Consider the following 72,089-nt stretch of genomic DNA (forward strand, 5'->3'; position numbering starts at 1 on the left):
CTCACCCTCATGTCACCTCAAACCCAACTTTTTATCTTTAGAACATTTCCATATTTGAAGCAATCTATCTTTGTGTCGATCATTGCTCAGGTGTAAATAAAATCTTGAATTAAATCTATCACAAGTCTTGGACTCATTTTATGATGTCTTTGACATATTTAGATCTTCTAAGTTTTGGTTACCTAAACTTTCAGTCCGATTTCTTAAATAATATCTTTGTGTTTTGAAGACTAACCAAAGTCTTATGGGTTTGGAATGACATGAGGGTAAATTACATAATTTGCATTTTTAGGTGAACTATCCCGTTTAATAATAGTTCCGTGATAAATCTTACAAATGTTTTACTTAATTTTTATTACTTAAGCATGTTTTCGTTTTATTTAATAAAACATTTAGTTTTATTATTAAAAAAAACTATTTAAAATTCTGTATGAAATGTTTGTATACAATTTAGTAAGTTCAATGTTCCGAACTATCTGTACACATCAAGCAATGTTTTTATACAACCTGTTGTTTTAAGAACCTGTATGACTTGCTTTCTTCTGCAGAATGCAAAAAATTACATTAGGGACGGACAGCCTTAGTCACCATTCATGTTCAATGTATAAGGAAAATAAAATGCAACAATCGTGAATGGTAAGGCTGCCAGTCCCTAACATCATTGTTTGCATTCTGCAAAAAAAGTCATGCAGGTTTAGACATCTAAAAGGAGTAAAACTTACATCTGAGTGAGTAAAACTTATGAACTTTTCATCACTTTGAAATTTTATAGCATTGAAAACTTCAAGATGCATTGAAAATGTTTTTAATTTTGTATTATTTAATAAATACAAATGTAGCAACAGTGTCTTCAAAAATTCCAGTTATAACTGACATTGTTAATTAAAATATGTACACTAAGATGATGTGGCTTGTTGTCTTCCCATAACTTGTACAAGCGCTAAAAACAAGTCAATTCCATGATTTCCATCCTCATGTAATGGACTGAGTGTTTGTTGAATAGTTACCAATGTGGTGTCATTTGGTTGGTATCTGTTGTTAGGAACTACAACATTGTTTCTGGTCTCTAGTTCTGGTACTAGCTCAGGTACATTCTCATCCATGTAAAAATGGTCATCAGTTTCAAACACATTTGATACAGCTGTGTTGTTGTGTCCAATATGACTAACAATACCCCTGTGCCATAACTGCAGAGGTGTTTGTCCCCCTTTAGTTGATAATCCATGGTTGTTCCACATGTTCCTGAACTCTCTAACTGCCCTCTGGATCTGGGGTAGGTAAATATAATGGAGACAAAATAAATGTAGCTCACAAAGAGAATTAAGTATGCCTTGATCCTCCATGAAAGAGAACAAGTTAGAATAATAGTATGATACAACTCTATTTAACTCTGCCCATAATCTTTCTATCCGTTGATTGTGGACACTGCGTCCAGCAATAATAGATCTTCTATTGAGACCTCGTCTATTTATCATGTAACGTGCAACCTCAACATTTTCCAGGCCATGGTCACACCTGACCCTTGATGGCAATCCAAAATTTTGTACCCCTTCTTGGAACAAAGATAGAACACTTAATGCTCTGTTATTATCTAAACAATCAAGATAAATAATGGTACGGCTGTATCCATCAACACACCCGTGGAACACCAGTCTCCACCTCACCAGCTTATGGTTCTCATCTATATGCCTGTAAAAAAGAGGATTAGTTATTAGGTTCTGACACTGATGCAATTTAAACTGATTCAATATAAATTCAGATTGTTTATGACTAATACTTAAAAAGTATGTGTATTTTTAAATTTTTAAATTTCAAAGCGAAGTAACAACTGCGAAACTTACCATAGTTGGTTGGGGGTTTGTACTGAATAAACCCTTCTCCGAATAGCACGTCTGCGTCTGAATGATCGGCAAACTGGATCTATTTCTTGCAAACGAATGTTTCGTTTCTGAAGCTGCTGAAAGAGCATATCGACGTGTGGCATGATTTTGTGAAATAGTTGGAGAAAAAAGCTAAATGTACCATCCTCCAGCATCCTCACAAACCCTCCTGCTTCTCTCACAGTCACAGCATCAAAGTTCCCAGAGTCCTGAATGGTCTTAAAACACTTAAGAAGATCATCCCTGTGCTCATATACAGTGTTCACTGAGCGACTGTGAAAGTTCCACCTTGTTGCACACGCTCTCGGAAGTCTGCTGCCAACAACATCATCAAGCACGCTGGTCCGTTTGGGCGACCTTGAAAAAAATGCACAAAATCCACCTAGCTCCGAAAAAAATGTGGAGACCTTGAGTATCTTTGAGGTGGCTTGCTGCATTACCAGATTGAGCTGATGTGCGTAACAATGTATGTAGTGTGCGTTTTCAAACACATCCATCACTTTACGCTGAACTCCTCCAGTGGCACCCCGCATAACGCTCGCTCCGTCATAAGCTTGAGCTATTAATTTTGTCTTGTATTTGGGTGGGATCAATGCACTCATCCTTTCCAAAAGTGCTTGAGCAATGTTTTCAGCATTCGCGTTTTCAATCGGTATGAACAGGGGCGTTTCTAGGGTTTAAAAACATCAGGGGCTGAGTCCGAAACATCAGGGGCTGGGGGAGGGTAATTAGATAACATGATTTGATACAATTCAATTCAATTCAAATTTATTTGTATAGCGCTTTTCACAATACATATTGTTTCAAAGCAGCTTTACAGAAAGTGCATTTCAGAAATGTACATAGAAAAATAAAGTTAGTTAATCATGTATTAATTTAGGGCATAACATCGCTGGCGTTGAGTCATCTCTTCACAGGCGTCGAGTCGTCTCTTCACGGGCGTCGAGTCGTCTCTTCACGGGTGTTGGGGCATCTGAAGTCTCCATGAGAGGCTGGATACAAACTGGAGCTGACGAACTCTATTTACCTCGGGACTAGCGTCCCGAGATGACAACAGAAAAGCAGATGGGAAATAATTAGCATAGCTGCTGTTCATAATATTAATCCATTTGATCCGATTTAACTGTAGTATAAAAGGTAAGTACTATGTGAATGCTTGGCTAAAGAGATGCGTCTTTAATCTAGTTTTAAACTGGGACAGCGAGTCTGAGCCTCGAACAATATCAGGAAGACTATTCCAGAGTTTAGGAGCTAAATGTGAAAACGCCCTCCCTCCTATAGTGAACTTAGATATCCTAGGAATGACCAGAAGCCTCGAATTTAGTGATCTTAAAGAGTGCGATGGATTGTAGAGCGATAGAAGATCCGTTAAATACACTGGAGATAAACCATTTAGGGCAATGAGAATACAGAGAATAATGTATATTGTAGGCCTATATGCAGGGGGCAGACTGGTTTAAAAATTCAGCCCTGGCACTGTAGCCACACCAGCCCACATTACCTCACAGACACGCGCATTCAAATGTGACATAGTTAGGGGGTTTCGGGGGTATGCACCCCCGTAAAAAAATGTGGATTTCACGGACCTACATATGTGCATTTTAAGGTGTTTGAAGGCCAAAAAAATGGGATAACAATAGCTTTAAAAGCATGTCAGTGGGCAGTAGCATAAATTATTTGTCAAGCAGTTGACAGGTGAAATATTCAAACACATTCGAGGACCATACAAATATTATAAATTCATTAACTCATCAACTTATAAATATATATTTATACTTATGAATTTTGCTTATAGTTTCTGTAATTAGCAAAGAACATTTGTGTTAAATAGGAATACATTGTAATAATGTTAATCAAGCTGACTAAATCACATGACTGCGCAGCAGTTCACATGCACTCACAATAAAAATACAATATAATTTAAAACAAAGACAAGCTTATACAAAGGAAATAAATTATAATATTACAGATCTAGACAAATTGAGTTGCTTATAGTTGAAAGAATGTCATGAAAGATCATTTAGGCTAGATGTATTGATTGCATTAGTGCGTGATATTGAACAGTGTGCGCCTCGAGCGCACAGCTGACACGACAGGAAAGTTAGTTTTTCTGAGTTTTATATTCTGACATATACTGTGACAACATTTCATCTGACAGAGGACAGTGCGCCGCTGCTGACTGCGTTATTTATAAAAAAAATAAATTGCTGTGAGATTGTTCGCTGTTGCGCGCAAATCCTGGAGATATTCTAGGCTGAAATCATTCACGTGGTGCGTCTCTGTGTGAGACAGATTTCGACAATCACCAGTCAGAGACAGCAGCAAAGCCAAAGCACAATGAAAATAAGGCAACTTATGATTTACATGGTTTACATAGGCTATTGTCCGGTTTCATATTTGTCAGTCAACTTTTCAAAATACATTCGGGGCTACACTCAAAACATTCGGGGCTGAAGCCCCGGCAAAATCGGCTGGCGCAGCCTCTGGGTATGAACTCAAAAAAGCGCTCTTGAATGACGTTGTAGCGGTCGATGTAGCGAAGTACAAGAGCAAGTTGGCACTGGACAGACACATCAGATGTTTTATCGGCTTGAATGGCAATATAATCAGCCGCAGTCACCTCCTCGTGAATGTACTCCTTAACAACAGTCAGCATACAGTCCAGCAGCTCATTCTGAATCGTTTTGGACGTACCTCTGAACACAGTAGCTCCCTCCAAGTGCTCCTTCAGAGCAGCGTCCAACGACGAGGTAAAGTTAACAAGGCCCCTAAAAATGCCTGGGTTCTCAGAGGCTTCAGTCTCGTCGTGGCCACGCAAAGCCAATTCAAAGGCACCACAAAATTTTACACAGTCAATCAGTTTAGAAAGAATATATCGATTCTTGTCCACTTCCTCATTGTGCCTTCTTATACAAAGTCGATGGCCATCATCCAACTGAGTAGCAATGTTAGCCTTCCCCAGCAACGCAAATTTCAGGCAGTTGTACATATGCATCTTTGTGTGTTCATGTTTTTTTATTTTTTCCGAAAAAATTTTCATATCCTGAACACCGTTTTCACACCAGGCTCGATCGGTCGCTGCAGTTTTAAAAAGCAAACAAGGGAAGCAAAACAGTGAGTTGGCTACTCCGCAGCCAGTTAGCCACGGCTTCCTGGTGTACCATGTCCGCGAAAAGCCTCTAGTATAAGACGCTTCCTTGTCTTTCACCGGCTGTCTGATGTTAATTTGTGGCTGGTCCGGTCCCATTTCTTTTATTTTTCAGCCAGTGGTCTTCTTTCAAACGGAGTTTGAAGAAGAGATTGCATGGTCTCTTTCTCGTGTGCCGCCGGCGCCGCCATTGTCAACTTGTCAAGAAAGACTGGCTCCGTCCGCCAAATCTCACTGCCACGTGACCACACCAAGTAGAGTAGAGTAGAGGCGCTCTTTTTTTTTTTTTTTACTTGGTAGGAGGGGCGGCGCCCCAGCGCCCATAATAGACCAGCCGCCACTGCGGCACGAACACAAATCTGAGATGTTGGTGGAGCCATTTGTGGCCCTGTTGCTCTCCTGCCACTCTCCTGGTGGATGATTTGGCGCATACATCTGTATAAGGTTTCGAGAACAACGCGTTCCCTAGTCTGGGGATCTTGATCAACTACAGACAAAATACCATAAACTGTTCTGGCGTGGTCATCTAATTCCATATAAAAGGAATCTCCGTGATCTTGCTGTATAGATGTAACACATCTTAACACACTGTTAAAGAACTCGATTATATTGTCCCCATTTGGAACCCAAATACAAAAAATACATAATTCATGAAGCCTTTGTGTAGAGTTATTTAAAAGAAGCAGCTTGTTCTCATATCATCATAATTATGAAATTAAATCAATGATAAAATTATGAATTTTTTTTGAACATCTTTAATATCATACTATGTGATTTCATTTAGAGACTAAAATGCTAACCATTTTTAGCTTAACACATCGTCAAAATACAATTTATGAGAATAACAGCATATTTTATTCAAATCGTGTTACAGCATCAGAAGAGTGATTGGAATAACTTTTTGTGAACTGATGTGGCTTCTTATCTCAGAAAGAGGCATTATATACTTTTATTGTATTCTGTACTGTGATAAAGTTCAGGGCTCGACAATAAGGACTGCCCAATAGCAGTTAACTCTCTTCATGTTTAATCAGTCACAACAGTATTCAGTATTTTATTCAGCTGCAGCAATAGCTGGATGTCTTTGGGTGAATCTAAATATTCAAATTGATGCTTGCTCGTTTACCTCGCTTCTCCGTCCTCCAGCCTATGACCTGGAAACCACTGTTAGCCATCTTGAAGGACATCTCAGTTCTCTAATTCCATCACGAGGAGGCTTCCAGAGGAGCTATGAGCAAGGATACACTGGTGCATCCTATGCAGAAGTCTTTCTTGTCGAGGAGCAAGTGTTTCTGCTGTGATTCAATATGGCTTCAGTAGTATTTGGAGGAAAGGGTTTCCCCATAAGCATTTTCACAAAACATACTACAACGTGATAATGGCATTATCACATTTTTTCATTATCTTCAAAACATTTAGTTATCTCAGGACAAAAACACGTCTCAGTGTGGAATAACGTAGAAAGAAAGATGTTTTCAATGTATCCAGATTAGTGTGAGCTTAGCCTCCTTCATTCAGCAGATGCCTTTTCAAGATAAACCTTAAAGGTGGGGTAAGTAGTTTTGGAAATATGCTGTTTGGAAGTTAGTCAGTCCAACGCAACAACAAATGTTTAGCCAATCAGCATTAGGGGGTGTATGTCAGTGGAGGAGAGAGAACAAGCAAAAGGGAGATTTGAACTGAAGAAAGACTGCAGAAATAGAGATGAAACACAATACAAAAGAGAAAAGCTCAGAAGAAATCACTGGAAAACAAAGGGTTATGTATGGGTAAGAGTTTTAGGACCCGTGTTAATATTAGAAACGCTGTCCAGCGCAGGAGAGAGCTAAGTGGGAAGGCCTGAAAACAGACACGGAAAACAAACACTGGGTTTGAGTGTCATTGTGTGTCTGCAGCTGCTGTACTGGCAACTAACAACAAACACTTGTTTGTAATTACTATTGTGTATTGTACGTTCATTTTTTCTGCTTCCTTGTCATTCGTTCATCATCTGCGCTTTGTTTTTTGTTAAACGTACAATATGTAAGTTTTTTCGCCGCTAGGGGTCGCTAACCTCTTACAATAACAAAGGAGTAGTTTGATGACACAACATTTGCTAAGAATTATGGACCTTGTCGTCAACGTCAAGCCGACCGATCTAATAATGTTTATGGATGAGTAAATACATAGATGTTTTTATCATGACTGTGATATGAAGCAGGTCGGGATTGCTAAGAGACAGCTATCAGCTCCACACGTGACGCGAGTCCCGCGGATATAAAAGGAATATGGACATTTCATTCTACCGAACTACACGCAAGTGCAGAATTACTACTCACAGGTCAGTTTATTAGACAAATTAAACTTGTGAGGTAACGCAGCGCTGTTTCACTTGGTCTAACATTACACTATCACACTAAACTGCATTTGAATGTGTTTAAATTTATGTTCTGTGTTAGTTTGTCTGTATGATACTAGCAGTAAGCTAGATCAACATTAGAATAACATACAGATCATATTCTAACATTTTATCATTGTTGAACTATATAGCATTGATTAGTTTTATGTAAATGTGCTCACCTGTTTAATAAAGTACATGTAGGAGCGGTCGAAGTCTCGGACGTGGAGCTCTAGGCATCTCGAAAACACTGCGCTGATATTGATTCTCGTTTTAGTTCTCCTTTTTTATCCAAAGTCTGCTTGCCATGGTCCATAATGTTTGAACGAAACAACAATAGCGTGCATGTAGACATTACGAACTACACAGTTGTCCACGTCTGTCACCTTGGTTACTATCAGAGGGCTCTGGTTACTATGGCAGTACGAGCGGAAACCAGGGAGAACGCGGATATGACGCCATTGATGGCGGCAAAACGGAAATTAAGAAACGGTACGTGTCTTTGAATTAAATTACAAATTTCTCCTGGTTTGAAAGTTGTTGGAAACAGTCAGGATAATGTAAGTACACAACTAAAAAAAATACATAACATAGATAAAGTGATTTTTGCTATTTTTAAAGGGGACCTATTATGCAAAATTCACTTTTGCGTGCTGTTTGGACATAAATGTGTGTTGGCAGTGTGTGTACACAACCACCCAATAGTGATAAAAATCCACTCACTTTTTTTTTATTAATCCCCATAAATCATCAGCGTCTCCCAACGACCTGTTTTCAGAATGTAGCTTTAATGACGTCACTAAAGCCACAGGCCCCGCCCACGAGTGTTGACAGACACTGCCGTTTTAACCAGTGTTGTTTTCGTCAACGATGACGATAACTAAATGATTTCGTTGACGCACCTTTTTTTATGACGATAATGCGACAACGACTAGCTAAAAATGGCTCTAAGATGACTAAAACATGACGAGACGTTTGAGTTTTCGTTGACGAGACGAGACGGAATGAAAATGAAGTCTGACGTTCGTTGCCAACCGTTCCGTATAATAGCCTACGGAATTGTCCCGTATTTGACACATACAAGTCTTGTTCCGTATTGAACTGATACGGAACGCACTTTGTTTCGTATTTTTGAGAATCAATTCAGTGCAAATCCATGACAGACACATAGCTACTAATACAGTATATGTCAGACTATGAACGAAGACATTTGTAGGCTTACTAGGCTATGAGAAAAAAACCAGACGGTGCGGTAGATACTAATTTCTCCCTCTGTTTGTCTATGATCAGCGTAGCGTTTTTAACATCTTGGAACATCATCAGAGAATGCCCTTTTAATTGGTCGTTTCAGTCATTGTGAGTCACGTATCGTAGCAATGATGACGACAAGTGACAACAGCGGGAAATGTAAAAATGACTACCTCCGAGCAGCCGGCGAAAAAGAAAAAAGCACAGAAATGTAAAATTTAATGGGAAAATGACTACCCGTGGCTGGAATGCGTGAGGGACAATGAATACAAGGCCAATTGTACCATATGCCGTCGCGTTTTTTCTGTTTGTCACGGCGGAGTGTGTGATATTAAGCAGCACGCATCAGGAGATAATCTAATAATTCTATTGAATAAGTTCACACAAGGCTACAGAAAACTGTTGTGTTTATTTTTCTTCAAATGCAGTCTAAGCCGGTGAGTTTTGAATGTTATATGTTGTATTTGTTTAAGTTAAAAATAAAACGTAGGCTATAATAAACTAAACAAAACCATGGTTCATTGTTGGCAAAATGATCATGATAGCCTTTATATTTCACTATGTGGTTCAGTCTTGTATATTGATTAGGCCTACTTTGCTATTCTATAAATATATAGGCCTAATAAGTTGTATTATAATATGCTATAAGGTATGAAATATATTTATCTAAATGTATCAATTAGTTTCCACAATATTCACCAGAAGTCGTCATTTCAGGGGTTATTTTTCAAAAAAAAAAAAAATTGTTATGAATTGCAACACTTGTTACAACCTGTCAAACCAAGCCCATTTCCAATACTTTTTAACCTAAATTAATTTGTTAAAGACTACTTTCTTTTTTTTTTACTAAAATTGACTAAAACTTGACTAAAACCTTTTTGTGTTTTCGTCGACTAAAACTTGACTAAAACTATCAAGTTTATAAGTGACTAAAATGTGACTAAAACTAAAAAGCATTTTCGTCCAAAAGACTAAGACTAAGACTAAAACTAAAAGGGCTGCCAAAAACAACACTGGTTTTAACATAGACCCGCCCTGATCGAGTTCATAGCGAGTTGTACACATCCGCCATTGCTGCACTGAGGTGAATGTCTACCAAGCGTTGAAGGTGTTGTGTGGCTGGATGTATTAATCCACATAGCTCTCTCTCTATTTACTCCCGAAATCTGAGGCAGCCGCTGAAGACGAGGTGGAATTATTTTGTTTTCAAAGAAAATGCTCCCTCAACTCTACCGAAATTCCTTTATGTAAGTTACTTACGCACTTCTTATACTGTGTTTACTCAGCTCTTACGGTGATTTTCTGGAGTAAAACTAACGCTTCATCTTTTGTGTGATGTACAATAAACTTACTTAAACCCATCAGTATATTTTTGATCATCATTCGGACCTGGTCCGAAACAGCAGACTTGTAATCTATTAATAACTTAGTGGATACATACAAGCAGATGACAAATACGTTATAACCATAATTAAACTAAACTATACCTGTTCCATCTCCATATAGTACTCTGACTCCGTAGGCATTATTGTCCGACTCCGGGTCGAAATGAACACCATTACTGAGAGTTTCTGATATTATCATCATTCCGTGAGATGAAATTACTCTGAGAGACTGAGCGCGAGCTCATGAAGCTCCGCCCCCTGGGCCAGCAGCAGCAGCTTATTTGCATTTAAAGGGCACACACTAATACAGCGCGTTTTTCTGAGCACCAAAAAGTGACAATTTTAACATGCTGTAAAAAATTATCTGTTGGGTATTTTGAGCTAAAAATTCACATACACACTCTGGGGACATCAGAGACTTATTTTACATCTTGTGAAAAGGGGCATAATAGGTCCCCTTTAAAGCAAAAAAATTACACATTGTACCTTTAAACATTATTCTGTTGCGCTTCTGCTATGATAAACAAACATCCTCTCTTGGATTGCATGCGTAACGGAGGCCAGTTAGTGAGAGTCGCGCTGATGACTGCTAGTGAATGCGGTGTATACCGTAATTGTTAGTGCACTCGACTCGCTTGCAGGGGATCGACTCGGAGCAGGGCTGGTAGGATTGTTGGTTTAGAGGCGGAGCAATGAAGAAAGTTGTGTTTGTTTGGGTTGATTTCAAATATCAACATTGGCAAAACAGCATTTACGATTTACCCCACCTTCAAGGGATTGAAAGTAGAGAACACTTCAAGAAATCTAGTGATGGGCGCTTTCGAAACTGCTTCATGAAGCTTTGAAACCTTTACGACTCTTTTGTTTCAAATCAGTGGTTCGGAGCGTGTATCAAACTACCAAAGTCACAAGATTTCAGTAAGCAATGCTTCAGGTGTGTTCAACTTGAAGAGGCGCTGCGTAGACTGATTTGAAAATCTCAGTTCCTGGGAGGGTCACTGTCTTGCAGAGTTTAGCTCCAACGAGCTTCACAACACATGCCTGGAAGTCTCTAGTAATAACAAAGACATTAATTAGCTTGTTCAGGTGTGTTTAATTAGGGTTGGAGCTAAACTCTGCAGGACAGAGGCCCTCCAGGAGCTGAGTTTGACACCCCCCTGGCCCAAAGGTTCTTTCACTCATAACCAAAATTGCATGACTATGAATGCATGAGTTCAATCTCCCTACATTCACTTCGACAGAAATTCTCGGTTGCATCATGCAGACTTTGAAAAAACTCACTCTTGCTTGCTTGGTTTAATTGTTTGTTATAACGCCTTATAATTAATCTGTTGACAAGTGATATCCTTCATTAAACATTAAAAAATATAGAAAAACAAAAAGCTCACAGCAAAAGCATAGATTGACTACAGCATAATCACTTAATATTTCATTGATTCTCTATTGTTTTTGCATGTGTTAATTTTTTCTTTGTAACAGCCTGGACATAAATAATGTCAGTACAATTTTGCATGTTTCATTGTGTTATCACAAATAAAACTATTGACTCCAAACACATCAACATATTATGCTTACAAAATCTTTAAAAAAAAATTAATAATTTGAATACACGGTGAAGATTTTCCAAGACCGCACAACACTTTTGGCCACTACTGTGTGTAACAAGTTTATTTATTTAAATTTGACAGAATAAGATTGAAAAACTGCTAAATGGATAGAGGTAACTCCTTTTGCTCTGAAAGCTAAACACACAAAATACAGAAGAATCATAAGCTGTCATAAGCTATCAGTGGTTCTTGAGCAGTGGCTGTGCAAGTAGTTTGTTGGAACTGTGTGCTTCTGTTAACTAGTGCAAGTTCATTTTCACACTATAACAGTGATTATAGCTCAGAACTTAAAACAGGCTGTGTGACTATAAGGAATGTTCAGATCTGGCTCATATTCAGCTGCGGTGTGAACGCAGTCGTAGTTTTACACACAAACGTATTTTCTGGTGCCATTTTAAATGGCCAAGCCATTTGAAACTCTTTCCGCACAAAGAACAAGAATAGGGTCTCACATATGCATGACTTTTCAGGTGTATCTGTAAGTGTAATGGCAAAGTAAATTTTTTATCACACTGAACACAATTAAATGGCCTTTCACCAGAGTGAAGGTGCAAGTGATTATTGCTCCTTTTTCTAAACTTATTACCACCCTCAGAACACTGCCGTTTCTTTGCAGAATGAGTTTGGAAATTATGTTTCAAGTGTCTTTGATATGTGAAACTCTTTTCATGCTGAAGACGCATGAAAGGCTTCTCTCCAGTGTGAAGCCTCATGTGAATCTCAAGGTTTTTATTGAATAGAAAACTCTTTCCACACTGGTGGCATTTAAAAGGCATCTCTCTGGAGTGAATAATTTTGTGCCTGTTAAAGTGTTTCATGTCTGGAGAACTCATTCCACATTGAATCTTCACATGGGAATTGAGGGTTAATCTGAAACTCTTTCCACACTGTTCACATGCGTGTAGCTTCTCTCGAGTGTGAATTCTCATGTGTTTTTTAAGGTTTCCTTTTTGAGTGAAACTCTGTCCACACTGTTGGCAGGTGAAAGGACTCTCTCCAGTGTGAATTCTCATGTGAACTTTAAGGCTTCCTTTTTCAATGAAACTCTTCCAACACAGTTTGCAAGTGTGAGGCTTCTCTCCATTGTGAATTCTCAAGTGGGAATTAAGAGATTGTTTATGTGTAAAACTCTTTCCACACTGAGGGCAGGTGTAAGGTTTCTCTCCAGAGTGAACTCTCATGTGGCTTTCAAAGCTTCCTTTATGAAGGAAACATTTTCCACATAGTTTGCAGGTGAAAGGCTTCTCTCCGGTGTGAATTCTCATGTGCTTGTTAAGGTTTCCTTTTTGAGCGAAGCTTAATCCACATTGAGGGCATGTGAAAGGCTTCTCTCCAGTGTGAACTCTCATGTGGGAATTAAGGAGTCCTTTCCTTATAAATTTTTTCCCACACTGATGGCAGGTAAAAGAGCTCTTTTCGGTGTGAACTCTCATGTGGACTGTAAGGTTTGCTTTTTTCTTAAAACTTTTTCCACACTGTTGGCAGGTGAATGAGCTCTCTTCTGTGTGAACTCTCATGTGGACTTTAAGGCTTCCTTTTCGAGTAAAACGTTTCCCACATTGTTGGCAGGTGAAAGGCTTCTCTCCAGTGTGAATTCTCATGTGGACTTTAAGGTTTTCTTGTTGACTGAAACACCTTCCACACTGAGGGCAGGTGAAATCATTTCTAGTTCCTGTCTGATGGCGGGTAAAATAGCTCTTTTCAGTGTGAACTTTCATATGGTTTGTAAGGTTTGCTTTTTGCTTGAAACTTTTTCCACACTGTTGGCATGTGAATGAGCTCTCTTCAGTGTGAATTTTCATGTGGACTTTAAGGCTTCCTTTTTGAGTGAAACTCTTTCCACATTGTTGGCAGGTGAAAGGCTTCTCTCCAGTGTGAATTCTCATGTGGACTGTAAGGCTTCCACGATAACTGAAAAACTTTCCACACTGAAGACAGGTAAAATCAATATAAGGTCCTGTCTTTTCTGCTCTTTTTAGTAAAGGAGTCTTTTCAGTCTGTGAGCAACTAAACAATTTTTCTCCAGTTTTTTCTCCATCATATTTCTCTTCCATATCATTCAGAACTTCAATCTCTTCTTTCAATGGCATCAGGTCTAAGGTGAAAGAGACAAATACAAGTTAACCACAGTTTAATGGCTTCAAAGATTTATGCTCCATCATAATACAGAAACTGCATTTACAGCTACAGCAGTTACAGCTCTCTTTAAGTGCTATTAGATCTTTCAACAACATAGACCATGGCATTATCTTGAGTCTCTTGAGAATTATGTTGGCATTTGTGGACAAAAATTACCATGATTTAAGTCCTATCTAAATGCTACCACTCATCAAACAATGAAAATCTCATCAAACACAAGTATAGTGTGCCACTGGGCTCAGTATTAGGTCCTCTGTTTTTTCATGGCTTGGCTTAGAGCGATCTGTGTTTCTCTCACACACATGCAAAGAGAAAACAAGAGTCTTAAATACCATAAGTCATCTTCAGTAAGTGATCATCATCTTTTTTTTTTTTTTCAAAATGAATACTTTTGTTTAGAAAAAAAAACATTTCAGCCTTTAAAGACCCAGATATACTTCAAATGAAATCAAAGAGCAAACTGGTGTGATGTAAACTGAAGCAAAATCAGGCCATAACGAAGTTCAGATGGAGATAGTTTCGGGAACTTTGTGGAAAAGTTCGCTCTAGCTGGTAAACACCTTCAAACTACCATTGGTCTGCGGCAATTACTTAATAGGTAGTTGTGCGCTGAGGCTTCGCATTCTTTGATGCGTTTCTTTTCTTCTTTTTTTCTCCATTTCATCTGTTTGGTCCATCGAGGTCAGATATCCACAAGTACACATATTGAGAGCCGTTTTATAATATGAAATTAAACTGTAATTCTAATTGAATACGACACTGTGACTGTTTTTTCCCCACGTATAATACTATAAAGCTGCTTGCTTTAAAGAAATCTATTGTATAAACTGTTATATAAATTATCATGAAATTACTGATCTGTCTAATTGCAGAGCTTGTGCAAACATATCTGTATGGCTCTATGCTTTCTAAACTGCTGTCATAACTGTTTTGTGTTAATCTTGTTATTAAGAGAAAAGCATGCAGCACATCGGGATGTTCACTAGCAGTATTCCGTTGGTCTTGTATTTCATACTTATTACCCCCAAGCAAAGAACTTCGCTGTGAGTATATCAGGGGTCTCATTTACAAAACTGTGCATAGGATCCTAACTAAAATTGTACGTGCGCCCAAAAGCCAAAAATGGCGCACACCAGAAAATATTCAGACTTATAAATCCGTTCGTACGCCAGAACCTGAGCACGATTCCTTTTATAAATCCCAGTCAGGGGAAAATTGCGCGCAGCAGGCTTCTCCTCCCTGAAATAACTGTATATGGAGCTTACAACGCATAGTTTTACTATGCATATCCTCATTTGGAAATCATTTGAATATGATTATTCATCCACGTGATACCATGCTTAATGGTACAAGAAATTAGGAAAATATGAAATACGGATGTGCCGTTACAGTACATTGATAAAAATCATTTAGTAGCCTTATCCTTGCCTAGTTTTTGAATAAATAAATAAAATAGTGTAAAATACATTGCAGAGAAAGTTGTTTTCAATCTTTTCCACTGGCTAAATTGTATTTTTAATTGATTTATATCTGATCAAAAGTTTAAGACCATAGCCGTAAAAAGGACAAATCTGCACAAAAATATGCCTTTCATGTCATTGTTCTTCAGGCAGTCCTACTGTCACAATCTCCTGATGGCAAAGGCAAAAAGGCTTTCTCTCTTTGAACGTGGCAGGATTGTTGAGCTGCACAAGCAAGGGCTCTTGCGACGCGCCATTGCTGACGAGGTTGGACGCAGTAAGAGAGTCATTTTACATTTCTTAAAAGATCCTAAGAGTTATGGGACAAAAAAAGTCAAGTGGTAGACCCAAAAAAAATTCACCTGCACTGAGCCGGAGAATCCGACGGGTTGTTCGTGCAGACACAGGTCGATCCTCCACCCAAATTAATGCCTTTACTGATGCTGACTGCAGCCCAATAACCATAAGACGTCATCTGCGAGAGAAGGGCTTCAAAAACAAAAACCGGCTTCAAAGGCCACGTCTCCTCCCACGCCACAAACTTGCCTGTTTGGAATTTGCAAGGGAGCACCAAACATGAGACACTGAAAGGTGGAAGAAAGTTTTATTCTCTGACGAGAAAAAAATGTAACCTGGACGGTCCCGATGGCTTCCAACATTACTGGTTGGATAGGGAGATCCCACTGGAGATGTTTTCTACGCAGCACAGTGAAGGAGGCTCCATCATGATCTGGGGTTCTTTTTTCTTCAATGTGAAACTCTTTTGGACCATCCTGCGTGTTCCCCTGATCTAAATCCCATTGAGAACATTTGGGGATGGATGGCAAGGGAAGTTTACAAAAACGGACGTCAGTTCCAGACCGTGGATGCCCTTCGTGAAGCCATCTTCACCACATGGAGCAACGTTCCCACCAGCCTCCTGGAAACAGTCACATCAAGCATGCCGAAACGAGTGTTTGAAGTGATCAACAAGAACGGTGGGGAGCCACTACGGAGTCCTTTTTTGACACTTTTAGTTCTGTTGTGGTTTTATTTTTTGGGCTATGGTCTTAAACTTTTGATCAGATGATGAACAGCCTGTTTGAGTTCAAATGCAAATAATGTTTAAATTGCCTACTCTATTTTTCAAGCGCAGTGTGAACGGCCCCTTATGTCAACGTGACATTAGCCTAATCCAAAATATTTCCATACTGCATTAGAGACGCCGGTCACCATGTCTCAGTGTTTTTATGAAAAGGACGTAACTGTGCACCTTTCGGACAGCGCATCAAGAACCGGATTAACCCGAAGAAAAGCTACTTAAGAAAAGCTGGTACCATAACGGTTACATTTTTTTAGTACCGACTTGGTACCGAAATACCGGGTATTTTGACAACATATATATCAGAGATGGAAATTAACTTTTTTGTCCACCGGCCACTGTGGCTGGTGGATTTCAAAATCTACCAGCCACTCAATGTTTTTACCAGACACTTTCTTGTTTTTAACCGACAATGTGTTAACTGCATGTGAAAATTAATACTACAAGATCTACAATACTTAAAGCAGTTTATTTAATCTCAAGTCTCAATGAAATACTGACATTTTCTCTCTCTCTCTTATACACTCTTCCTCTCTTATATATATTTCTCTTTTTTACCTGGATGTGGCATTTGGGTGAATTGTGGTCTTTTATGGCTTCCAGTTTTAGGTTTTTAGTCCCAACAATGAAACTATTAGGCCCTGTTTACACGAGAACGCTCGTGGGTGAAAACGTAAAAATATTTTATCAGATGTGCCTTTCGTTTAGACGGCGACAGCGTTTTTGGGGCTTAAAAACGAGAAAAAAGTGAAACCACCCTCCAGAGTGGAAATCTTAAAAACGCTCCACCGTCGCATTGGTGCGTTCACACCGGACGCGAATAGCGCGTCAGGCGTGAGTGATTTCAATGTTAAGTCAATGCAAAGATGTTTTCTCTGCAGACCTCTTAACGCCTGCGATTTAACGCCACATTTTTTTTGAAGGTGTGCCTCCTCTAAAAGTGTCCGCCGTCCGTGTGAAACAGTATGCTATCTTTATTTACCCGCCACGGTGGCCGGTAGGTGAAGCGAGTATACCCGCCACAACACAAAATCACCCGCATTTGGCTGGTGGCGGGTGCTAATTTCCATCCCTGATATATATATACACACACACACCACACATACACACACATACACACACACACATATATATATATATACATACATACACTAGGGGTGTGACGGTTAGTATATAACCGTGAGACCGACGGTTATAGTTGAACACTGTCATTAGAACTCTACAGTGTGTGCAGAATTATTAGGCACATTGATTTTCTGATCATATTTTTTTTCCAGGCACATTTGACCAATTCCAAACCACATTAATCGTAATAACTACAATTAATTTTGTATTTAATCATTTATAAGTGATATATAATTGTTCATGAAGGCTGGAAATGAAAAATGCCTTATTTTCAGGTGTGCAGAATTATTAGGCAAGTTTTCTTTTACAGATAAAATAAGCTAAAAAAGAGATTTAACTCAGACTGAAAAGTCAAAAATTATTAAATGCCCATGAGAAGGATGCAATACTAATGCATTATTAGAGATTGCAGTTAAGGCATGACCATTGGACAGTGAAATGCTCATTAGGTCAGCAGGGTCAGACAAATACAGGTGGAGAAGAAAAGACACATGTTAACTTTAAAAGAATGAAGAATTAAGGTGAAGAATTAAGTGTGAAACCATCAGGAACCCTTTAGTCTCCAGCGCCACCATTTTCCAGAACTGCAACCTACCTGGAGTCTCCAGAAGAGCAAGGTGTCAGGGTCTCAGAGACTTGGGTTGGGTTAAGAATCCTAAAAAATGACCCCCTCTTAATAAGAATCACAAGCTGAAGTGTTGTGAAATACATGAAGACTGTTTTTTTATAGGCTTTATAGACAGACAGATTGAGAGTGAGTCTTGAAGGACCAGCACCATATCCTCTTCTACCACTATTTGAAGAATTTATCTTCCAGAATACGTTTTAATAGGTTTTGGGAGTTTATTTTTAGTCCATCTCCTACCCTGAAGTCCGTTTTGCAGAGATGGACTAAAAATGAACTCCCAAAACTTACTGTCAGATTCTGGAAGATGAATTCTTCAAATAGTGGTAGAAGAGGATATGGTGCTGGTCCTTCAAGAGTCACTCTCAATCTGTCTGTCTATAAAGCTTATAAAAAACAGTCTTCATGTATTTCACAACACTTCAGCTTGTGATTCTTATTAAGAGGGGGTCATTTTTTAGGATTCTTAACCTAAACCAAGTCTCTGAGACCCTGACACCTTGCTCTTCTGGAGACTCCAGGTAGGTTGCAGCTCTGGAAAACGGTGGCGCTGGAGACTAAAGGGTTCCTGATGGTTTCACACTTAATTCTTCACCTTAATTCTTCATTCTTTTGCAGTTAACATGTGTCTTTTCTTCTCCACCTGTATTTGTCTGACCCTGCTGACCTAATGAGCATTTTCACTGTCCAATGGTCATGCCTTAACTGCAATTTCTAGTTTTGCATTAGTATTGCATTCTTCTCATGGGCATTTAATAATTTTTGACTTTTCAGTCTGAGTTAAATTTCTTTTTTTAGCTTATTTTATCTGTACAAGAAAACTTGCCTAATAATTCTGCACACCTGAAAATAAGGCATTTTTCATTTCCAGCCTTCATGAACAATTATATATCACTTATAAATGATTAAATACAAAATTAATTGTAGTTATTACGATTAATGTGGTTTGGAATTGGTCAAATGTGCCTGGAAAAAAAATATGATCAGAAAATCAACGTGCCTAATAATTCTGCACACACTGTATAACCGCCAAAACCGTGTTATTAAAATATTTTTTACAAACATTTTTTATCATAGAGAATGTTTAAATACTAATTAAAAACAACTGTTAACAGTCTGTGTTATTAATGGTCTATGTCATTTCCAACTGTATTTGATTCTTTTCCAAGTACCCCCTGACCAACCGCCAATCGTTTGAGATAGAAATAAAAGCTATGACTATGATATAGTGATGTGCCATCATTATGAGATTTATTAAACAAATGAAAAACATTTGCAATAATAAACATTAGCAATAAACATTTGCAATAAAAAACAACGTATCATTACCGATAACTGATTGTGCAGTTTAATTACCCCTTGACTGGCCCCAAACATGTTTGATAAAAGAAACATATACAGTGTGTATATAGCCTGTATGATGTGTATTACATTTTAGCTCAAAAACAATTGTAATAAAAGATAGGATCATAAGATGCGCAATATATCGGGAGACATGGTTTTTACCACTTAATGAATTAATAAATGTTTCATCAACCAATTGCATGTAATTAATAAATAAAAAGCAAATATAGCAGACAATATAATAACCGTGACATTGAGGCGCCGGCGCCACGTTCACTTGCATTGCATTGTCAAAAGCCTTTCTTTAAAGCAAATTTCGTTTTGTACAAATTGTATCTTCATTTTAATAAATGTTTCATCAACCAATTGCATGTATTTAATAAATAAAAAGCAAATATAGCAGACAATATAATAACCGTGACGCCGCATTCACTTGCATTGCATTGTGAACTAGAGCGCATCTCATCGTATATGAATGAAACTCAGTATAGGCCTATGCCTCATACATTAGCATTAAATATCTTTGCTGCGTCCTTTGTAGAGCAGACAAGGGCTTTCTTGCGGCTCGCATCAGCAGAGCATTGCATCGTCCATAGACCGCAAAACAATCAGCAGATGGCGGGCGGGTGCGGCTTTGAAATTTGGTCAAAAAACGTTGGTGCGGATTATGAGTTTTGTGATGCGGTTGCGGATGAAATAATACCCCATCCACGTATCTCTATCGATAACAACATTGAACACTACACAAATATTAATTTTATTCTTTTAATTTAGGCGATCAGTAATCAGTGTCTGCTCGTTTATTCAAACTAAGTTGTCCTATAACAGAAAAATGTGTTTTCTTTACCAAGAAAGTGGCAAGATGAAAACCACTATTTTCTGTTTCAAACTTTTACATAGCATTTTTAGGTTATAATAACAGAAAAAATTCAAATCCAGATTTTGATTTTCAAAGATTTATTATAAAAACAGATTTTTCTCCCAAAATGCAATAAATCCATGATTTTTCAAAACTTTTTTTAAAGATTTAATTCAACCCATACATACTATAAATACATTGCATTAATGTGTAAAACTGTTAAAAATAGAACTGTAAAGAAGATTAAAAACTGATTTACATGACACCTCTTGTATTAGACTACAGAAAATTAAATTCATGTTTAAGACATCTTTGTTGTATTGAATTGATTGTATTGTGCATTCTATAAATCCATTGCATTAATAGAACAATATTCTTTGTAAAAACTAGAGTTGAGCCAGATACTCGGCTGAAACGATTATCTGGTACGGATAAAGCACTTTTGCTGAGTACGAGTATTATACGTGTCAATATCTGTGCTCGGATTGAATAAAAATCCTCATTGGGTAGCTGACTGTCTGCGTTCTGTGAGGATTTTTATTAATTAAAAGTTAAAAGAAGAAAGTTATGTTGAGATGAAAACTCTTGTTCATTACATTTTACTTCATAATTGCAACCGCATGTGTTGTATTCATTGTTGCAAAACTTGTTCTGTATATAGTTCGTTTGTTATCGTGATCAAAACCATTCATATGAAGCTCAATGCTGATGCTGTCATGTAAATAGTTTTCTAATCAGCAATAAATATAACAATTTCTGATCAATCCATATCAATTGCATGCTTAAAATAACATACCGGTTAAAAGCCCCGCCCATTTCAAGACAACTCAACCCACTTCCGGGTTAATTCCCGTCCACTTCCGGGTTAGGCTCCGCCCAGTCCGAGTACAGATACAGATAATTCATATGGTTAACAGAGACAGATACAGATAATGCTGTACTCGCTCATCCCTAGTAAAAACATTCAACAACTTATCATTCATTAAGAAATCAGTGAATGGTCACTCTCAAAAGGCTGACACAATGAGCAGCTAATCTTCATGACTGTCACAGTCAACATCATTCGTCTGTGACTGAAAGAGTGCATTATCATAGAAGGCACGCATATTGGCACTCACACCTATTTCAGAGAGCAAGTTCAGCACATCCTTCCTTTTTGCTTCTTTCACTGTGCTTTCATTGGGAAGCTGACTTGGCTTAAAGTTTGCCCACTTCTTTCCTCTCTTCAGTATTGAGTGATAGCAGTATTCACTGCTACACAGCCTTGAATCCCAGTTTGTCATTCCTCAATTCCAGCATTCTTGCATCACTTAGCCTAAATGACTTCTGAGCCTTTACAAAAACCTGTGTTTCCGCCTTGAAATCATAACCCTTCCAGTGTTGCCCGTAGATGTGAACATTTCCATGGTTGCGCAAAATTTTGTACTATTCCTCCGGCATAAGAATGTTATCCTTCTTTCGAACCTGTTGCTCAATCCTTCCAAATACACGGTCCACAGGCAGAAAACTGTGCCCCATTATCGGAAATGCATACTCAGCACTAATCCTAGGAAATGCCTCCTTCATTAAGGCAAACAGCATGGACAGAAGATTTATGTTTTTGTTTTGACCGAAACAAGAATCGCTGAACAATTGCAGCCTTTGAGCGCAGTTAATAGCACCACTCAACTGTTGACGTAAACAGTGGTCCAGAGCTGAAGTAGTCATGTTGCTACCTTTTCTATTCTCATGCTCCATCCATGTGTACAGATGAACATCATCCAGTGCTTGTTTACTGCCCTTCCCATGGTGAATAACAACACCAAAGACGTACATGTGCAACTGTCTGGAATAGTATGCCTGACCAATGGGGGATCTAGGAAGTATCAAATTCTGCATCATGTCAAAGCAAAGAGTCACTGCATCATGATCTACTTTCCCCAGCAAATCATAGAACACCTGTGCTTGTCTCCTGTGTAAAATGTAGGATGTGGACTCACTGCGTTCTCACCGCTCTTCTTCAGTTAAGCTAGGGTCCTTAACTCTGTTGAAACCTGGCACATGAAGAACAGGCATCTGTGGCAGGATGCCCAAATCCAAGGTTGAAGTGCTGTCGAAAAACAGTGTAATACAGGGAGTAGCTGACTAAATCATGATTTTGCTGGTCGAATAGCTTGTGCATTCTCTTCACGCTGAGGTCACTGGGTAGGTATTTCCGGCCAGGTGCTCCCCTTCTTCCATAATGGCTAGCCCTACACATAAACGTTTGGATGTGATCTATCACGAGCTGCTTCTTGGCCTCATTTTCAGCCACCTTACGAGCACCACCCCTGCGTTCTGGTCTGGCTGTAGCATTGAGAGCATAATACTTTGCCACTCGAGACACACGATCTTTGCCGATACCTGCAATGACAAAAAAAAAGACATTTATTTGGTTATGTATGTATGAATGTAGGGCAGACTAAACGCTTTTTGACTTTCTCAGTTTGTGTAAACCTACTTAGGGTTCAGAGTATTTATTTTTTCCTGAATTTATTTCACACATCTAGTACAATTATGTTAAAATGATATCTGATCTTATCAAAATAATATACAAGACAAAATAAAATATTTTCTCATTACAATACAATTATTAACTTTTTCATATATATATATATATATATATATATATATATATATATATATATATATATATATATATATATATATATATATATATACACACTACCGTTCAAAAGTTTGGGGTCAGTAAGATTTTATGTTTTTAAAATAAGTATCTTCTGCTCACCAAGGCTGCATTTATTTGATAAAAAACAAACAAAAAAACAGTAATATTGTAAAATATTATGACAATTTAAAATGACTTTTCTATTTTAATATATTTTAAACTGTAATTTATTCCTGTGATCAAAGCTGAATTTTCAGCATCATTACTCCAGTCTTCAGTGTCACATGATCCTTCAGAAATCATTCTAATATGATGAGTTGATGCTCAAGAAACATTCATTATTATGTGTTGAAAACAGTTGTGTACAATTTTTTTTTTCTAAATTCTTTGATGAATAGAAAGTTCAAAAGAACAGCATTTATTTAAAATAGAATATTTTCTAACATTATAAATGTCTTTACTGTAACTTTTGATCAGTTTAACTCATCCTTGATGAATAAAAGTATTGATTTATTTAATTTCTTTCCTCCAAAAATAAAATTAAAATTCTTACTGACCCCAAACTTTTGAACGGTAGTGTTTAATGTTACAAAAGCTTTAGATTTCAGATAAATGCTGTTCTTTTGAACTTTCTATTCATCATAGCATCATGAAATAAAAATGTAAATAACTGTTTTCAACATTGATAATAATAATTAATGTTTCTTGAGCATCAAATCATCATATTAGAATGATTTCTGAAGGATCATGTGACACTGAATAGTAATGATGCTGAAAATTCAGCTTTGATCACAGGAATAAATTACACTTTAATGTATATTCACATAGAAAACAGCTGTTTTAAATTGGAATAATATTTCACACTATTACTGTTTTTGTTTGTATTTTTAATCAAATAATTGCAGCCTTGGTGAGCAGAAGATACTTATTTTAAAAACATTAAAAATCTTATTGACCCCAAACTTTTGAACGGTAGTGTGTGTATATATTATATATATAAATTATTTTTGATTTTTTGGAGTTTGACAACAAACACAGCGGAAAACATAGCTATACAGCTAGTTCAAAACATAATAATGATTAATCATTTCTGAACATTGACTCTCAATCTTTATTCACCTTTTTCTCATGTTTTGTCAATAGAATTCATAAAAGTATAGAATAAAATAGCATAGTTCTAAAAGTGGCTGATTGTAGTGACATGCCCAACCTGCACAACTGGGATTTAAACCTGGCTAGTGTCTTCTGCTAGTTAGCGAAGCATTTTAGAACTAACTCAACTTAAATAACACATTGGAGATTAAAATATCAGATTTGTCTCATTTTAAATAAACACAAAAAATAGAGATAAAAAATTAACAATGTAAGTAAGAAATTTATTTTTGCTATGGTTAAATAAATGTTCAATGATATCTTTCAAAGATTTCTGAATTTTGGCGCAATTTTTTCCCTCCCCTATGTATGTATTTATTTATTTATCTACCTATTCATTCATTCTCTGCTTCGTATAATAATAGTATAATTAATAAATAAAAAATAAACTCACCCAATACGCTGCAAAAGGTGGCCTTGCAGACAGGAATCTTTGTCGGATGATCTTCAGTCAGCAAATGGTATTCGTTTGTGACCTCCCTATTCTTCTGCATATCGCTGTTGTCAACCTTGGGACGTCGCCGCTGAACTTTTTTGACGGCGATCAGCTGTAAAATGGCTTGGTCCTGCTCGGCTTTCGTGGACATTGAATAAAACAATTGAAAGTTTTTCAAAAGATCCCCTGGGGTCAGTGTGTCAGCGTGACAGAAGTTTGATGCTGTCGTGTGAGAACAAGCAACAGCCGGCATTTTTCCTCCTCCCGAGTGCCTCATCTTCTTAATCTCCTCACGTAAATGATTCGATTTCGATGGCTTGCGTTTCTTCCCTACCACAGAAACCACCACAGGTTCATCAATGCCATTATTAATTTTTTTGTTTGTTTGTAAATCGAAAAGTACACAGTAGATAAGAAAAACAAGAAAGCCGGGTGTATTTAAAGTCCTGCTGTTACGGTTTACAAAACGTGGAATGGTGCGCAGTGATTGGTTGAGCAGATTTATCGCATTCTGCAGAGAAAGGAGACTGGCGTTTGTCGCGGTTTGGAAAGAAAGGGAGAAAACATGACAGAATAACACGGCGGATATCGCTTTTTATGCAAAATTAAAAATAGACTTTTCAATAACCACCAGATACAATATTAATTTTAGCAGGAACTCATTTTTTTTTTAAATGGCGTTTTGGAACCAAACTCATCATATATACATACACACACTAAATTATCTTTTTGATTTTTTTATATTATTCAAAAATGTTCATATTTTAAATAAAAATATTTGTAGTGAATACGGCTGCATTTGAGTCCTTTTCCTGCTGAATTCTGCTTTTTAATATTTTAACTACACTGAGGATTGCTTGCCGCATGATAATTCTGCCTTAAATTGTGTTCTAAATAGCAGAACTCCCATTCCATTCAGAAAATTGTTTTATGCAAATAATGATCAATGATGATGAATGACTTGATTTATAATGACAGACGCCAAAGGACTCGCTCTGTGATCAGTTGGTCGATTGGCTGGTTTGAAACCTAGCTTCTGTGCATTCAAACACTTTAAGGATCAAATCTACTAAAGTCTTATACATGAGGCTGAAGTTTGATTGTGGCCACCACTCACATCCATATTGATAAATGGCAAGTTTTTGGTGGCCGTAAATGAGGCCCAAATAAATCTGTTGAACAATGCATTCCAGTTTGCTTAAAAATTGAACAAGCAGCAAATTAGTCTTCCAGGTTCTGATGTCATCTCTGCACCACTCTATTTCTATAATATATAATAATTTGATAACATGCTACTTGTATCAATAAAGTTCACTAAAGTTAACCCCAATCATCTTCTTGACTCCTCTCATGTTAGAAATTCAGCAAAAAACTAAAAAAAAAGCTCAACCAGCAGTGCAGAGTAACACGACCTGTGATTGGTCACTTAGTGTCTAATCTTTAAATGAAGATGAAATTAGGCTTTTTAAAATAAACTACAGAAAGCTGCAGGAGGACAGACATTGTACAAAAACACCTTTGAGTGAATTGAGAAAATGTACAGGCCAAAATATTTGTAGCCAGCTATTAAACAGAATTTGCATTGTTTTCATTAAAATCACAGTGAAATGAGTGGTTTTCATTTTAGAAGTTTTAGAAGTAATTTACTCAAAATAATATATATATATATATATATATATATATATATATATATATATATAGACTATTTACGTATCATTTTCCTGCACAGTTCAATAAGGATCAAATGACTGAGTTCAGCTTTGAGAATGAAACCAACCTGTTTGTTCCTCAGTATCTTCATGTTTCACACTGAATACTTCTTCAATTCTCAGGCCTTCACTCTCCTCTTTAATAAATGGAATTTTTGATTGTTCCTCAGTAACTTCTTGTTTCATGCTGAATGTTTCTTCAATCTTCATGTCTTCACTCTCCTCTTTAATAAACGCCATCTTTATAATAGTGTGTCTTGTGGATCTCAGTCTCTTCACCAGGAGTATTTCTGTGTGTTTGTCCTGTTTAAGATGAGAATAATTAACAGAAAGAAATATAAATCCAAACTAACTTAAATATCTGGGTCTCAATCAGCTCTAGTTCAGTAGTTCTGATTAACAACAACAACGACGACACACACACACACACACACACACACACACACACACACACACACACACAACCATCAAAAGCACTACAAACATATAAAGTTAACATTTACATTTCTTCTTTCCGTTTGGTATTGATTCAGATAATATATTTAATAGATTACATTTTCATGAGAACATTAGCAGTTGGTTTGTTAAAGTTGTCATTACATTTGTTTGTGTTCTCGTTGCATTTACACTGTTTAGAAAAGCTGTTTTTCCTTCACTACTTGCCAGTGACTGAATACGTGTAAATAATAAAATTATTCACGATATATGAAGAGAAGTGAGACACACCTTTTCTGTTATTCGGATATAATGGACTTTTTAACAAAAAATATAATTCATTTTACATTGCATGCAACAGTCTGCATCGATTTAAACACTTTGTCTAAACACAAACCTTTCTTCAGCCGAGTAACAACAGATGCAGGAGCGCGGCGCGGACATATGACGTCATATTGCCACACCAAAATAAAAGTCCCTCTCACAAGTCGTGTCTGAAATAACAAAATTGTTAACACAAAAACACAAAACATACATCAATTGTAAAATATATCTCAGCGGTATTCAGAGTTGAATTCTTAGTTAATTTAAAGTGCAGACACCATTTTTACCAGGGGGCAATTTTTTTGTTGTTGTTTTTTGTTTATACTAACAAGCCATTTTTCTACATGTTCATTAATGCATTTCTCCCAAAAGAGCCATATCTAAAACTAATACTTTACTATTATACAATGAACAATTTTTGTCAATAAAATGTATTAAAGTCACAGACTACACAAAACTAACAAATATGCAACATTCAGTCAGTAACATTAGAATGTGTTATTAATCGTGCTGTTAATTGTGATTTTGACTCTCACTTTGAGTTTCCCCCTGAGCAACATCAACCTTTCCAGTGTTTTAATTAATTTCTGCTTCAGGAATAATATCATAAGGTGACAGCAGGAAAACAAATCAAAAGTTAGATGTTAGTGAAGTTATATTTATTTTTAAAATGCAAGGTTCAATGGCTGAGAATTGTGTTTTGTGTGATTTGTGGAAGATTAAACAAATGAACCGACCAGGGCCATAGGCAGGGTTTTAAAATCACAGTGGTGCCAAATTTGAGCTAGTTAGGGTGGTTTGGTAGCCTGGCAAACCAGACCCACATCAAGATGTTGAGTCTGGGAACTCTGATGGGCGGGAACCTGGGAACCGATGGGCGGGATAAACGGTTGTCTTTCAAATTCCCTCTGCACGCTAGGGCTGAACGATTTTGGAAAATAATCTAATTGCGATTTAGTTTTACCAATATTGCGATTGAGATTTAATATGCGATTATTTTTTAAGATCTTTATCTTTTCTATTATTCAACAAAAACAAGCAATAAATCATTGTAAAATAGGGAAGGGAATCTTTAGGCACCTCATGAGCCGATCAAATTTCTTTCTTTAATTGATCTTATTAATAAAACTTAAAATATTTAATTACATAATTATAAGCAGGCCTACTTATAATAATTACACATTAAAAAACTAAATTAATACAATTACATGTTAATAATTTTAACAAATTTAGCTTCAAAACAAATAACAAAGAGGGGAAAAAATATTACAAGCAATAAACAAAGAGTGCTTTCAGTATTTAAGAGTAGGCTGTCTGAATGTTTTCATCTCTTTTGAAATTATAAGATGTGGTTTGTTTTGTCTGTTTAAGAACTTAAGATATAACTGACTGTGTCCCATTAATTTCGCATCATAAAAGCATTTTGAGATGCAAGTACATTTAACCACGTAGACGGTGAGTATTTGAAATTGAAAGCAGCTTCTGTCTGTGATTTTCATATTTTTAATATATAAGCCAACTGCATTCCAAGACATATGATGCCTTCGTAGAACATTTGTAAGTAAAATACTGGCGGGCGAGACCGCGCTGGTGCGCACTACAAAAGTAACATCATGCGGACCGCATGTATCTCATTTCTTGTGCTATGATGAAGCCTGCGAATGTCCTTGTAATTCGCTTCAACTTTTCCGAACTTTATTAAAGATTATTTCTTGTAAGGTTTGAGTGGTGACGTGTGTGTGTGTGTGTGTGTGTGTGTGTGTGTGTGACAAAGGAATTAGAAGCAAGCAGAATACGGTTGTTTATAAAGCACACATAGCGTCATCACGTATCTGTGTTTAAAACTAAGCTCAGACATGAATCTGAAATTATCTTAATCGATACAGAATCGTTGGAGAGAATCTATAAGACAATATCACATAAATTAAACATAAACTGTTATTTCCTGTAGCCTATGCCAGGCCTATATGCGTAGCGTGCCAAGTTGATGCTTCATCTGCAATACAGACTGGTTTACTCTCGCATGTCACGTGACCAGACTGTAATCGCAGCTTTGCGGTTAAAAAATCGCATTTCATCATATTGCGATATTATCGCAAATGCAATTAATCGTTCAGCCCTACTAGGATAGTGCTACAACCATCCAGAGCATTTGCCCACCAGCGTAGCTAGTTGATAGATTAAACTTTTGCTGTATCTGTCATCATTATGTTAAGCCCGCCCACCGACTCTATACACGATGTGATTGGCCTGACTAGAGTTTGGTTTTTCCAGCTCGAAAGTCAACGGAGAGTTGCTAGACTACACTGCCTGCAAAATAAAATTTGCTACCGCTAGGGTGTGTCTAGATTTCTAGGCTAGCTGTTTGGGGGTTCCCCTGAGAAAATTTTGATTTCTCTGATCTACATTATGTTCATTTTAAGACATTTGAACGCCAATAAATAGCTTTCAAAACCATGTCAGTGGGCAGTAGATTATTTGTCAACACATGCTCTCTCCGCATTTCCATCACTCTTTCTTTTTCTCTCAGGATCTGTCTCTTCCCCTCCTTTGTCTTTTCATTTTCGTGTCTGTGAAAACTGATATTTAGCCTGTTTTATTAATCATTTTCTTAGACAAGGTAATTTACTGAAGGCTATGAACACCAGGTAAATAAGTTTATTAAAGTCATTCATAATGTGTATACATTCATTAACTTATGCCAGTCTGATAAAATCAGCTTCTTTATGTCTCTTGTCCCCTCATATTGACAGTTACCAATTATTACATTACATGAATCGCATAAATTATAAGCCTATTTTAATTTAAAATGGTCAAATTAGACAAAATTGTATAAGTGTCACAAAACAGGGGAATTAAGGAAGGCAGGCAGAGGATCCAAGTGCAATTGAGTTGAGCACGGTTGATAAGGCTAAACTTAAACACAGAGCACAGAGAGGTTAGGTTTGGTCTCAGAGGTCATGTCAAAACAGGCAGGGAGCTTAATGGCGTCTTTGCTGGTCATAAAGGAACTGCAAAGTGTTCCAGGTTGGTCATTTCTGGGTAGACAGGAAGTTCATAAACAACCTCTGAGGTCGCGTCGAGGCAGACAAGCAGATCTTCAACGACCTCTGCGGTCGTGTCGGTGTAAACAGGTAGTTCAGGAATGACCTCTGTGGTTGTCGAGGTAGACAGAAAGTTCATGGATGACCTCCGAGGTCATATCAGGGCAAACATGAAACACGGGAACAACCTCTGTGGTCATATCTGGGCAGGCAGAGAATTCTTTAAAGACCTTCATGGTCATATCTAAGCAGACAGAGTTCATTGGTCGTAACATGGCAGACAGGGAGCTCTGGGGCTGAAGCTGGCTCTGGAGCACACTAATGGGCTGAAGCGGGTTCACAGGCTGAAGAGCAGTATACGGCCCAAACACACACAATGGCTGCCGCCACTGCAGAGATTACCAAGGACAGAGGAACAACCTGTGGGTCAGATAGCGCAGAAACCAGCGGACTAGAGAGTACTGAGGCCAGAGGGTTAGATGGGGTCTCAGGGAAGCCAACTTCCAATGCCTAGTAATCGCCTTGGTAGCTTCAAATGCAACATTCATGATGGCTGGAAATACTGACATGGCGTCCATGGTGGCCGGAGACTCTGGCATGGTGCCCATAACATGACAAGTCTCTGTCGCTCCAGCCATGACGATTGGGGACTCTGGCATAACGGGTACAGAGTGAATGTCGTGCTCCTCCTCCACAACAGCCATAGTCAATGCAAAGCCACTTAGCTGAGGGAGGAAGAGAGGGAAGCCACACACTTAACCCTCTACTGCATAGCGTTGCTCTCAGGCAACAGAAAGTTTTCTTAAGCCACATTTCCAGCACATGTTCCAGTACACATTTCATGTACTGTTTCCAGTACATGGTTGCAATAATTGCAACCAATCAAAATGGTCAAATGATTATTATGGAATGGTCCAATAAGGTGTGGGAGTCACTATAAAGCATAATTTGAAGGCAGGACTTCCTTTTCTGACATATGGTCACAGGAGCACATGATGTAAGAAGAAGGTAAGATTATTTGCTTTAGTAATCTTATTTAACATGACATGAACTGTAAATAAAAAATGAAGAATGGACCCCAGAAAGAGGTTTGAGAGGCAGAAAAAACATGTTTAAAGCCCTATCTTATATTTAGTCAATTCTGAATAAAAGACATTTTCAAATCTTATATACAGTAACTTCTGAAGGAAATAGGTTCTCTTACGAGAGGTCTCTCGTACTGCGTAATATCTTACGCTAGGGGAAAATCTCTTTTCCGTGAGATATTGAAGCCAAAAATTATCCTTAATTTTGAAATAATGTAAAACGCGTTGCAGCAGCATGCAGACATAGGCGAGACTGCTCACGCGCCCATTGGCTGCCCTGCGGCAACTGCAGCAGCCTATCGAGAGAGGCCCCTCGTGACGTCAGATCCAATGGGATCTGGCCGAAACGGACATGGCTTGGGCCTTTAAATACAGCTCGACAGGCTGATAGAACCTGATTTTTCATCTCTTCAGCGAAGCTCTCGCATCGCTGGATCCGGAGAGGAAGAAGCCGCGCCGTTTGAGAAAGCCTTCTGCGGGACGAGCCTTTGCATCTGAAGCCGCTGGCCGACAACTCGCCGCCTTCAGTCGCCGTTCCTGCTACACTATACGGCGTATAATATCCTTTTCTCTGCTACTGTGTGTTCGCCGCTGCGACGCACACTCCTTTTCTAAAAGAGCCGAGCGTCTTTTTCAAGATGCCTCGCACCTTCTGTGGCTCGTGCCGAGCCCCACTCAGCGACGGGGACCGCCATGTCATCTGCGTTTCCTGCCTGGGTGAAGATCATGCAGCTCTCGCGCTCGCTGACGGCGGCTGCCCTCACTGTGAGCTATTGCCCATGGTGACTCTGAGGACTCGCCTGGCATCCTTCACCGAGTCTGCACCTCTGCCCGCTGCGGTGCCGCGCCGTAAAAAGCGCTGTGCTCAGCGGGTCCCGGAACCTCCTCCAACCCGTGGAAGCTCACCGGTTCGCCCGCCAGCTTCTCCGCCTGCTTCGCCTGAGTCTCTCACTGCCGGACAGTGGCCGCTGTCTGCCGTCGCTTCCGCCATCTGTGACGACGAAGAAGCCGCGTCTGTGGTGGATGACCTACCTACCTTCTAAAGCTTGCCGCACGACTTCAGCCATGCACAGTCGCGCTTACACCACCGCTGGACATGGCCATTTTGCAGATCTTCCAGGCCGACCTTCTCCGTAAGCTGGATGAGGAAGGACCGGAAGCTATCAGCGTGCCGGACTTGAGAAGCGCCACGGTCCTGGCTCTTCTTCTGGCTCACTAAGTCCGCTGCACAGGCCATAGGGCGGATCATGGCTTCTCTCACCGTAGCGGAGAGACACTTATGGCTCACGTTCTCTGAGATGCCGAACTCTGAGCGCTCCGCGTTCCTCGACGCCCCCATCTCTTCTGCCGGCCTCTTTGGATCATCCGTTAAAGATTTCGCGGATAGATTCGCTGAGGTGCAGAAAACGTCACAGGCCATGAAGCACTTTTTGCTTATGCGCTCCAGCTCCGCAGCAGGCCGCTCGAAGCTCCCAGCCGCAGCCGCAGCCCACCACCGTTTCACAGCGTCAACAGGCCCGGGACCCAAGACCACGCTCTAGCTCTGCTGGCCGCCGCGTGGGCCCCGGCCTAAGATTGAGGTAAAGCCAGAGGCCTCAAAGTCTTCCTAGCCAGCTTAGGAAAACGACGGTGTTCAAGTCCCGCTGCGGCCAGACTTTCACCAAAACTTCTCGCTCGTTCAGTTCCAGAAAATGCGACTGTTCCAGTGTATTCTGCAGTAAACAAGCCGATACCACAGACCGTTTGCCTGCACACAAACGCCATTTTTACGGCGACCCAGATAAATCCCATAAAGAGTGTATTTTCTGGTATTCCAGCCACGGCCGATGGTGTTATGAGTGTAGTAAAAATGTGTTACGTTTGTGACGACGTTTGTGTTACAGCACACCGAAGCTCTCCGGTTGCCACCATGTCGCGACCAGAGCCCAGATTTCATTCAACCCCTAGCTATTCATGCAAGTGCATGGGCAAAGCTTCCCGGGGTATCAGAATGGGTGCTGAACATTATAAAGAGAGGCTATTCGCTACAGTTCGCTCGACGTCCCCACCGTTACGCGGCGCAAATCGAAACTACGGTAAAAAAGGAAGTTGCACATCTACTTCGAGCCAAAATAGCGAAACTGTTGAGCAAAGGGGCCAAAGAGCTTTTATCTCAAGCTCAGAGCCAAGGGGGTCTATACAGCAGATATTTTCTGGTACCGAAAAAAGACGGGGGTCTCAGACCCATTCTAGATCTAAGACAGCTGAACAAAGTGCTTTCAAAACGCCGGTTTAGAATGCTCACAACCAGGAAAATCCTCACGCAAATTCGCCAAGGGGACTGGTTTATGTCAATAGATCTGAAGGACGCGTATTTCCAAATACAAATAGCGTCACATCACATGCGACTTTTGAGATTCGCCTTCGAGGGCCAGGCATATCAATACACAGTCCTGCTATTTGGCCTGTCCCTGGCACCCCGTACATTCACGATGTGCATGCCACTTGCACCCCTGAAACTTTGGGGCATGCGAGTCTTGAACTACTTGGACGATTGGCTGATTCTGGCCCGATCTCACTCAGAGCTCATGGAACACAGGACCATATTACTCGAACATCTCGAGAATCTAGGTCTCAAAGTCAATTGGGCGAAGAGTTCACTGTCTCCCAGTCAGAGAATATCTTTTCTGGGCACAGAACTGGACTCGCTGTCTATGACAGCACAACTATCGCCACAGCGCAGACTGAACATTCAGCGCATGACGAAATCCTTCCGCTGCGGCACTATAGTCCCTCTCAGAAGGTTTCAGAAAATGCTGGGTATCATGGCGTCAGCATCATCAGTACTCCAGCTGGATCTGCTTCGCATGCGCCCACTGCAGTTCTGGCTAAAAGCGCGAGTACCGCCTTGAGCGTGGGCCTCCGGTCTATTTCACCTCAAGGTCGATCAGAGATGCATCTCAGCTCTGAAATCTTGGAGAGCGACCGATTGGTACCAGTCAGGTGTAAGCCTGGGGACTTCCTCGAGTGTGAAGGTGGTGTCTATGGACGCCTCCACCTCGGGATGGGGAGCGCTGCTCGAGGGCAGACCGTTCTTCGGCCAGTGGTCAGAACGGGAAAGGCTTCTACACATAAACTGCCTGGAAATGATGGCAGTTGACAACGCGCTGAGGCACTTTTGTCCCCAGATAAAAGGACACCACGTCTTGGTCCGTTCGGACAACATGTCAGTGGTGGCCTATATAAATCGCCAAGGAGGTATCAGGTCCCGAAACCTTTACAGGCTGACGGAGCGCCTCCTGGTTTAAGCTCAGCACAATCTGCGCTCGCTGAGAGCAGCGCACGTGCCAGGCCACCTGAATCTGGGACCAGACAGACTGTCCAGAAACAATGTTCCGGCAGGAGAATGGTCCCTGCACCCACAGACAGTCCAACTGCTGTGGAAGACATTCGGTAGAGCAAAGATAGACCTGTTTGCGTCTCAAGAAAACGCTCACTGTCCGGAGTTTTTCTCCAAGAGCAGGGATGCGCTGGCCCACGTCTGGCCCCGCTGCCCGCTCTATGCTTTCCCCCCCATCACGCTCCTGCCTCAGGTATTAGAGCGAATCAGGGAAAACGGATGCTCAGTGCTACTTGTGGCTCCGTTCTGGAAGAACCAGGCTTGGTTCCCAGTTCTAATGCAACTGACAAGCACTGCCCCATGGCCAATACCAGTGAGGAAGGACCTCCTCTCTCAGGCCAAGAGCTCGATCTGGCATCCTCGCCCAGAGCTGTGGTCCCTACATGCGTGGGCCATCAACGGGTACCCGCTAACCTCCTGGTGGGAGTGTTAAACATGATCACGCAGGCTAGGGCCCCGTCTACTTAGACGGTGTAGCGTTTATATGCCCGTATAAATATAATTCATTATTATTCATAACAGATTATGAACAATAATTAATAATTTAATTATTTTCAGAATTTACTGTAGCAGAATCAATAGTATGATCATTTTATCAGTTCATCCAATGAACAGAAAGCGTAAACAATCATTAACTCTAGGAAATATAATATCTTCCTGGCCAAGAAAGTATAATCCCTAGCTAACAGTAAATTAAGAAATAAATCAAGGGTAAAAGCATAGGTAACTTAGATCGAAGTTCAAGACAATAAATTCGTAAGCACATAACACAAGTAATACTTCTCTGTCCAAATACAAACAATACTTTATTGATTATATACTAACACATAAAACTAATATCTAACACAACCACACGCACACACACATTCATACGAGTTGCAGAAAGGAAGAGAGTGAGGAAAGAGTGAGATGATGAAATCTCAAGATTCTATATGCACTTATAAGACATGACCTGGAACGAACCATCAATCATTAATTAACCCTTCTATCGTTTCTTAGACAGGTTATGAAATTTATATCAATACACCAGTTCAGCTTTTAGTCTGGAGGTTACTTGCTTGTCTTTTGCGTTCCTTTTGGGAATTCCTTTGGTCAGCGTCAAAGGGGGTTTCCCTCGTTCGTTCGTTGGCTCTCCTCGTGCTTGGATAGATGGGGCGGCCAGTCACGTGGTGTGCTGGCGGGTGAATGAAAGTCTTTGAAGTTGAAAGCGTGCGTTGCAGCCGTGAATCGTGGACCAAAACTTTGCAGCAAAACTTAACTTAAAACCGAGACTTTCAATCGGAAAAGAAAGGAAAACTCAGAAAAGAAAGAAAATTGAGATGAGAGTAGTAAGATGGCTTGAATAAAGCTGTTTAACCCATGTTCTTCTGATCTTGATTTGGGTTCTTTCGTCTGCGCGTTTACATGGTTACTTGTCTTGAGAGCGAGAACAGAGAGCGAGAGCACAGAGATAGAGCGCGACTGTTACGTGTGGGTATAATATTGAACCGTTAGTGTGTGTGATTTATTTCTTTTGAGTTCGTAGGTGGAGTTTTGAGAAGGGATTTTCCCTGCATCGCGGAAGTGAAGTGACGTCATGAGAGTTCCTGCTATTTGAGCCGTGACGGTGTTGATGGCTCTATCTTGCTCTCTCCGCCTCTCTCGCCTGATTGCCAGCTGGGGGTTTCTCGGCTTGCGGCGAGCTCACTCTCGCTTCGCCTCGCCATGCTGGAGCGATCCTTACGATTGTGTTTTTGAGTCTATTTTATTCTTTAAAACCAGGTAGTGGTGTTATTTTCTCAGTACACTTTTTGTTATTTATTTAGTACAGCGAAGGTAAGCAGTTGCCCGGAAGATTCACCCGTTACAGTTATTTTCTGGAGTTAGGTAAGATCTCTCCTGGAACAATAGGTGTAGCTAAGGGTTCCTGTTTTCTTGTAGCTGCCCTACCTGTGTTGTTGATTTATGATTATTGTTGGTCCATCTCTTGAGGTGCTTTATTATCCTCTCATTAAAACTTATGGCGTGGTTGACGTCAGAAATGTTACCCAATCGTCTGTGATTTTTGATATGTTCGGTCCTTGTCTTTTGTGTGTTTTTAAAAGAGCCAAAATTAGATTAAGGGCCGTAACATATTTGGGCGCTCGTCCGAGATTGAATTTTGTGTGGCTTTGTTTGATCTTTTTGATCTGCTCACACTTTGTATTTGTTACTTGAGTAACTTTGAGTAACTTTGTTTAATCACAGTCGATTGGTGTGAATTGTCTTGTGTAGTGCTCGTTAATTTTTTTCCCTTATAATAACTCGACGTTCAATTTTGATCATGTTTGAATAAGCAAACTTTGTTGCAAAACCGACGCAAGTTGAACTGCTTCAAATAAATAGAGCAGATCTTATGAAAGTTGCTGCTCATTTTAAAGTCAGTTTTCGTAAGACTTCAACTAAATGCGAACTTCAGATGTTGCTTATTGATTCATTGCATGAATAGGGCGTTTCTGGTGATGAGGAAAAGGAGGACCTTGTTGACGGTTCAGATCTTGCCGTTAATAAATTAGATGAACATTTTATGGGGCCTAATAAATTGTCTCTGTCCCGCGAGCAGCTTATTGTTGAACAGAAGAAAGATGAGAAATTGTCGTCCCTCTTTGAAGCTGTTGTTCCTGCTGAGCAACTCGAGCATGTATCGCAAGGATACTTTGTGGAAGATGGGGTGTTGCTGAGGAAGTGGAGACCACCTACTGCATCTGCTGATGATGAGTGGCAAATCATTAGGCAGATAATAGTTCCCTCCTCGTATCGCTCCGAAATTTTGAGTCTTGCGCATGATGGTTCATTTGCTGGTCACTTAGGAGTGAACAAAACGTGCTATCGCATACTTCGAAAATTTTTTTGGCCAGGCTTGAAAACTGATGTAGCAAGTTATTGCCGAAGTTGTCACGTGTGCCAAATGACGGGAAAATCGAACCAGAATATTTCACCTGCTCCGTTACATCCAATCCCAGCTATCGGTGAGCCATTTGAGCGTGTGATGATTGATTGTGTCGGTCCCTTGCCTCGCACAAAGTCGGGAAATCAATACTTGCTGCTTACCATCATGTGCACGTCAACGCGTTTTCCAGAGGCAATTCCTCTGCGTAAAATTACTGCACCAGTGATTGTAAGATCACTTATAACATTTTTCTCACTGTTTGGTCTTCCGCGTACTATTCAGTCTGACCAAGGTACGAATTTTATGTCCCGTGTGTTCAAGCAAGCTCTGAGTCAGTTGCATATCCAACATTGCACGTCAAGTTGTTACCATCCAGAAAGCCAGGGAGCACTCGAAAGGTTCCACCAGACTTTAAAATCAATGTTGCGTGCGTTCTGTCTTGAATTTCAAAAAGATTGGGACAAAGGAGTGCCTATGGTTATGTTTGCAGTGAGGGAGGTAGTGCAGGAGTCGTTGGGCTTTAGTCCGGCCGAGTTAGTGTTCGGGCATACTGTCCGTGGCCCACTGAAATTGATTAAAGATCATTGGACTAGTGATACAACTCCAAACAACATTCTTGACTATGTCTCAGAATTTCGTTTCAAGTTGCGCTGCGCATGTGAGTTGGCCAAAGAGAACTTGGAGATGTCACAGCAACGAATGAAAAAGCGTTTTGATCGTCATGCTAGACTTCGTAGTTTTGCTCCTGGTGACAAGGTGTTAGTGCTGATGCCAGAGCCTGGGTCTGCATTGCAGGCTCGTTATTATGGTCCCTATCAAGTGAAAGAGAAGGTGAGTGAGCTTGACTATGTTATTTCGACGACAGACATAAGAAAAAAAACTCGTCTATGTCACATTAACATGCTTAAGCCGTACTTTGAGAGACCGCCAGATTTGTCTGGACGGAATTCGGCTGTGTTAACTGTTTCACTCACAGACTTTCCGGTGACCGGAGAACAGGCGCTGTCCAGTGCTGATGTACCTGAAGTTGAAGCATTGTCCAGACCTGAAGCCCTGATCCACCCATTGTGTTCTGCTGTATCGGACAGCGGTGATAATTCCACTTTCGAGGAGGATGTAGAGTTTCCTTTCACAGAACTGGTTGCGGGAAGATTGAAAAATTCTGAGATGATCCGAACCTTAGACTCGCATCTTTCCCATTTGACCATTGCTGAACGAGCTGACGTAACTAATATTATTCGGACATACAGTAATTTGCTCTCTGATGTTCCATCTCGTACTTCGTTAGAGCATGATATCGATATTGGTGACTCGTTGCCTATCAAACAGCACGCATATCGGGTAAGTCCTGAAAAGAGAATTCTGTTGCAAAATGAGGTGACCTTCATGCTTGAAAATGACATCGCAGAGCAAAGCTTTAGTCCTTGGAGCTCACCTTGTTTGCTGGTTAAAAAGACTGACAGTACATTTTGTTTTTGTACTGATTTTAGACGCGTTAATGCTGTGACCAAACCAGATAGTTATCCATTGCCTCGTATGGAAGATTGCGTGGATCATGTCGGAAATGCTGCATTCGTTACGAAAATCGATCTGCTTAAAGGATACTGGCAGGTGCCCTTGTCAGATCGCGCAAAAGAAATCAGTGCGTTCGTGACACCAGATCATTTCCTCCATTATAACGTAATGGCTTTCGGTTTACGAAACGCCCCGGCAACCTTTCAGAGATTGGTTAATCGTGTCATCGAAGGCATGCATAACGTTGAAGCGTATTTGGATGACTTGGTCATTTACAGCGCGTCTTGGTCAGAACATGTAGAACAACTCAATGTGCTGTTCAGTCGTTTGTCTCGAGCTAACCTTACGGTTAATTTAGCGAAGTGCGAATTCGGTCGAGCTACGGTCATTTATTTGGGAAAGATTGTTGGTGGTGGTCAGGTTAGACCTGTTGAGTCTAAGGTCGAGTCTATCACTCATTTTCCCGTGCCCAACACACGTCGCGAGCTCCGTCGATTTTTGGGTATGGTAGGGTACTACAGACATTTTTGTAAGAATTTTTCTGTTGTTGCTTCGCCCTTAACCGATCTTCTTAGTCCTAAGGTTCCATTTAAATGGTCTGAGATTTGCCAATCGAGTTTTGAGAAAATCAAAGCACTTCTAGTCAATTCTCCTATTTTGTCCGCTCCTGATTTTTCTATTCCGTTCCTTCTTGCTGTTGATGCAAGTGACACTGGTGCAGGAGCTGTTCTCCTTCAATTAGACCCGGCTGGTGTTGAGCATCCCGTTTGCTACTTTTCACGCAAATTTAATAAACATCAGCGAGGTTATTCCACTATTGAGAAGGAGGCGCTCGCCCTTGTCCTTGCCATTCAACATTTTGATGTTTATGTCGGTTCTGTTTCGCACCCACTGATTGTTTACACGGATCACAATTTTCATTAATCGAATGAAAAATAATAATCAACGTCTGATGCGTTGGAGTTTGTTTTTACAGACTTTTGAGCTGGACATTCGTCACATTCGGGGTAAGGATAACGTGATGGCTGACGCTTTATCTCGTATTTGAATTAATTGTAGTTCACTCTGAGGTAAGATCCTTTCATCAATTAATCATTTAAGGGTGAGGGTGTTACGTGTGGGTATAATATTGAACCGTTAGTGTGTGTGATTTATTTCTTTTGAGTTCGTAGGTGGAGTTTTGAGAAGGGATTTTCCCTGCATCGCGGAAGTGAAGTGACGTCATGAGAGTTCCTGCTATTTAAGCCGTGACGGTGTTGATGGCTCTCTCTCGCTCTCTCCGCCTCTCTCGCCTGATTGCCAGCTGGGGGTTTCTCGGCTTGCGGCGAGCTCACTCTCGCTTCGCCTCGCCATGCTGGAGCGATCCTTACGATTGTGTTTTTGATTCTATTTTATTCTTTAAAACCAGGTAGTGGTGTTATTTTCTCAGTACACTTTTTGTTATTTATTTAGTACAGCGAAGGTAAGCAGTTGCCCGGAAGATTCACCCATTACAGTTATTTTCGGGAGTTAGGTAAGATCTCTCCTGGAACAATAGGTGTAGCTAAGGGTTCCTGTTTTTTTGTAGCTGCCCTACCTGTGTTGTTGATTTATGATTATTGTTGGTCCATCTCTTGAGGTCCTTTATTATCCTCTCATTAAAACTTATGGTGTGGTTGACGTCAGAAATGTTACCCAATCGTCTGTGATTTTTGATATGTTCGGTCCTTGTCTTTTGTGTGTTTTTAAAAGAGCCAAAATTTGATTAAGGGCCGTAACAGCGACCGAGAGAGAGAGCGACAGAGAGAGAGCTTTGTTTCGGGTCTAAGATTTTAAACTCAAAAGTTTGTCCCACCTCCTGAAGAGATCGGACCAATTAGACACTGGCTTTATTTGTCTCATCGTAAATCATGCGCTATCTGGGGTCTCCTTACTCTCCAAGCTCTAGCAGAGAGTACAGAGGCCACAGTTTGGGCATCATTACTATTATAAAAATACGAAACATTTTACACGGATTTCAATCAAGCCATCTTTTGAATCACGAGCATACGATCATACTGATATGAAACACAACACACTTTCATTCAAACATCTAACAGTTACAACCATTAAAGGACTTACTTGGGATATAATCTTATTAAACATGCATATAAGTGATAGAAACAATACAGGATTATGTAGTTGCATGATGTTTGATCATAAGTCCATTGAAAATTGTTCTTGAATGATTTTATGTATTGTTATAGGTAAAAATCTCAGTTCTCTGGTTTGAAGAGAAAAGAACTCTGTTTGGTCATTCAGAGGTCCCAACGGGGGAGGGGTCAGGAATGTTGTGGGTAACATCTCTGGTTCTCTGGTTTGAAAAGATTTTACACCCTGAGGTCATTCGGAGGTCCTTATGAAGAATGTGGTCTGTTTTGTATCTCTCTCATGGGACCTTGGTCTCGGTCATTCTCTTAACCAGTCAGTGTTCGGCAACAAAGCTAGCATTGACCAGTTATTTCGTTAGTGCTGGGGGTCAATTTTAAATAGCCAGAATGATGATGATCATGAGACGTTCTGAAGAAATCTTCCCCTTTGTTCGGTGGGAAGTGGAAAGTTTGAATTAATTTTCTGGAAGAAGATTAGTTTGTGTTTGGTTCAATCTCATTGTTGCTACAACGGTTCTATTCCTCGAAATGGTCTGTGTTTTCTAGCTGGTGCACAGCTCGTGGTATATCACCACCGGACTGCGGGGTGACGGAGGTTCTCTCCTTCCTGCAGGAGCTACTGGATAAGGGCAGAACCCCATCCATGCTCAAGGTCTACGTGGCGACTATAGCGGCGTTTACTAAACCAACGCTTGGTTTACTTGGGAGAAACGATCTGGTCATCCGCTTCCTTAGAGGAGCTAGGAGGATGAATCCTCCCAGACCTCCCTCAGTCCCCATGTGGGACCTTTCTACGGTTTCGGAAGCCATGAAAGGTGCCCCATTCGAGCCAATCCATTCAATAGAAATCAAACACTTGTCTTTCAAGACAGTGTTTCTTATGGCTCTCGTTTCAGTAAAGCGTGTAGGGGACTTGCAAGCGCTCTCAGTGAGCGCAACGTGTATGGAATTTGGGCCAAATGACTCGAAAGTCATACTCAAACCGAGGCACGGGTACATCCCTAAATCCCTCAACACACCGTTTAGGGCTCAGGTCATTTTCCTGTCAGCCCTGCCGGTCTATAATGAGGAAAAGGACGCGAGCTTCCTTTGCCCGGTCAGGGCATTAGGGGCTTATGTGTCTCGCTTGACTGTCTTCAGTCAGACAGAGCAGTTCTTTGTTTCGTTCAGCGGACGTTCTAAGGGACTAGATGCGTCGAAACAGACTCTATCCAGGTGGATAGTTGACGCTATAGTGCTGGCTTACACTTCTAAGGGCCTGCAGTGCCCTTTGGGTGTCAGAGCGCACTCCACGAGAGGCATGGCCTCGTCGTGGGCTTGGTCTAGTGGGATTGCCTTGCAGGAAATCTGTATGGCGACAGGCTGGGCCTCCCCGTCTACATTTATAAGGTTTTATAACCTAGAGGTTCCCGCTTTGCAGGCTAAGCTGCTTTCGGTCTAGTAAATCTGTAGTGTCTGCCCCGATGCTATCGGCCCAGAATACTGAAACTGCTTGAGCGTCGCTCGCTGAACGATTAAATAACTCTATGGGCAGGGTGTAAGACCCATAATATTCTTCAGTCCAGGCTGAGTTTTTCGCCCTGACTGTGTGGAACACTGTTTATATGATTAGCTCCTTATAGAATGCTACTTATTACGGGAATGATGCTATTCTAGCCCCTCTTCCTGGACTCTCTGCGAGTCCCTGGTGATTATGCACTATATGAGCCCCGGGCACCTGCCCTTGGGACTTTGGTGATGGATCTCAGCACGCACAGCGTTTTACACTGTGTTCCCCTAGCGTAAGATATTAAGCAGTGCGAGAGACCTCTCGTAAGAGAACGTACTCGGTTACTAACGTAACCTCGGTTCTCTCTAGAAGAGGGAACGAGTACTGCGTATCTTTGCCATGCCTGCAACACGCTCTGGTTCGCTTCGGCGATGAAAAACCAGATTCTATCAGCCTGTCGAGCTGTATTTATAGGCCCAAGCCACGTCCGTTTCGGCAGGACGTGACGTAGTGGGCGCAAAGCGCCCCCATTGGATCTGACGTCACGAGGGGCCTCTCGATATTACGCAGTACTCGTTCCCACTTCTAGAGAGAACCGAGGTTACGTTAGTAACCGAGTACGATTTCAGAAAGCAAAGATATTGATACCATAAATGTTATCTTTTTCAAGGTGATGAAGTAAACAATAATGAGAGAAGTGAAGAAGAAGAAAATGAATCTGAGAATGATGATGGTGAGGATGTCCCTCAGCAACCAAGGTGGAAAACCAGCCATGATTGTAGTTTCCCTGCATACCCTGATTGGCAAGGCAGCCTTCCACAAGTTGATGACATCTTATCCCCTGATCAATACTTTAAAACGGGGTCTCCAGTGTTTTTTAAAAGAAAGCTACCACTGTTTGATGTGTGTATATGGACTGACAAAAACGTTTTAGTCAAATGAATTACTTGTTACTTGTTAAGACATATCTGAAGTGGCCAAATGCCATAATGAAATATTTGAAAAGAGTGCCAGTTCCCTCTTGATTTTCCTAATAAATGTTGAGACAATATTACATTTTTCTCTGTGATTTACTACCTATACTGCATATTTTTGCCCTGGGGCAACAAAATAAAATCAGGGGGAGGTTGATTTTTAATTTTTATTTATTTTGTTAATCTGTTATCTTAAATCTTCCAGAAAATAAGATTTTTTTTTAAGTGCAAAAACATAATTCATGCATTAGAGGGTTAAGACATTTATAGGCCTCACAACCCCTTTACTCAATGTGAGAGGGCTTCTAGTCACTGAGATAAAAACAACTCCTTATATGGTACTCAGTTATCTGCAGCTGTGACAATGATCCAAGGCTGTGTTTAGCCTGTTCAAGGCTAAACACAAAATAAATTTATCACAGATAGCTGGTTTCCTTTATGTTTGACAAAAAATGTCTTATATGGTTTGCTATGTTCAAAAATGTCTTATATGGTTTGCTACTTGCTATGTTAAAATTTTCCACTACACTCCCCCTTTTGATTACATATAATCATACAAAAAATGTAAAGTTATACATTTCTCAATCCATACATTAGGTCATGTAAATTCACTAGGATTTAATACATACCATCATTATCAACCAAATGGACCCATTAATGATGTTGAATAATTTATTCACCCTTTTCAGGAAATTCATCCACTTCTCCTAAAATACTTTACCATGACTTAATGGATTCAGTTTAGCTATAAAATATCCTACAACCTAACAACGACATTTAGGTGGTAAAACCTTTACCACCTAAATGTCAACCTACCTCAGTTTCTTTGTGGTAACCTTCATATGCTGCTTGAGGTTTGTTGTATTCTTTCTAGATAATGTGTTCACATTGCTTTCCTTCAGATATAAAAAGGAATGTTTTAGTTTAGCCTCAACTTTTATAAAGAAAATGGACCCAAATTTCAGATCTTCTTTTTCTCCTAAGAAAAACTTTTGCTGTCATTGTTTAACGCACGTTAGCATTGTTAATTATTTGAAAGGTACTCCCCACCATGCTTGTGATATGCCACACACTGCACAAGAAAATAAATAATTAGTTAATTTGTTTTTAGATTTTTATTGAAATAGAAAAATTATAAAACTGCACCTGTTTTGTTTAAAAAATATATATATTTTTTAAGATATAGAGAAAAGAAAAACAAGAATTTAGCATTATCTCTGCATGTGCTCTGCAGATACTGCAGCCATATCACCCTGTAGCCCAAGACTGGTTGCCCACTGAAGCTAAGCAGGGTTGAGCCTGGTTAGTACTTGGATGGGAGACCTAGTGCGTTTTCACACCTGAAAGTCCAAACCAAAGTTCATGTTTTGTTACATTGTATACATTCGGTTAGTTTGGTTTGGTTTTACATTGCAATTATGCGAGTGCACTAAAGAACTTTACATGACGTATTTGCGTCCTGTCGTCATCATCTATATGGGCTGCATCTTGACAATGATTGGTTTGAAAACGGATGTGCGTCTGACGTCAGCGTGTTGTCAATTGGGCGGGTAACTTTGACAAGAATGAATGAACAGACGCATATCGTTGTCACTACTTTTATTATTACGGCATTACTCCCTGCAGTACCAACTATACTCGAGGCTAGTTCAAATTCGCCAAATGAATGTCCTTGTAGTGCAAACATTTGATCATCGCTAGCAGGACGCAGGAAAAATGTGTGTGTGTGTGTGCGCGCGCGCTGGAAATAAGCTGTGGGCAGGACTGACAGATCTGAACATAAATATTCTTCTTCAGTTGTTTAGACTACGTGGGAACCACTGGAACTTCCTGTAAATGGTCTGAAAGTCCGAACCAAACAGAAAATGCTTTCACACTAGAAACAAACTAAACCTTTGCTCAGTTTGATCCGGACCGAGACTACCTCTTTTCGCCGGACCAAATTTTGTCTGTTTGGTCTGGACCGTGGTCCGGGGGAGCTTTCACACCTGTAATTTTGATTCGGACCAAACTGAAAAGTCCGAAAGTCTGGACCAAACAAGGTAGGTGTGAAAGGGCCCCTACTGTGAAAACCAGGTTGCTGCTGGAAGAGGTGTTAGTGAGGCCAGTAGGGGGCGCTCACCCTGTGGTCTGTGTGGGTCCTGACGCCCCAGTATAGTGACGAGGACACTATACTGTCAAAGAGCACCGTCCTTCAGATGAGACGTTAAATCGAGGTCCTGACTCTCTGTGGTCATTAAAAATCCCAGGATGTCTTTCGAAAGAGTAGGGGTGTAACCCTGGTATCCTGGCCAAATTTGCCCAGTGGCCTCTGTCCATCATGGCCTCCTAATCATCCCCATATACTGATCAGCTTCATCACTGTCTGTATCAATATCTGTATTAATAAGCTGGTGTGTGGTGGGCATTCTGGTGCAATATGGCTGCCGTCGCATCATCTAGGTGGTGCTGCACATTGGTGGTGGATGAGGAGATTCCCCTTTCTATGTAAAGCGATTTGAGTGCAGAGAAAAGAGCTATATAAATGTAATGAATTATTATTATTATTATTATTATTATTATGTGTGACCCATGTCTCAATCCCCAATGCTTTCACAGGTCCTTAAAAACACATTACAAAAGCCAAGTTTCCATCTTGTTACTCATTGCGCGGCTCGCGAGCCTCATGCGGCTCGCCAAGCTTTAATTTGTGGCTCGCATGGCGGTAAATATAATACGTTGATATGATAATGCATTCACTAGAGATATTTCATAAAACCATTAATAACAAGTAGGGCTTTAACATAACCCTTTAAAAACTAAAAGTGTCAGCTCAAATAATTTCGATCGGATTGAAAGGGGTGGTTTATCGAGAGAACGTGAAAAAACTTGATCGACTGAAAACCGAAACTGAAAGGACGAGGTATGACGCGCTGAACGAGCTGTTCTCCTGATGAATAAAGTGTCACATAAATGAGTGTCCTGTCATTCTATAATTCTCCTTTCACTCAGCATCTGTGAAGTGAAGCAGGACAACGGCTCACCAGTCCTTGTTTCAGATTATCATACAGACGACTTTGGGCATTTTTACTGCGTGATAAATACAAACAGCACGGCACAACGGTTCATATGTTCATATTCCGATTTGAATCTTTTGACTTATAAACACGCACATCAACCCGATCATCACATCACGATGTTTAGCGTTCATGTAAACTAGAATACATTCAGATTCATCAATCTGAATGAATTCAGTCCGACTGAAACAAAAGTTGTGCATGTAAATATCCAGTCTCTGCAGAGATGCCAGTTATATGGCGGTCTTTCCAGCTCTTAACGCTGCATGTGCTCTTGGTTGGTTAGATAGGCCTACAAGATGGGCTAATGTAGAAAAAAATAACTTTAATAAGTCATTCTGGGATGAATATTTTCTGGAAATCCCTTTTTTTGTTTTCTTTTTTTTTTTCATTAAAGGAAATCATCTTGTCTCAATTACAAATTTGATTGATAAATCATAAATAATGTTTTTTTTTTTCACCCTTTTGTATTTATTGCATTGCATATTGTATTGTTCAGGGGTGACAGAATGATAGGCAGACATGGTATGTATGACTGGATGTAACTTTTTATACTTTGCGGTAAAATGGCTCTCCTACTGACTTAGTCCTATCAGTGCGGCTCGCATGAAAAATATAGTGAAGACCACTGGTTTAGTGCATCAAAATCTTTACTTCAAAGTGTTAGGCTCAACTGGGAATCGAACCCGGGTCTCCTGCGCAGCAGGTGGGAGCTCTACCTCGGTGCCACAAGGTGGTGTGTTGAGACTCAGAATGCAGAGACACACGTTAACTCAGTTCAAGGTCTTTATTTGAAAAGCAGAGCTAAGGTATCCAACAGGGAACAGGCAAAAATCCAAAGTCACAATCCAGGCAAAGTCCAAAATCAGTCAGAAACAGAGAACAATCCAAAAGCAGCAGGCAAACTCGTAATCCAAGAAACAGGCAGGCAAGGTCAGAAACAAGCAAACAATCCCAGGGGGAAGACCACTCACGGAAAGGTTTAGTCTACAGGACTGCACCAGTGTCAACTCAAGACTGAGCAAAGAACTCAAGACAACAGGGGGTTTAAATAGGCAACTTAACAAGGCTCAGGTGAAACTAGCAAATCAATAATGAGAACATGTGATCTGAACATGTGACAGGCATCAAACAAAAACACTGAGGACCTCACATGGCCAAAAAAGGAACAACAGTCACATAATTCATGACACAAAGGTCACAAAAAAACTAGTTTGGGTAAACTTTTTGTCGAGAAACAGGGCTTTAGCGCCAATAAATGTTGTGTCATATGACAGAATAAGCATATAGTATGCAGCGTTGGGTGACTTTGCTCCCGTTAAAGCACCGTTTCTCTGCAGTTCAAAGTCGCATTAAATCTATTATATTCATATTAAATTGTATGTGAAATCATTTATTTCTTTTGGTAAGAATAAGATGTGATAACATTCATCCTTATTTTTGTAGCCTAATTTTGTCTGGTTTTTTACAATCTAATAAAAGTTCATCAGAAAATAATAGCTACAACTGCACTCGTTTCTGAATATTGTTTGATGATCAAGTCTTGATCTAAACAGTCTTTATAACAAAGTACAAAAAACATGACAATTGTTAATAATAAATAATTTTATGTATACAATGTAATAATATATAATAAAGTTTTGCTTCAAATGGATGAGGAAAATATAGCACCTTGAAAATATCTGCATCAAAATAAAAATAGGGCATCTGTCACATAAAGGAAGGCAGTTATAGTTTTCAAAACTGACAAAAAGAAAGGTAAAATACACGTTAATTCTGTACATGAATAAATAAAATTTATGTCATAAAATCATGATTCCATGGTCAGAAGCTGGCTACATGACAAATGAAAATCACAAACATGGCACTTGTTAATAAAATAATTTTTATAAATACAGTTTATTAATATGTAATGTATCTACTATAATTTTATCTCAAACAAATTAGGAAACTAAAGTGGGTTGAATCCAAAAATCTCTAAATGAATTTTAGAATTAAGACGGCAGCTCTATAAACCATTTAAAACAGAATATCTGATTTTGGAAAAAAAACTGGATGTTTTTGTTTGATTTGATGTTATTGAACTCTGAAACCAGAACGAATAAGGTAATTTTTTTTTTATTTTTTTTTTATCTGAATGTGTTCTCGGCTACGCCAGACTGGCTTTGACTGCATGGCAAGGCTTACGTTAAAGATTGTTGGTATGTGACCGAACATTACTACCAATCATTTTGATGAAACCTAAAATTTTGCATGCAGGACAAAAAAAGCTGCCCTGTGTCCAAACCCATAAGATTTGTCATATAAATGCAGTAACATGCAGTCCTGTCAGACAAGCTGTCCCACTTCGCTGTGAACTTCTGATTTCCTAATTTAATAATAGACTCATTATTTTATGAAAATAGTAAGCAGTAAACTAGTGAAATCCAATTGTCTCATTACTCTCAGCATTTTACAAATATTTGGAATGTGAAAGAAACAATTACAAATTTCGCAATCTTCTTTTAATGCATATTCACTTAGTCGATAACAAAAGGTAAAAAGTGGATGGAAACTTGGCTATAGATGCACAAAGCTGGAAAAGGCTTACAGAAGCATTGCTAAAGATATGGGCATCCATGAATTCACTTTCTACAAATGTAGTAAGTTCTGGGCTGTTGAATACTCAATAGAGGCTTTCGCACCAGAGGAACCATTTCATAGTTCCTAGAACTATTGGCGATTTTAGTTCTAGGAACTCCTTTTGGAAGAACTCATTTCTACTCCGGAGTAGGGTCTAAACCAGCACTATAGGAACTACCAGTGAGGTTAGTGTTCACTGATTGGCCGAACACACGCAAAACACCAGCACCCGCCATTTTTTAAAAAGGCTATGTAAACAGATTATAGCCTATATATTTACTCCAGAAACGATCTCTACGAACATGGAAAACAGTGATAGATGGGCCTCTTAACCTTTACACTGAGGAGAAAATCTAACGCGACTTTGAGGGGACCAAGCCAAACATGCTTATGTATTTCTGCTCAGCAACACTGGACATCTACCACATGACATATGCTACTAACTTTTCATTACTGTCTACTTTCGATGTATCACATTTCTATCTAATAGCGTATTAGACAGGACTTTTAGACAGATCGTAAACTAATGAACACGGAGAATGCGAGCACTGTGTTCAGGCTGGTGTTCAGTGCCGTCAAAAATAAAGGTCCGCCGCTCCATCAAAATAAAAGCCACAACAACAAGCGTGGTTTACGTCACTTTAGAGTTCCTACTGGCGGTGCGAATGCAACTAGGAAAACGTTCCTAAGGGAACCATTAGTTCTCAGGGAACCACCCTCGTGGCTAGTTCCTAGAACTACCCGGGGCGAAAGCCCTTTATGAATTCAATCCAGATATTTTCAAAGCGTTCACAAACTTATTCTTGCCACTGTAGATACATAGATATTGATTCCACTGTATTAATCTTAATGAAACGATGAGTGATGCCTCTATACAATCAAAATTAATTTTACACAGATGGATATGTTTATGGCGCCATTTAAAACTCATTCCACATAAATAAAAATAGTCTCACATCAGACTTGTCTAGAGTGTCGTCGGTGTAATAAAAAATCTTTTGCCATCACAATTAAATTGTCTGTGAAGGTGATTTTTGAAAGTGCTCCTTTTTCTGCAATGTCTTTTCAGAATGAGTTTGCAAATGACATTTCAGTTCTGCTCGATATGTGAAACTCTTCTCACACTGAAGACACGTGAAAGGCTTCTCTCCAGTGTGAGATCTTATGTGCGTCTTAAGGCTTTGTTTAACTGTGAAACTCTTTCCACACTGAGGGCAGGTGAAAGGCTTCTCTCCAGTGTGAACTTTCACGTGAACATTAAGGTTTGATTTGTTTGAGCAAGTTTTTCCACAATGATGACACATAAAAGGGTTTTCTCCAGTGTGAGCTTTTACATGATTCTTAAGGTGATTGCTGTCTTTGAAACTCATTCCACACTGATGACAAATAAAACAATTCCCTCTTGAGTGAATCCTCCTGTGGGAATTAAGGGCGACTCTTTGTCTGAAACTCTTTCCACACTGATCACAATTGAAAGGCCTCTCTCCAGTGTGAATCCTCATATGGGATTTAATTGTTGCTATATGTGAAAAACACTTTCCACATTGAGGGCATGTGAAAGGCTTCTCTCCGGTGTGAATTCTCATATGAATTTTAAGGCTTGCTTTTCTAATGAAAAATTTTCCACAGTCTTGGCAGGTGAAAAGGTTCTCTCCAGTGTGAACTCTCATGTGGGCTTTAAGTCTGTATTTTTGAGTGAAACTTTTTTCACACTGTTGGCAGGGGAAAGGGTCCTCTACAGTGTGAACTCTCTTATGTTTATTAAGGTTTCCTTTTTCAGCAAAACTTTTTCCACACTGTTGGCAGGAGAAAGGCTTCTCTCCAGTGTGAATTCTCATGTGGACTTTTAGGTTTACATGTTGATTGAAACTCTTTCCACATTCTTGGCAGGTGAAATTACTTCTAGCTCTCGACTTTTGTGAGGAAGTATTTTCAGTCTGTGAGCAACTAAAAGATTTTTTTCCAGTTATGAAATTAGGATTTTTATACTGATCTTTCTCTTCCTTTTCATTCAGTTCTTGAATCTCTTCATTCAGGGCCATCAGGTCTAGGGTGGAAAAAGACAAATTAACCTGTTTAATGGCACAAAGCAACAGATATCAAAACATTTAGACATTTAAAGCATTAAAACCAACACAAAGCAACCAAACCTACAACATGTATGCTAAATCCTATACCAACTAAGCTACCAGAAGAGGTGTTATCTGAAATCTCAGAACGACTTTATATACACATATACCTCTGAATCAAATAAAATCGTATCATGTCATGTTTTGAGGTATAGATAAATACTGAATCGGTGGCTATTAGAATCAATGTTGGATTGTATCGTGTGATTTACACCTCTAAATTTAATCTATGCCCCCCTTGGCGCCGGCCCTGTGCTTATGTCACAGTTAAAGCAGTTCCTGTTTCCCCTAAAATGTTTTTAAAAAGTTTTTTTGTGCTCAATGTAATTTATTTGATATATATATATATATATATATATATATATATATATATATGTGTGTGTGTGATGTTAAGTTCTATATTGCATTGTGGATACCTTATATCTGTAATTTGAGTGAAAATTACAAATCATTCAAATATAAATAAGAGTTTTAGTGCAAACAAGCCATTAGATTGCAATATAATATAACCAATATAATAATAACTAACACCGCATGCTTGCTAGATAGCCATGGAAGAATACATTTGACGTAATCTTCTTTTGCAGAACCCTAAACCGAGTGCAACATTGGGAGACTTTGATTCTTGGGTCCTAAACAACATACTTGGCTGGCTTTTTTTTTACTCAAAAGAGCATCTAAAAGAAGTCCATTTACTTTTCTTTCTTTTTTTTATTTTTTTATTTTAAAGTTGATAAAGAATTGATAAATGTTTGATAAATGAGATCTCTGATTGTAGTCATTTTATTCCTTAAAGTAATTTATACATTATTTTGTTATACAGTATCTGTACGAACCCTGGTTTGAGCTAAATTCTGCAGTTCCTCTGGATTTGAGGAACCCTGTTCAACCATTGATGGTTACCAAACAGAAAAGATTGGATTCTAAAGTTAGAATCTTTCCAGACTAAAATTTGTAGGCCAAAACCTGGAAATGAGTTACCATTTTAGCACTTCTGTTTCCATCGTACCAAAGTTAATGGGTTTTTGTTTATATGGCTGAAAAAAGGTGTGGTAACACAAGCTCAAGATTTCTTAACGTTTTATTCTACGACATAAAATACATCAGTATTACCCTGGAAAAGTTGTTGGAAACTTAGTGATGGTTGAAGTCGTTGGACCATGGTGTAGTTCGTTTATAGCCCAGCTTTAGCTTTTTACTTCTGGCGACTGCATTTAGGCTTCAAGTTTCATAAAAGTTGTGTTCATCTGTGATAATTATCTTAATGGACAAAACGTGCAAGTATCATAAACTTTTGTTGATCACAGAGCTTGTTTTTAGCGATAAATCCAAAAGCCTATAGAAAAATCCTATTGGGTTTTTGTCGAGGGAACCAGTGTGATGAAAACTGCCGGTTGGCCTACAAATTTACCTTTTACCTGCACCACTCTATAGAGCTAATCATTTAAACCACACACCACTGACCATTTATCTGCTCTGCCCAGAATGTAAGTTTCATGCAGTTACTTTTCCTGTTGTTTTTAGGTTTTCGTCATGGTAACAGTTCAGTAGTAGTATTCAGATATTTTAGTCAGGTATCGTATCAAAGTCATAATTTTGGTATCGTAACAACATTTGCATAATTGCATATGTATAATATGCATAATTAAATAATTAATGGTTTTCATTAAAGTAATTGTTTAAAGTCACACAAATAATAATTTTGTTTGGGCTGCTACCATATTTTTCCAACTTGAATGAGTGAATTTATGTTCCCAACTTGGAGTAAGCTTCTCAGGTGCACTTGAAGCAAGGTGTTTAGCTGGTCATGTGATCTCAACATGCCTCAACATCTTGCAAAAATATTATTAATTCCTGCAGAGCTGGACATTTTAATGAGCATCAAATGACTGAGTTCCGCTTTGAGAATGAAACCAACCTGTTTGTTCCTCGGTATCTTCTTGTTTCACTCTGAATGTATCTTCAATCTTCCTTTCTTCACTCTTCTCTTTAATAATCACCATCATTGTTTGTTCTTCAGTATCTTCTTGTTTCACTCTGAATCTTTCTTCAATCTTCATGTCTTCACTCTCCTCTTTAATAAACGCCATCTTTATAGTGTGTCACGTGGACCTCAGTCGCTTCACCAGAATTTTTTGTTGGGGTGTTTGGACAATCTGTCATGATTAAGATGAGAATAAACAACAGAAAGAAAAATAAATCCAAACGAAATCTCTGGGTGTGTCTCAATCAGCTCTAGTTCAGTAGTTCAGTGCATTGGTAAGCGGGAAAAACACACGCAAACAAGTAAATTATTAAAAGAACACAAATTATAGACACTATGGTGTTATGATTTATAATAGCCACTTAATGGTGTTAAATCATGTTTCATAGATTACACGTTAATCAAAACATTTGCTAATTGTGTTTGTGTTCTTGTTGTATTTCTGTTTTGACCAGCAGGTCTCGTCTGCATGCGGTGATTCGAATCACTGAATCATTTTGCGTAGTAACTGATTCAGTTGACTCCTGAGTTTCAAAAAGATCCGTTTCTCCATCTCTACTTGCCAGTGACCGAATTCGTGTTCATGATTATTCATTCGTATTCATTCACTATATAAGGGGCGAAACGAGACGCACCTTTTCTGTTTCTCACGTGTGGATGCGCTATAATCACGAAACAATAACGTTCATAAATGTTAAATAACGCATTATAATTTTACATTCAATAATTAAACATTAGTTTAAAAATGTTACACTATAAAACTATCTGAACGGTTTGCATTTATTTAAACACTTTAAATACAAACCTTTCTCCAGCCGAATCAGACGCAGGAGCGCGGCGCAGCTTTGTGACGTCACATCACCCCTCCAAAATAAAAGTCCTGTTCACACGCTAAACTCAGATATGTGTATAGGGAAATCACATACAAATAATACAACACATATCAGAGGCATTCGGAGTTGAATTATTGGTGATATATATATTTAAATGCATGTTGGTTGATAATGTGCTGAGAACTACCAAATAAAAAGCCTTTGAACCTCATATATGAGATTCTGTCTAAATGGCTAAACACTAGTGTTTGTGTGCAGAAACCATTTATACAAGTGATCAGGAACTTTTTTCAGTAACAAACTAATTTTTGTTCAAAGCAATTTTTTTGAGAACTTAATTTTTTACTATTTTACAGTAAACAAGGGTTGTCAATACAATTAAACCTTTATTAGGGCCACAGACAAAAAAAACAAACAAACAAAAATAAATATTCAACAATCAATAGGTAACAGTTTGCAATTTAAATGTTAATTTAAGGTCTGCCATCACAACGCAGTAATTTCCATACACATAGTTGATCACAATTTGTGGGCTTCTGCTTGTCCACTAGCCTTTTGAGGATTGATGATCACAGGTTATCTATAGCAGGGTTTCCCAACCACGGTCCACGTTCTAGTTTTCCGTCACTAATCTGTTGTCATGGACATTCATTTAACGAGCATACCTGCCTGCATTTAGTTCATTTCCATTGTGTATTTAAGTTCCTCTTTGTTCTCTTATTATTTACTTACATCTGAAGACGTATTGCTGTTTTTTTCTTTCCCTGTGTGTGGGGATGTATTCAGATTCGTGATCTGTAAATTTAGTATATTCTTTCACTTGCTTCTTTCGTAAAGTGTCCTCATTTTTACATTTTGTCCCTATAGTGTTTCCACCTGTTTATAGTGTTCATTTAGTTTCTTTATTGTGGCAGTTGTGTGGTCCTTTTTCTGAAAATATTGTATACTTAATAGGGGTTATGTGCAACTTCTGTATTCACATTTTACGTTTAGATATTTAAATAGAATGAAACGCCAATAATAAAGTGAACCAGGTAGTTTAGCTGATTACCTTAAAAGTCCATAGATATCGGCGTCAGTTCATACTGCTGTTAACACTTTCTCTGACAAGTGGATGCCATGAGACCAGGGTTCCGGTTTGGTCATGAAATGTTTGACATATACCCTATACTGACACGGTAGGGGTTGGGTGCCATTTTCTTTTTGTATATATCTTTTCTCTTGTGTTTGATTTAGCCAGCGAGTTAGATGACAGGAATTTTTTTTTTTTTTTTTTTTCTTTTTTTTTTAACAGGGTTTATTTAGTTGTAATTGGGTTTATTCAGTGGCCGTTTTGTATTGTTTCTACCTTGCCCAACCTTGAAGACTTTTCTTTATTTTTGATGAAACTGAAAGAAAAAGAAACGCTACAGAATGCGGTTTCCCTTTTTTCACCAGCAGAACAAAATGTATAGCCTAAACATTTAACTTGCAATATTGTTACATCCAAGTTTCACCCTTAATTGGACATATTCAAGACGTACCCCCGGGATTGGCGGACTGGAGTGGAGCGTCCTTTGAAATATGCTGTGGATGGTGACGTGGAAGAGATGATTTTGTTGCCGTGTTGTACTGAATGTGTTACAGTGGTGTTTTTGTGTGATCTGTGATCTGTAAATTTTGTATATTCTTTTACTTGCTAATAATAATAATAATTTAAGCATATTCTTCACATTCTTCATATTCTTCACATCCAAACTCAACTTCAAATCAAATTTCATGCATAACCCTTTCAATTCTTCTCAAAATATCTTACATTGGGTGTCTTTGCCAAACTCTTTTGGAAAAATAAAATACCATCATGACACTTGCCAGTAGATGGTCTTATAGCTCTATATAAGCTCTATAAGAGTAAATGAACCATTTCCCATGGGTCCTAAAGTCATTTCTCTTATGCATTCAGATACACAAGTAGACATTATGAAAAATTTTTTTTTTTGGTAAAGTTTTTGCATTTTTAGTTAGAAATTTTAGCATTTTTAGGTTTTTCTATGTGTACTGAAGCATTTCTCGCATTCCATTCATTCCTATGGGGGTCAAATTGAACTGCGAGGGAAGGATTTGTTACTGTTTTAAATTTCAACCACAAAACTCTTCTAAATCCATTTTTTTTCTGTGTGTATTCATAGTTCAATAAAAAAAATTAAAAAATAAAAAAATTAATGAATTTCGGCCCAAATTGACCCGAGGGAAGGATGAGTCAAGTCAAGTCACATTTATTTATATAGCGCTTTTTACAATACAGATTGTTTTAAAGCAGCTTTACAGAGATAACAGGAAAATAATGTTTCCCGTTTCCAGAAGAAAATACCATCACAGTCCAGCTTAAGTAAGTTCAATGATGTTTCATTTTTGTTTTAAAAAGTTATCATTTTTGTTTTAAAAAAGTTATTAATATATATATATATATATATATATAGCCGCTCTGGAGTAAACCGTGATGTCATCGTCCAGCTCAGTTCAGTTCTTGTATAATAGTGTCAATGCAGGCAGATCAATATTATTTAATGTGGTCGTGTCTAGGCGTAGGTCCACCATCTGATCTGGATACGGCCTGGATCCGGCTGATTACAGTGAACCTCGGAATAAGCAGTAAGACTAACATTAGCGTAGATTCCATTCTTCTTATGATGTAACGAGTACATAGCGTGTTATAGGATGTGTTCCCTGTTCCGGCTGACCTAATGTATGCAGCCTAATAATCATTTAACTGATTTGAATAATAGGAATGTATAATTTTCTATGTGTATGCCAAGTTAAAGAGATGTGTTTTTAGTCTAGATTTAAACTGACAGAGTGTGTCTGCTTCCCAGACAATGTTAGGAAGACTGTTCCAGAGTTTAGGTGCTAAATAGGAAAAGGATCTACCGCCAGCAGTCGATTTTTGATATTCTAGGTATTATCAACTGGCCAGAGTTTTGAGATTGCAATAGACGTGAAGGACTATGAGGGTTAAATGCAGTTGCCAAAAAGAAGAGTGATGTTGCTGGAACTGGATGAGGGCCACCACCAGCACCCTTTACACCTGCAGAGAAGCTGGCCTTGGAGCTGAACAAGGCGAGGCCAATCATTGAGGGAATAGAAGGGGGAACATCTTCTGAATCCATGCCACCTAATACTGATATACAGTATCTTTTTGCATATTCTTGACCCACTCTTTGCTCTAACATGTTTTGTGTCATAGTGATGGCAAATTCTGTGTGCTTGTTGGAGCCACCAGACATCTTGTTGAACCCTATAAGAATATGAGACTTTAAAGCACTGATTTACTGTCAATGTTAAGTGGTGATCATTAAAGTCCCCCTGTAGTCAATAATTGTATCCCTTAAAACTCTTCATCAAAATGACATATTTAAACGTTTTTTTTTTCCTTGAAAAAAAGTTATTCATGCCAGTTTGAATGTAACTCTACACCCTTGCCTCATTTAGTATACGCGGCTCTATGAATATGCAAATGAGCTCCGCCTCCACTTACAGCAGCTCAGAGATACACTCGTTGAAGATCACACGTTGACGTGATTGGTTACAAGGTAGTTTGTGACGTCAGAAACACCAGCGATTTCAAAACCTGTTTTTTAGACTGTCTTTGGTTCACTGCCGTTTTAAGGAGAAAATACTCAGCAATGGTGTCGACTTATGAATTTGTACATGGTTTGTCTTAAAGCATGTTAAAACACCACATTGACATTTAATGATGTTTTATAAACAAAGTTCGGGAGGAGCACGTTCAAATAAGCAATCCAATCTACTCGTCATCAAACAATTATGTCTACCCTAATCAGCATGACAAGAAGTATATATATATCCACACTGTCAACTCACCTAATATTCCTTGACAGTTTTTCAGCATCCCTCCACCACCCCGACTCCTCACTCTTGGCTTAATCTTTACAGCCAGGAATACGGGGGGAGTACTCTGGGTTCGGGCCGAATACCGAGCCCGGAGCCCTCTCCTCGGACAGCACGCCAAATACGCATTTATTCTATCTAACTTATTTGTAAGTGTGAACTAGTGAAAACAACATCAAAAGCTTGATTTTCACCACAGGAGGACTTTAACCACAGTTTGATTGTTGGTTTCAAAATGAAGACCCATCTACTATTGAGGAGGATGAGGAGACGGTGTCTGTATGTTCAAGGAGGCCTGAGGTAAGCACCGATTGCACAATATATACGTGTGGCGAGGTGCTCAAAGTATGTATTTTCCAACAATTATTGGCTGCAGGACACTTGAGATCCTTCCAGAACCCACTCAGACTGGGACTACAGGAGAAAAAGTAAGTATTAAGTAATTACAACAAAATGTTGGTTTCTACAGAATGAAGAGAATGTAAAGAGCGTGTATAAGCGCTACCTCCTCAAACAAATAGATGTTCTGAAGTTAAAGATGAGAAAGCTGGAGCTGGAAATCCAAAAACTGGAGAAAGATGCAAGTAGAACTGTCATAATGAAGCAGTAACAGCTAACCTTTTGGTTTTTGACACCCTTTAATCATATGTCTTTCTCCCCCCAAGAGGCAGCTTCAAATTGACAAAAAAATACAAACTAAGTGAATTTTGTGTCTTGTGCAATTAAATTAAATGAGGGTAAAGTGGGGAAGCTATAAATAATAAATACATTTACAATAATAAAATCAAGGCCTTAACACAAGTTTTGGAATATAATGTTAACCTAACTGAATTAAAAATAAGACCAATAGAAACACGTCAATTTTGCAAAAACTCCCATATATCGCAAAAAAAGACAACTACAGCTGTCACCGACATGCATCATCTCTCGGAGAAGGTGAAAAAGCATGAAACAGTGAAGATGCATATGGACAGTTGCCTAAAGTTATGGACGGTCAACAATGAGACACAGTTGGACGACAGCTACCGAATAGCTATATGTTGTCACAACGATGAGGTTAGTAAGAACTGACACATTCTAGGTCATCTAATCGACTGTGTGAAGTTTTGTGGCCTGATCGAATTAGCCTTGAGAGGCAAAGATGAGAGTGAGGGCTCAAGCTACGTTGGCATTTTTCGTGGACTGGTCGACCAGCGTCACTAGACGAAGTCAGGCATGAAAACAGGTCAGGGGTAAAGGTGAGAAGGATGCGGCAGCAAAAAATCCAATCCAATCCAATCAATCCAATCCCCCCCCCCCCCCCCCCACACACACACAAAAATAAAATAAATAAATGTAATGAGTGAGTAACGAGTAAACGAGTTTTTTTTAAATCAAGTGATCAAAGTGCTCGTTGCCGCTGCGATCAGTGGCGCGGATACAGTGTTTTCTCTTGTGGCTCGCGCACACCGCACTGCACTCGGACGCGCGCTTCAATCATAGACTGTAAAAAATAAGCTTCAATACGTTGCGGAGATCGATCTATTTATGAGGCGCCGTCTATGATTATGTGCGCGGAGAGTTTGTGTGTGTGTGTGCTCGCGTCTCAGATGAGTATGTGCGCGGACAGTTCCGCGCGTCTCGTGTGTGTAGAGTTTGTGTCACCGGGTGATTAAAAAAAAAGAAAAGAAAATGAGCGGCAGGTGTGGAGGGGGAGGAGCTAGAGCGCTGATTGGGGCACATGCTCCCAAAGTTGGGTATAAAAGGCCATTTGGAGGAGAGAGGAGGGAACGAGGAGATGTGAGGCACGCAGCGCGTGAGCGGCCGTGGCCGCTGATGCGGAGGGAGGCCGCGAGAGAGAGAGCAAGAGAGAGACAGAGAAAACTTCGGCTGGATTGCGGGCGGAAGCTTTGGGTGCACCGTGAGTCTGTCGAATTGCAGTTTTATTGTGGAAATGAGCACGAGTGAAACCTTACAGTGTGTGGTGGAAATGTGAGTGTGGGAATTATTTTTGCTGTTCACTCGCAGTCACAGCTGTCCATTCCTCTCTCTACTCTAAGTCCAGTGAAGAACCTGCTAACGCTGTGAGTTACACGTATCCTCCACTCTCTGCCTGAGTCCAGTGAAGAGCCTGCTAATGCTGTGAGAGCCTGCTAATGCTGGAAGGGCCTGCTACTACTAGTGAAGAGCCTGCTAATGCTGTGAGTTATACGTATTCTCCACTCTCTGTCTGGGGCTAGTGAAGAGCCTGCTAATGCTGTGAGTTATACGTATTCTCCACTCTCTGTCTGGGGCTAGTGAAGAGCCTGCTAATGCTGTGAGTTACACGTATCCTCCACTCTCTGTCTGAGTCCAGAAGAGCCTGCTAATGCTGGAAGAGCCTGCTAATGCTGGAAGGGCCTGCTACTGCTAGTGAAGAGCCTGCTAATGCTGTGAGTTATACGTATTCTCCACTCTCTGCCTGAGGCTAGTGAAGAGCCTGCTAATGCTGGAAGGGCCTGCTAATGCTAGTGAAGAGCCTGCTAATGCTGTGAGTTACACGTATTCTCCACTCTCTGTCTGAGTCCAGAAGAGCCTGCTAATGCTGGAAGAGCCTGCTAATGCTGGAAGGGCCTGCTAATGCTAGTGAAGAGCCTGCTAATGCTGTGAGTTATATGTTTCCTCCACTCTCCGAGTCCAGTGACGAGCCCGCTAGCGCTGTGAGAAGAACCTGCTAATGCTGTGAGATATACGTTTCCTCCACTCTCTGAGTCCAGTGAAGAACCTGCTCTCCAAAAGAAGAGAATGCTGAAGAGACTTTTTAAGATTTTGTTTTTATTATTTAATAAAGAGTATATTTATTTTGAATTCTGTGTCTGTCTCCTTCGTGTCCACGGTCAGCTCCTCAGGGGCGGCACGCAAGCGAAGGGGTGGGCGGCCCGCTGGCGCTCCACCCCGACCTGTGACATTTGCGTGTGTGTGTGTGTGTGTGTGTGTAGAGTTTGCGTGTGTGTGCGTGAGCGACTTTAGATGTGACGTTGTGCATTTCATATGTATTAGTTTGAGCATTCAGCAGTATACATGTATGTGTGACTACTTAGTAGGCTATATGTATGCAAGGGTTTCATATGTGCGTGAATGAAGTTTGAAAAATATAAATATAAAAATATATATAAGTCTCACAAAATATAATGGACACAAAGTGTCCCTGCTTGATATACAACCACTGATGAGCATAATCGGTAAAAAAAAAAAAAAAAAAACTACGAATGCGGATTAGAACCCAAAACCTCTGACACGCTTGAGTAAAGTTCAAGTTCAGCTGCCAGTGTTCCTCTTCGATCAATATCAAGTATATGAGGCTATACTGTGTGTGTTAAATATTTCTGCTCAGTGTCAGATATTTCTCTGTTTTGTAAAAGTCATAATATGAGAAAACAAAATTTTGATCTTAACTCAAGTGTTTTCTATGGAAGCCCGTTTCCGCCAGATTGAGTAAAAAAATAAAGATTCTTTAAGTCATAATAATGAGAAACTTTCTCATAATAATGACTTAACATCTCGTAATAATGAGAAACTTTCTCATAATAATGAGAAACTTTCTCGTAATAATGACTTAACATCTCGTAATAATGAGAAACTTTCTCGTAATAATGACTTAACATCTCGTAATAATGAGAAACTTTCTCGTAATAATGACTTAACATCTCGTAATAATGAGAAACTTTCTCATAATTATGACTTAACATCTCGTAATAATGAGAAACTTTCTCGTAATAATGAGAAACTTTCTCGTAATAATGACTTAACATCTCGTAATAATGAGAAACTTTCTCATAATTATGACTTAACATCTCGTAATAATGAGAAACTTTCTCGTAATAATGAGAAACTTTCTCGTAATAATGACTTAACATCTCGTAATAATGAGAAACTTTCTCATAATTATGACTTAACATCTCGTAATAATGAGAAACTTTCTCATAATAATGACTTAACATCTCGTAATAATGAGAAACTTTCTCGTAATAATGAGAAACTTTCTCGTAATAATGACTTAACATCTCATAATAATGAGAAACTTTCTCGTAATAATGACTTATTTTCTCGCACTTCTACGCATGCGCAAAGCAGCGGAGCAGAAGGGCGTGCCACACTAGCGACATCCGCTGGTCAAAGCCGTGTAAATGCATCACAGCAAACTTGGCACGCTCTGCAAAACAGTTGTTTTCATTAAGGTCAGTTTGATCTACTTAGTGCAATCTGTAGTATCATTAAATAACATCATCAGAAGGCCTATATCTTCCATACTTTTCCATGCGCACGATAAGGTGTGAAAGTGGAATGCAGAAGCAGGACGGTTACCATGGTAACGAAGGACGCCTGCTTGTGCACACCGATGGAAATTGTTACATGAATTTACAAAACTATCAGATTAAAGTTGGAATATTACATTTATTCGTCAAGTTTAAGTGTATTAACATATGTGTGTTAATATAACACGTAGTTTGCAGATGCTAGGATATTTGATGTGCAGGTTCATCTGGAAGATATCAATACAGAAATCACCTTTAAGATGTTTATGACTTTGGGGACATTTAAACATAAGTGGGCAGTGGAATGGGGGAAAACGCAGCTGCAGAAGAGCGAGCGCAACGTCCGTCTAGTGCGCGTATGCCTAGAAAAGCAATGAAAAAGCGCGTTCTGTATGAACGGACCCTTACACAGATTTCCAGATGAAGTGTTCTTAAACAGATTTGGAAAGGTGTGCTGTCTTATCATTCCTCCGTCTATTTGAAATCCATGGATCACCCTTGTGTTGCTGCTTGTTCATACACAAAAATACAAATGATTACAAATGAATAAAAGACTATCTATTATGGAAGCCTGTCTCATATACTGATCATTTATCTTTAATGTTATTCACTGCAGAGCGTGCCAAGTTTGCTGTGATGCATTTACACGGCTTTGACCAGCGGATGTCGCTAGTGTCGCACGCCCTATTGCTCCACTGCTTTGCGCATGCGTAGAAGTGCGGGAAAATAAGTCATTATTACGAGAAAGTTTCTCATTATTATGAGATGTTAAGTCATTATTATGAGAAAGTTTCTCATTATTACGAGAAAGTTTCTCATTATTACGAGATATTAAGTCATTATTATGAGAAAGTTTCTCATTATTACGAGATGTTAAGTCATTATTACGAGAAAGTTTCTCATTACGAGATGTTAAGTCATAATTACGAGAAAATTTCTCATTATTACGAGAAAGTTTCTCATTATTACGAGATGTTAAGTCATTATTACGAGAAAGTTTCTCATTATTACGAGATGTTAAGTCATTATTATGAGAAAGTTTCTCATTATTACGAGATGTTAAGTCATTATTACGAGAAAGTTTCTCATTATTACGAGATGTTAAGTCATTATTACGAGAAAGTTTCTCATTATTACGAGATGTTAAGTCATTATTATGAGAAAGTTTCTCATTATTATGAGATGTTAAGTCATTATTATGAGAAAGTTTCTCATTATTACGAGAAAGTTTCTCATTATTACGAGATGTTAAGTCATTATTATGAGAAAGTTTCTCATTATTACGAGATGTTAAGTCATTATTACGAGAAAGTTTCTCATTATTACGAGATGTTAAGTCATTATTACGAGAAAGTTTCTCATTATTACGAGAAAGTTTCTCACTATTACGAGATGTTAAGTCATTATTACGAGAAAGTTTCTCATTATTACGAGATGTTAAGTCATTATTACGAGAAAGTTTCTCATTATTACGAGAAAGTTTCTCATTATTACGAGATGTTAAGTCATTATTACGAGAAAGTTTCTCATAATTACGAGATGTTAAGTCATTATTACGAGAAAGTTTCTCATTATTACGAGATGTTAAGTCATAATTATGAGAAAGTTTCTCATTATTACGAGATGTTAAGTCATTATTACGAGAAAGTTTCTCATTATTACAAGAAAGTTTCTCATTATTACGAGATGTTAAGTCATTATTACGAGAAAGTTTCTCATTATTATGAGAAAGTTTCTCATTATTACGAGATGTTAAGTCATTATTATGAGAAAGTTTCTCATTATTACGAGATGTTAAGTCATTATTACGAGAAAGTTTCTCATTATTATGAGAAAGTTTCTCATTATTATGAGAAAGTTTCTCATTATTACGAGATGTTAAGTCATTATTATGAGAAAGTTTCTCATTATTATGAGATGTTAAGTCATTATTATGAGAAAGTTTCTCATTATTATGACTTAAAGAATCTTTATTTTTTTACTCAATGTGGCGGAAACGGGCTTCCATAGTTTTCGGCTAAATCAGTAGCCTTTTAAACGGCACAATTTTTCATTTAATCAGAAATCAGAAAATCTTTTTCAGAAAATCTCACACACACACACACACACACACACACACACACACACATACATAGGTATTTTTTTTTTTGATAAAGTGTGTGTGGTTTAGTTTTCTTAAGTACCGTTTCAAGAACCGTTTAAGCACCGGAACCGTTTGAAAAATACCGAGTAGGTACTGGTATCGGATAAAACCCAACCAATACCCAACCCTAAGTAGGAACGAGTGAGAGTTAACAGATGAAATAAGTAAAAAAAATCACTTAAAGGTAGGGTAGGTAGGATTTTTATAAAAAACTTTTTTTCAAATTTTGTTTAAATTGACTTTATATACCAATACATAATTAAAATGTAAGTGCTCTGAAAAAGAGAGTATAAAAATCGAGTGACTGTAGACCTTTTAATCTGCGATAAACACAGCTCATTATTTCCATTCGGGACGAAACAATTGATTGGTTTGGGCGACTGTCACTCTCACAACCATGGCTACCACCCCTGTTGCTAGATCTGCCCATATGCGTGCGCACCCGTTTGATTTGAGTAAAATCAACGAAGAGTAAAATTATGGCAGAGAAAGAGCATTCAAAATTCAAAGCACCTGCATATTCAGTCAGCGAAGGCAAACAAGGCAAAAACTACTTCCTCGGACCCTGGTTGCCCGCACTCTTGAACGACCTCCTCTGCTTCGCCCTCGACTCCGGACCTGTCCTCGAACCGACGAAGCGGTACTTGTCTCCGGAGTGTAGTCCTCATTAGAGTCAACAATGTTTTCATCATGGAAACTCGCAAAACGCCGTTATGAATCTTACACGAAATTCACCTTCATCACAGTGTAACTGATGGTAATGGAAAAACGTGTATCAATGCAACCTGTTTTTAGCTTTGCCTTATAAATATAGCTCGTTACCTATAAATATAGCTTGTTACCGAATCAAACAAAGTATATTTTAAACTTTACCAGTATCGATATGCTAGCTTGATAGTGAGTACTAAAAGAAATCTTATTTGTTTATATTTATAGTGATAAAGTTAGGTATTTTATTACATGTGATTCTGACATGATGTCACTGCATGCACTGCGCTCCTTCCTCTCCACTCGTCTCAGGTAAATAATAAATACGTCTTCCAGCTGAGCCTGAGCATTTGGCGTCGCGCGTTCATGTGTTTTGGGGGCGTGGCTTTGGAAGGAGCTCAGAAGGGAGGGGGTGGAGTGAATGGAAATAATTAGCTGTGTTTACAACAGTCATGAGAGGTCTACAGACACTCGATTTTTATTCTCTCTTTTTCAGAGTACTTAAATTTTAATTATGTATTGGTATATAAAGACAGTTTAAACAAATTTGGAATGTTTTTTTTTTTTAGGAAAATCCTACCTACCCTGCCTTCAAATTTCAAATTTCATTCTACTAAAAATGTGTGCTTTTTAATGTTAAATTCATCAATCTGGTGCAAATTAAGCAAAGAAAAATTCAAAACTCTTTTAGTTACAGTGTCTGTCTACATTACTACTACATAATAATAGTTATAATATTAATCCCATGATTGTAATAGCCATGTATTGTAAAACAAATGCACTGAAAAATAAAGGAAATTTTCATAATAATTAGTTTTGTACTAATTTCTATACTTGAAAGAGTATATTTCTATACTTCACATTAAAGATGTGATTGGGCTAGCCCAGTGTCAATCAAGAAAAGATCCAATGGGCCGCTGATCTACGTGTTTCATGGGGTGTCCAAAAAAAAACTGACGCTGAATTTTTTTTGACCAATGCATTACACACTAATTACGCACTAACCCAACGCCGCCAATTAAGCAAAACAAAACGAATGGGCCGCCGATGTACAAGTTTTATCGGCCATTAAGACAAAAAACAAAACAAAAAAGTATGAGATGTATCGGCCCAAAAAGCACGTCGGCCCACCGGGAATCTCCCGGTAGTCCCGATGGCATTAGCCTACATGCCTGGACGTCACACAAAACAAAATCCTACCTGTAGCCTTTCACCATCCACTTATTTAGCTGCTGTCGCATCAGTTGACATGCCATCTCCTTTCCCCTCTTTCTTTTTATATTTTTAGCCCCCAACAGCTTTTTTGCGTTATCCTTCTTTTTCGACGACAACTCACTACTCGTTCCTGCTCGCTCAGAGCTCACGGCGCCCGCGCCCGCTCGCAATATTATCCCACTCTCTTCTATGTCAAAATAATGACATTGGCAACATCGCTGTCTGTATCTGACAGGACAGTTAACATTGTAAGCTAACTTACCTCAGGCTTGCTTTCCGACGTGCGGTTCTTTGTTCGGCAGTGTGTCCAGTTGTCAGACTCGCAGTGTAAAAGACTTTGAAAACAATTCTGCCCTACTCTGACTCGGAAAAGACTTTGAAAACAATTCTGACTTTGAAAACGTCTTTGAAAAAAATTCTGCCCTACTCTGACTCGGAAAAGACTTTGAAAACAATTCTGACTTTGAAAACGTCTTTGAAAACAATTCTGCCCTACTCTGACTCGGAAAAGACTTTGAAAACAATTCTGTGTTTGAAAACAAAACATATTGTGTAAGAAAGTTTCTTTGAGTTCATCCCTATCTTAGATGCAACAGCTGACTCAATTGCCAGTGTGATTTTAAAGAGGCTGAACAGTCTTTTCACTGATGATGACAAAGCTAAACTCATCACGCAAGCATACGATGGGTCCAGTGTGATAAAAGGAGAGTGGGCTTGTGTGCAGCAAAAGGTGCGTGAACATTATGAAAATGCCCATTATGTGCATTACTTTGCACACCAAATGAATTTCTTCATGTAGCAAGCTACTTCTCAAAATCCAGCAGTGAGAGCTTTCTTTTCTGATCTGGAAGGCATTACCAGCTTTTTTACCCAATCACCGAAACACACTACAATTATCGACCAGATTGTTGCACGAAGAGAGCCTTGGAACTTCAATAGCAGAATCATGAACACTGTATATGAGAACCTAGATAGAGTGTACACTCATAAAGTTTCAGATCTATTGTGACTGCCAGCTCATTTGATAGCACCACCATGAGGGAGGCATCTGGCTTCCTAAGGATGCTGCAGGATGAAGACTTCCATTTCTTTCAAGCAGCTGCAGAAGGAGGACATTGTTGCAGTCTTCATCAAACAAGCCTTCCAGAACTTCACAATGAAAGTGCAGTTCATAAGGTAATATCGTATAATATTGTTTATATAGAACCATGTCATACAGAAAATCACAACATTTGTTGGACGTGATACTTATGTTATGAAAAGGAGCAATTTTCTACCGAATTTTAATACATGTCTGCCATCGAGGCATTTTACAGAGGAATTTTACATTTCATTGGAGTAATTGAACAAACTTAAGGATTAAAGCAAGTCTATGAACTTTGAACACCAACTTTTTTTTAAACTTATAACACTGAATATTTCTCAGCCTTTATTGTCCCCAAACAACCCTCTTCTGTTTTTAAATGTAAGATTGTCATCTAGAGTTTGGCGCCACACACTCATTGACATCAGGCTGAGAAACACACTGAACCACAATGGAACTTTGTGGGATACTGCAAAGTCTGCAACCGCAGCAGAACATGAAAATCAGAAAAACCTGAAGATGATGAGCCTCCTCATTTTTCCTCATGGACCTGTGAAAACGCCCTCTCACTGTCACCTCATCGACAACTACATTCGAAACTAGTCCAATGCAATGTTTTGGTGAAAGGGCACAACATTAACCATGAATGCGTTACTGACTTTTATCTAACAAATGATGTTTTATTAACAAGGTTCGGGAGGAGCATGTTCAGATAATTAACACAGGTGGAGAGCACTCAGCAATCAATGGTAAGAGGTGTATATATACTCAGCAGTCTCACCTCATTTCATTGACAGTTTTTGCAGCATCCCTCCACCACCCCTTCGCCACGCTTCTAGTCCTAAACACTTACATACGGGGGGAGTACTCTGGGTTCGGGCCGAACTCCGAGCTCGGAGCCCTCCCTCCGGACAGCACGCCAAATACGCATTAAACTTTACCCCTTCAAATTATATGTAAGTGTGAACTCGTGAATACACAATCTATAGCTAAGTAATAATATCAGTAATAAACATGATTGCAACAAGAGTTTGCAGGTCTGTAATACAGTAAATTAATCAAGAATATGGACTTTCACTGCAGAAGAGAAAGCTAACAACTACCGTTATCCTAACTCCTCCACTAACGTAAGTTGGGGCGGGACAATACAAAATGCTTACCTTCATACGCAAACAGGTACTGTTCAATGAAGAATTTGTATCCTTTGTCAAGTTTGGAACGTGTGGTAAGTGAAAATTTGTCTGCAAGTCGATGTACATCATTCAGATGTATTTCTGGCAGGTGTTGAAGGGACTGGGTAAACTTCATAGCGTTCCACTATGCTGGCGGCGGAAGTAACCATACACTGCTTTGAGTCAGAATGGAAGTTGCGTGACGTCATGTGAAAAGGGCCTTGTCGGTACACGATCCGTTCCACCTGCACGATCCGTTCTTGTCACGTTTTTCATGGACTTTAGTTTGTTTTCTTCTGTTCTGTTCTGTTTCTTGTCTCTGATGTGCCTGTCATCATTAGTTTAGTTCATCACCATTAGTTCAGTTCATTCACCTGTGTTCAGTTAATCATCATCATCACTGTCAGCTGTTGCTCCTCATCATCTCATGTGTATTTAAGTTTCTTCTCTGTCTGTCTTCGTTGTCGGTTATTGTTTGTGTAGATGCACTCTGTCTGTGCACACGCACACTGTCTCGTACCTTTTTGGAAAGTCTACCTATTTAAAATAAAGTGAGTATTTTTGTAATCCGTGGATCCTCTTCCTTCTCTCATCACCCGTCTCGACGTTACAGAATAACCGACCAAAAAGAAAAGATGGAGGACGACGCTTTTATTTTCAACCAGAATGGCTGTTCTCTGGAGGAGTTCGTTGGGTTGTATCTTTATCTCCATCAGGATGTCTACTGGGGTGAAGAATATTTGAAACAGCGCTTCTGGCGCGGACTGGATAATCCCCTCGTCCAGATGCTGTTGCTGAGGGACTTAAGTTTAGCCTTTATTGACTTTTTGGACAGAGCTCTGTGGATATGTGGGTCTTCCCTCACTGTTTCACCAGCTGCTCCAGAGCCTAGCGAGCCTGTGCCAGAGCTCTCAGGCTTCCAAATTTCTCCCTCACTATGGGAGTGCCCAAGCCCGATCCAGTGTCCTAGTCCTCCTCTCAGGCCCAACCCAGAACTTCACTTCAGTCCAACCGAGCCTGCACTTCACGCCAGTCCAGTCGAGCCTGCACTTCACGCCAGTCCAGCCGAGCCTGCACTTCACGCCAGACCAGTCGAGCCTGCACTTCACGCCAGTCCAGCCGAGCCCACACTTCACGCCAGATCTGCCGAGCCTAAGGCAGTATGCATCGTGCCTGCCACCCCTGTGACACTGACAGTGAGCGTCATGCCCGCCGAGCTAGAGACTGACAGCGTCATGCCTGCAGAACTATTGTTTTCTTTTATCCCGCCGAGCTTGAAGCTCCCTTCGCCGCTGGTTCCGTCCAGCTCAAAGCCCTCTTCACAGCTGGTCCTGTCCAGCTCAGAGCCCTCTTCGCCGCTGGTTCCGTCCAGCTCAGAGCCCTCTTCATCGCTGGTCCCGTCCAGCTCAAAGCCCTCTTCTTCGCTGGTCCCGTCCAGCTCAGAGCCCTCTTCATCGCTGGTCCCATCCAGCTCAGAGCCCTCTTCATCGCTGGTCCCGTCCAGCTCAGAGCCCTCTTCGCCGCTGGTTCCGTCCAGCTCAGAGCCCTCTTCGCCGCTGGTTCCGTCCAGCTCAGAGCCCTCTTCATCGCTGGTCCCGTCCAGCTCAAAGCCCTCTTCTTCGCTGGTCCCGTCCAGCTCAGAGCCCTCTTCATCGACAGAGCCTTCACCGCTGGTCCCGTCCAGCACAGAGCCTTCACCGCTGGTCCCATCCAGCACAGAGCCCTCATCGCTGCCCGGCGCAGAGCCCTCATCGCTGCCCGGCACAGAGCCCTCATCGCTGCCCAGCTCAGAACCGCTTTCGCCCCCTGCCTCATCCAGCCCTGTGTCAAAGCCTGATAATTTCCCCAAGTAGGAAAAAAAAAATACTATAGAAGTCAATGGGGTCCATCAACTGTTTGGTTACCACATTTTTCAAAATATCTTCTTTTGTGTTAAGCAGAAAAAAGAAATTTTTACAGGTTTGAAACAACTTGAGGGTGAGTAAATGATGACAGAATTTTCATTTTTGGGTGAACTATCCCTTTAAGTCTAATACCATACAGCAATGAATCGCAAAGGAGAGTATGGAGGAAACTGATCATGTATGTTCATGTAACAACTCACAACTCCTTTATTATTTTGGATTGGCAACCACGTAAACACATCGTAATGCACAGAGTAAGCTACATTTAAAAGCATCAAAATAGACCCGCTGTGAAATGTTAAACACAATACAACTAACATTACACAAATATGCCGCAAGTTGTGCCGCCTGGCCGTCAAGTGTTTCATCGCATGCATGGTACCGATAGTGTAGGAAAACCGTGACGTTTTCTACTACGTAATTACGCGCATGAGATTTTACGCACGCGAGATTTTGATAGTTTGTAAAGGTTTTTCTGGCAATTGGTAGCCTGGCAAGCCAGACCTACATCAAGATGTTGGGTCTGGCAACTCACCATAGACATGGGTCAATCCAAGGGGCGGGATAAACGGCTGTCTTTCAAATTCCCTCTGTACGCAATAGGACAGCGCTTCAACCAACCAGAGCATTTTCCCAACAGCGGAGCTAGTTGATAGATTCAACTTTTGCCATATCTGGCCGGCAAAACTACAAACACATCTTCCTTTTTTTAAGAATGACTTAAGTGCCATTCTATGCTCTTTTCTCAAAGAAAAACCTAACTCCAAGTCCTCCAGAGTCGCGGACAAAGCCGATTCGAAAGACTGTTCTCCAGCAGCTCCGCCATTCTTTGTTTTCAAGTGGCAGGTAACCGTCGCAACTCTGTCGTCATTATGTTAAGCCCGCCCCGCCTACTCTATACACGACGTGATTGGCCTGACCCAATTTAGGTTTTTGCAGCTCGAAAGTCAATGGAGAGTTGCTAGACTGCCCTGGCTGCAAAATACATTTTGCTGCCGCTAGGGTGCGTCTAGATTTCTAGGCTAGGCAACTGGTCAATGGATGAATGGAAGTAAGCTAATTTATTTAACCTAAAAGTATGGTTAATTCATAGTTTTCACGTGACGTCACTCAATCAAGCAAACATTTAGCCTACAATTTATCTATGACTGAAATCTTGCATGTATATGTAGGCCTAGAGGGAAAACTCCAGTGTATACTTCACATTTTGGACAACCATTGTTTTTTTTTAAATTTACATTTTAGTTATTGTTTTCTTTCTCACTTTAGATGCTGGAGAAAAAACAGCCAAGCTAAAGCATTCAAAGTGGAAACTTCTGTCGTGGCTCAACAATCCTTGCGAACCATGGCTAACTTAATAATAACTTAAATAATTCATGATTGGCGCCCACTTGCCTGTAGCCCAAGCTCACATTTCAATCATTAATTTCAAGATTCGAATGTTGGCCACGTCTAAATCAGTAACTGAATATACGAACTGTGATATTTTTTTTTTAGTACGAGAGCTTTAGAGAATCAAGATTTGTTCGTTAATAACGTTGTGTTAGTGTGCTTAGTGAATGAGAAAAATGCT

At 39.5% G+C, this 72,089-nt stretch overlaps 2 protein-coding genes across 3 annotated transcripts; both read right to left on the reverse strand.

The window, feature by feature from the left end:
• Positions 1-19,305: 19,305 nt before the first annotated feature.
• LOC307157462 (uncharacterized protein) lies at positions 19,306-44,181 on the reverse strand. Of its 2 annotated transcripts, XM_079869372.1 has the most exons (5): positions 44,134-44,181; positions 27,055-27,151; positions 26,291-26,525; positions 24,472-24,843; positions 19,306-22,660 (listed from the first exon to the last, which is right to left on the reverse strand). In XM_079869372.1, the coding sequence occupies exons 3-5, from the start codon at positions 26,460-26,462 to the stop codon at positions 22,296-22,298; spliced, it is 909 nt and encodes a 302-aa protein (XP_079725498.1). In that variant the 5' UTR covers positions 26,463-26,525; positions 27,055-27,151; positions 44,134-44,181; the 3' UTR covers positions 19,306-22,295. The 2 variants fall into 2 exon arrangements, with proteins under 2 accessions (XP_079725498.1, XP_079725499.1); XM_079869373.1 differs by lacking the exon at positions 44,134-44,181 and having other exon boundaries at positions 26,949-27,073.
• Positions 44,182-48,524: 4,343 nt separating this feature from the next.
• On the reverse strand, positions 48,525-54,163 carry LOC307157203 (uncharacterized protein). Its single transcript, XM_079869051.1, has 3 exons — positions 54,101-54,163; positions 53,230-53,467; positions 48,525-51,229 (listed from the first exon to the last, which is right to left on the reverse strand). Exons 2-3 carry the CDS (start codon positions 53,399-53,401, stop codon positions 50,193-50,195), a joined length of 1,209 nt encoding a protein of 402 aa, XP_079725177.1. The 5' UTR covers positions 53,402-53,467; positions 54,101-54,163; the 3' UTR covers positions 48,525-50,192.
• Positions 54,164-72,089: the final 17,926 nt, after the last annotated feature.

Source organism: Squalius cephalus (genome assembly GCF_949319135.1).
Source record: "Squalius cephalus genome assembly, chromosome: 4".
Taxonomy (NCBI): Eukaryota; Metazoa; Chordata; class Actinopteri; order Cypriniformes; family Leuciscidae; genus Squalius; species Squalius cephalus.

Coding starts and splice junctions, on each gene's coding strand:
- LOC307157462 (XM_079869372.1), bottom strand. CDS start 26,462: ATGGCGTTTATTAAAGAGGAGAGTGAAGACATGAAGATTGAAGAAACA. Junction 24,844..26,290: donor AGATACTGAGGAACAAACAG/GTTGGTTTCATT, acceptor TTTCTGTGGTAG/GGAAGAAACGCAAGCCATCG. Junction 22,661..24,471: donor CACCTTTTGCAGCGTATTGG/GTGAGTTTATTT, acceptor TTGTCATTGCAG/GTATCGGCAAAGATCGTGTG.
- LOC307157203 (XM_079869051.1), bottom strand. CDS start 53,401: ATGGCGTTTATTAAAGAGGAGAGTGAAGACATGAAGATTGAAGAAAGA. Junction 51,230..53,229: donor AGATACCGAGGAACAAACAG/GTTGGTTTCATT, acceptor TTTCCACCCTAG/ACCTGATGGCCCTGAATGAA.